Below are 60,948 nucleotides of genomic sequence, written 5' to 3'. Positions count from 1 at the left end.
TTACCTGCTGTTCACTAGGAAGAGAGCTATAGTTGCTTAGTTAGGTAATGCAAAGCAAAGTCATCAAGGCAGTACAAGTAATACCATATATGGATTACCCTGGGATGTTTATAAAGCAAATTATCACCCCAACAACTACTATATGAGACAGGTACATGACCAGTATTACTCATTGCTCAGAATTAACTTGATATATCCAAGTTGTACCCTCCTTTTATCACGTATTTCACAGACTCAAGTTTAAAAGAGGAAGGAAGGCTATAATATATATAGAACGTTTTCACTTTGTCGTTTTCGTTTATCTTGCTGCATAATTAAAATAACTCATGTGCATGCATACGTATGACTCTAAAAGAAAGTTGATCACAAAACTGATAAATATGTATTACAAGAGGTAAACAAAAGGCACTACACATGGAGTATCTATCATATTAAAGTGTTTCTACTGGACAAATAGTTCCATGTGCTCTAGTAGGACTCCTTCATCATCAGTATTCTGGTCCCTACAGATACGTACTTCAATATCACCACTCTTTGGCACAGGTAGCTGACGAAAGAAGTATGGCTGTCCAACTTGAGCACAACAGTTGTTATCCTCCGTACACTGTAGACCATCCCACAGCAAATCTTCTGTATAATACTTTCCTCTTGTGAACCTTCCAACATTGCCTGACTCACAGTAGTAATGATTCTGTACAAAACTGGGAGGCTGTGGACCTGGAGTGGCAGCACACGGACAATTATATCCTCCAATGGTGTAATTGTATCTGTAGTCTTCACTGAGCCCAACAGCATAGGTCCATAAGTGTTTACGTGGGGAACCAGTTGTAATAGATATACCATCAACATACGGCCCATTAATCGAGGCAGAATATTTCTCAGGTTGATATCCACTGGCAGTACCTAGGGCATACCCAGTTGGGTAGAAAGCATTCATACTAGCCTTCTGGTAAGCTCCCAACCTGCCACAGATTCTTCTATATTTAATGTGAGTAGGAAATGTCACAGAATAACAGCCTGCACCATGTCCTCCTGTACAATAACTGTTGTCAGTGTTCCATCCTTTTGGGCAGCTATCTCCTTTAGAAGTGTTTAGGCTCACAATTCTGGTCCATCCTCCTTTGTAGCCACCACATTCCAACTCCATGTCACAGTAAATCTGCCTATTTCCAGAGCAGTAACCTCCTGAATCCCTCTTGCCAAACTTTTTGTAGAGGACCAGACAATTGATCATAACATCTTCTACATGTTCATGAGGTGATTCTCCACTGTGCCCCATTACAACAGACACTAGCCAGAAGAAGATGATCCACTCTGTACCATTCATTGCTGTTGAGGCTGAACTGTGTGTGGAGTTAGCTGTGATGTAGGGCTATTTATATCATTTGAGGTTGTTTCCATTTTAGGTCTTGACAGGTTGAGAGGGTTTGTTAACACTTCAATGGTAGTAATATTTTTTTTGTCTTTGATGTCCCTACAATTTGTGTTCTTCTATGGTATCGAGTGGCTTTCTTAAGAGTTGTTGATGGTTTTGAAAATGACATTGGCTTGTGTTAAATACTTTTCATGTTGTAAGTAGGGTGGATACATGTACAAGTACACATAAGTGTTTGCTTGTCATGCTTAGCTGTTTTGCTTGTCAATTTTTGACTACTTTATTTGTCAGTATTTGATGTACATGTGACTGTAATGGTGTACTCTGTCTTGTATCATTCATAAAATATTGTAGTGAGTGTTTTTTGGAAAAATGGTAACGAAACAGTGTGTCAAAATATATTAGAACTGTAAACTTTTCTTTGTACTATAGTGTACAGTAAAACTTCACTTACCTGTAGTTGCTACCTATTTAATATGACCACCTTGTTATAGTGGCCATGTGAAGTAGAGCAGGTTCAAGGCAGTACCAGCATGCTTGGTATATTGCTGTACTTGGTACAGTTTTGAATTTTGTGGGAGTTTTAATTTTGTGGATCATATTAATGTGTATTTATTCATAACCATTATGTAGTCATTGGGATTACTTGTCTTTTGATCAGACACGTGTGTAGTGAGTGTCATTTTGTTGCAGGTTTGTGATAGCATTGTTAATATTGGACCAATAGCGGGTGTTACATTGGGAGAACCTGGATTTGTGTCGGTGAGTTGGCAGTATTGTCCTATGTCTTTATGACATACTGTACATATCTTTTCTATCATGTCTGTGTACTCATGACCTGCTGTGATGAAAACAGGAAGAGGTTTGTCACTATGGTTGTATGTGTTATGTGTGCCTGTGTGTATACACTGATTTACACATTTACCATACACATGTGTATACAGTTCAGGGATAGAGGAGAGTATGATTTACAACTGGTGGCCTGCTCTGGTCATGGTAAGAATGGAGCTATCACAGTGTTGCAGGTATGGGCAGTACCTCGTGTTTACCATTACCTCAGATTCTGGTCCCATCTTATAGAGAAGTGTACGTCCTCATATTGTAACCACCTTTGAGCTGCCTGGCTGTGCTGATATGTGGACTGTACTCACAGCTGAACAAGAGGTTTGTGTGATGTATGTGTGTATGTATGTATGTATGTACGTATGTATGTTTGTGTGTACGTAGTTGTGATATAGACTTGCACATGTACTGGATGTGTGTTTGTGTAGTTTTTATCTCTATACAAGTTCAGGTGTTTATAGCCTATAAACAATTTTGAACCTGGCTTCAGGAGTCTCTTCATTATTTCATAGTGTGCACTGGGTACAGGCAGTTGCTAATAAACCTTTATTTTGGGATCTTTAGCTATAGTAAGTGGAGCAGTACATTTAGGCTATTTAGAACTCTAGCGTAACACACAACTCCAGCATTTGATAGCTCAGTTTTGTGCACCTTGACCTTCTACCTTAAATTGAATCCATACATGTATTTAAGCTGGATAATGGATCATTTAACTACATTGTTATGTGCTCAGCTGACATAACTAGATCACAAGGGTTCTTAGAACCAAGAGTTCATAATATTTGCCCATATAAATATTATCAAGAGTAAATAATAGAGAATTATTTACTCTTGATATTATGAACTCTTGTTAGAACTAAACTGTCTATTGCTTGTGTGCATATATAAATGAATTAGTACATCTTTAGTGTTTATTAGTTATAGAGTAGACTGGCTTTGTACTAGTTTTAGTTCACCCATGAAGCATGTAGGTTTTAGCAAAATGAGATTAGCTTCAGCAGGTAAAACACATGTTCAGTGTTACTGCTATGAGAATACTGTGGTATCTACCTTTCCACTCTCTACTTAGCACAAGAAGCAAAATAGAAAAATGTTTTATTCCTTATAAGTTTGGCACCTGTAATGCAGATGCAACTGTTGCTAAGTAACAGTGTTGGGGGTAATGTGTTATTATTACTTTTATGGTAGTATAATGGAATACACTATACAAGCTGGAAATATAAGTCAAGTTACTTTACTTACAAATGTAATGTGTTACCTAAGTAATAAAGTTACTGTAACGAGTGTAATATGACATAATATTATTACTACAAGTAGTGAAGTTACTAATCTCGTTACTAATCCACTAAGTAACGTCTAGCCACAACAAAGTAACGATGACTACTGATTATTCACCAGCTTCTTACTTACAGAACCAAGATTTGCACATTGCCCAACAACGTAATCATGTCACGTGATAAGGTGGTAGTCTTACACATGACAGCTTAAAGCTATGGACACAAAGTAATATATTATGTAATATTATAATTATTTTATTTTTTGGGTAATATGTAACTGTAACTAGCGTAAGTCACCATTTATTCAATAATCGCTTATACTTCCTCACCACAACAACACACAGACTTCCGGTTTGAACTATTCAACAGAGCAGCCTTTGGTCTCTCTGGATACCAAGTTGCAAGTAAATCACACCAACACATTGCGAGTTATGCGCGAAACAGTAGAGCCTATCATTTACCACTCCTCAAACACCAGTACGTTTTACCGAACAGCCATACTTCACTCAATGACCAATTTTCGAACATTTCGCACATTCCAATGAATAACATACTAGGGAATTACCCTGTCACTTTGAGGTTTCTATGGGATATCCAACTACCTAATAACAATCTGTGACAAAAATTTTACAGAAACTGAATACGTCTTTCACGAGTTATTCAAGTTACACTGAAATCATAGTTGTTATAGGCGCTACTGTTTTGCTCATACCTTGAGGCCTGCCAGTTCGATGTACTTACAACTTGGTACTCAGGGAGAACAAAGGCTCCTCTATTGAATGGTCCAAACTGAAAGTACGTGCGTTGTTGTGGTGAGAAGTTATAGATGTTTGTTAAAATAATTGTAATTTTGCTCGCTTCGTGCCACTGCACATCCACTAGAACCTCTGGAGCCCTTTACCAATAGAAACCACTGAAGAAAACTGTTGTAAATGTTGTATTGGTGGTCCATACAGCTCTATAAGTCTTTAGTTAGCGTTTATTGGTTTTAGTATGTTGAGTAGCTCGCCTAGTGTGTTAATTTCGATAATACGTACCGTTCAATAATAGGCGACTTACGCTAAGTAGTTTAGTTGTGTGTATTATGTAACTGGTTACTTTTACTGCTAAGTAACAGTAACCTAGCAACTTAGTTTGTATGGCATGCCACATGGTAGTACCACTTCAAAGTGAACAGTTATATTGTAATTGTCAGTAGTTCCTTTCAATGTGGCTTCATGCAGACCAGTAATGTATGATATTAACCACAATGAAATAATGGATGGGGTTGAGATTATATACATAATTGACCGTTTGTGACAAAGATTTCATGGTGATATAAATATATCCTTTTTAAGATTATTTTCATTATGTTTCATAATTACCATGTGTATTTGTGGCCATGGTAACAGCCGTGGTCCAAACCAATCACCATAGAAATACATAACACCTGGCACAGTTATACAGAGTAGTGTCTAATGTTATCATACAAGCTAATCAGACAAATTGTGCAATTATGCTATTGGGTAATTTGGCTTGTTAGCACAGTCTGATTGCAACTGAGTGGTATTGTTCTTATCACCATACTAGCATGGAGTATGTGTTTCTGATCACTGATGCTACACAGATGTTATTCTTCATTTCTTACACAGTGACTGTATTTGACATTAGTGTGTGTTTTACTCAGTGGGTAAACATGCATACAGACGCAAGATTTTCCATTATAACCACAGCTGGTTTGCATGTCAGCTAGTGATGGATGAGGTAGAATGTTAGAATGTACCACTTTTGTACAGAGATATATTTTGCATTAGTATTTCACTAACACAAAAAATGTAGTATTTCAATGACCTAATCCATCTTTCAACTACGTAGATGGAATTTGTAAGTAAAAGGCTTTCCTGAAATGAGGTTCAAACCATAAGGAAGACCATGTGGGACTTTTACATCTGTGATACAAGGTTATATGTAGCAGAAAGGTGACATTAATATGTTTATACATTCGTAGTGGATAGTCACACACATACTGTATATATATATATGTTAGTTATTTAATACCAGTTTTGTGTTCTTCAGGATTCAATGGATTTAAACACTTTACAAGACATCAGTGCTCACGCCTTCTTGATTCTCAGCCACAAGGAATCAACCATGGTTAGTTAGTATGCTGTTCTACCTTATTCTTCCAAACAATCACTTGGATCCTGCTGTATAATATAAAACAAAAACAGCTTCCTAATGTATTGTACTCATGATCAAACGTCCTGCTGTGCATGTGTATGGCTAGCCATAATCCATTGTTTATATCAAATATGGCAGAATATGTGTAGTGTGGTTTGCTTACAGCAAACACCAGATTGCTCTATTAGGGTATAGGCATATGTACATTGGTGACAAGAAGTTTGTATGTATATGATGCTTAGAATTTTAGTTGATGTGTCACAATTACTTTCTGTCTTTTCTAATTCAATGCTGCCTCCCTTAAAGGACCCTCCATGTACTGGACACTATACATTTAACCTGAGGTCCCTCTACAGGGCTATAGCTTAGGGGGGTTTGTTGTATGAATCCTCTGGCTATGCCAATTTTAAAACAGCGTTTGGCAGGCTGGCAGTTGGGGGCATGTTCATTTGCAGGTGCTATAGGGCACTGAAAGCTACTCTCAGTTGGCTAACTTGGTCAAGTTTCATCCCTGTTCACCTTAAAAATCTGGATGGAGCACTTTAAATATTGTTAAACTCTTAAACTCTAATAGAACAGTCATGTATAGAACGATCAAGCATATTATGCTATATGGTCTCAGTTAACACCAATAAACACACACACACACACACACACACACACACACACACACACACACACACACACACACACACACACACACACACACACACACACACACACACACACACACTAGCTCATTGGGTCAATAGTGTGTACAGTAAGGAGAGATGAAATATTAATGTGTTGTTGGCATCTCTGTCCCACGCCCCTGCTGCTATGATTACCTACTGTGTCAGTAGAACCCTCCCCCCCCCTTGAGAAATTCTGGTTATATGGTCCTGCTGTATATCTAAGTTCACTTCTGATGTGTTCCTTATAGCAGTAAATTTCAGTTGGTCCATTCCACTGTATTTATCAAATTTGTACTATTGAGAATGTTATTATCATCACATACTGTGGTAGGTGCTGCAAACAGGCCAGGAGATTACTGAGTTAGACAGTTCTGGCTTCATCACATCATCACCAACTGTGTTTGCTGGGAATATTGGGGAAAAGAAATATATTTTACAGGTAATGCTATTTTTGTTGGTCAAGTTTTGCTTTGTTCCCATAAGTAGTAGGAGGACGTTTGATGGCAGCAAACACAACGAAACTTGTTTGGCAGTCATTTCTTTAACAAGACTGCATGCTTCATTATAGTGGCCATCTTTGCAGTAGGTCCCAAACTCAACCAAGATTTATTTCACGACTTCATTATCACGTCTTTGTTAAGGCTATTGTTAGTCCCGTGGGTAGTTTAGGTAGTGGTTGAGCTTTCATGATACGTTTAAAGGTATTTCTCAGAGATTTTCCTCTTTAGGTGTATCTGTATGTTGGCTCAACACTTTCAGTGCTCCACTAAATTTACCTGCCCTTTTACTTGGCCCTAATAATGTGCAGCAAAGAGATCTCAAACGTAGCTGAGCTGAGGTGTACACTGCACCACAATATTTATAACACATTTTTGGTGCCCTAATGTGCTTGCACTAGTGTAATACTGGATCTTATAGTATTATTCACTGTAGGTAACTTCTTCCACTGTCCAACTACTTCAGGGAGGTATGTATGTTTGTATAATGTATGTACATGTGTGTGTGTGCATGTGCGTATATGTGTGTGCACGTGCGTGTATGTGTATGTGCGTGCGTTTATCTTACTCATGTATATTGTTGTGTTAGTGGAAAAAGTCCATCAGATTACAGTGGACACCAGTCATGGTGCAGTGATAGCCTGTGATGTAGTTGGCCCATATGGAGTGCTGCTACTGCAAGAGGGGGTGGGGCTACTGAAGCTACACGAGGAACAGGGAGAGCAGCTGCTAGAAGCCGGCATGTCTCTGAGAGATGAACAGTCATTCATGGGAGATGACAACACAAAAGGATCCATCTTGACCCTAGAGTGGCCTACACTAGAGCAGGTACGTATGTACCACCATGCCAGACCTACCATCATGTACATTTCACAAATTTTAACACTGATTTTGACAGACATGTGATTTTGTTCAGATCACTTAAAACCCACCACACACAAAAATTCCCCTAACATAGCATAGATAGCTAGAACAAGCTGTCATCCAAAGCAGTTTTTAATGATGGAACTTTCTGCACCCATTGGAAAGTTTAAGTCCCTCATACTCTTATATTTGTTATTATGTAGTCTTGGTACTATACAGTGTACATTTTATAGTATTGTATGGTTGCTTAAAAGCTGCTGGACCCCTGAGAATTAAAACTTGTGCACTTGTATGCATAATTGAATTGAAAAGTGTTTTACCTCCTTCAAAGTAGCTCTTGCAGTTCTTGTAATTCTATAGAGGACACTGCACAATTTCTTCTCTGCTGTATGTATGTGTACTTGTAGGGCTCCAGGATCACTTGTGTTTCAGTGTACAAGGACACTAGCGGTATCTTCAGTTTGGATGTGGTGGATGCTGAGGTGTTCTATCCTCGAAGGAGAAAGAGCTCCGAAAGGACACCACAGATAGCAAGGACACCGTAAGTTTAGTATGTACTGCCACTTGGACTATTAAGTTATTTTAGTAGTTGAAATACAAGATTTGTCATTTCTATATCACTTTGTCTTAATGTAATCAAACGGTTTGGTAGTATTGTTTAAGTAGGGACCCCCCCAATAATGACGTGCTCCATCATAAATTCCACCTTTAAAAATCATCCTACAGACATCATTCACGATGAAAATTGCCTTTTCGGAATAATATTACTCCATCTTACATCAAATACTGCATTAAAAACAAGAAAACACTGATAGGCAGCCAGATATAAAGTTTTTTTAAATCGTTAAAACTCGGATTTAGATTAACTGCCAGCCTACCTGCCTGCCTGACCACAGTCGCAAGCCTAGAGGCCAAATGAAGCAGTCCATGGCCACCATTTTACACAACAATAACAAATTCACCAATGGGATGTGCCTTTTGAGGTTCCGATGAGTTTGTGCCCTCTGCCTTGTCTTTCCTTTTATCTTCAGTCAGGCTCATCCTCTTCTTGTCGTTGCAATGAAACTATATCAAGGCATTAATTTTCCCTATCAACACTTTCCTTGAGCAGCATATTTAGACACCACAAACCTATTTTAGAGTTTACGCTCACTAGATACCTGTAACTTCACGATAGGTTCAATGCCACGCCTATTAATTAGTAAATGCGATCTTGATTGATTAATAACAATCGAGCACCGAGACCAACATCTCTTAACAATCTATCACGATGACACACCCTGTTATTGTCTTAGCTGTATTCATAATGCTAGCACAACGAAAATATGAAATAGTGGCACATCTACTGGCTGACTCGAGGTAGTTTAATACAGCAGCCACCCTAATAGAACAGTCATACGTGCATAGCTGTATGCTATAACAAAAATGAACAAACTAGTATATTAAAAATTATAAATTTAAAATGAAGTAGGGATCCAAGTAATAAAAAGTAGTGAAACAAGAGATGAATGATGGAGCTCGGTGGGAAAATCCCTACATTGGCATTTTATAACAATCATTCATCTCTTGTTTCATTACTTTGTATTGCTTGGAATCCCTGCTGTACTTTATTTTTCAATTTAATAAACTAGTGTACTTATGAGTTGAAAGGGTTATATTTTTTAGTATTTGAGTGCTCTCTACTGACTATGTTTGAATAATCACAATTACTAACTGCTTGTATAGCTACACATGTGATACTATTTTGTACTGGACCACAAACTTTTTCAAGTAATGGTCCAAAACAGTCTTCATGGTGTCATTTCTTGATGACAATTGTATCACGTGAGCTGGATCATGTGATCTTAATGTGTGTCTTATACCTATTTTACTATGTCTGAGTACTGAAATCCTTAACAGGTATTTAGTATTTATTTCAGCCCTGGTAATACAGTAGTTGGTTTTTGTAAATGACATGACACCTATGGTTTATTCAAAGTGAATAAATGATGGAAACAAAACAATCCCTTCAACTAAATGACTCTATTAGCCATTAACTGTGGTGTATTTGAGTGCAGATCACAATCCCTCATGTGACAACAAGAACTGGTTCCAAGTTTTATATTGGCGGTACTCATCATTTTAGGGGGAACCCTACTGACAGTACTACTGTACTGTTGATATAAGGAATTTTAAGCTTGATTAGGAATCATGCTAAATTACATTGTAATAATGTACAATGACATGTTTTTAGCTAATAATAATACTGTACAGCGAATGAAATGTGTTATAATGCACAGCAGTTATATTGAGCAGTGATTCAGTGGTCACAAATGTTGACCATGCATCAGTTGTAAAGCTGAAGTGTTCTTTCCCCTTCAAATCCATTTGTCGCAACATTTTCAGTAAACTATTTTCTACTTGGCAGAGTTGATATACCTTGGCTACAACTCTTTAATCAGGCTAATAAATCCTTTTACTATATGGAATTGGATATGCCATCGTCTCTACAATGCACCTGTGGACTTGCTGAGCACGATCGTCATTGATGTCCAGCCTCAGACTACACTCGTATATCTCCCCATTCTGCTAAAGTGGGCTGGCAACAGGATGGATGTACTTGTGCTTCTCTTTCCTTAGTTTTCTCGATGCTTTGGCGTCCTTCACCTTCTCTAATTCTACATGTAATTCTTTATGCTTGGTCTTCAAATGAATAACCAAATTGGTGGCACCATACGTTTTTGCATCTATTCCATCTTGAAAAATCTGTATTTTGTACTTCACACACATTGTACATTGCAAAACTTTCATCCTCAGCAAGGGCAAAATATTTGAAGATTTCTTCTTTGGCACAGCATTCACCTCTTTATTTACTGCCATTATTCACTGACCACAGGACTTTGTCTTTTTTAATAATCGATTGTGGGATTTAGTTAATCAACCAACCATCTCCACTTCATAACCAATATAAATTGACCATTGCCGATTATTCAACTGACTATCAGTGCAACAGTATAGTACTACCATACATAGTATATATTAATGTTTGCTAAAAGGTCTACAAATTTATGCAATTGTTGATTACTGTATGTACAATTCTAGCTGGTCAATTGCTACACCTTTGTACTGCAATTCAAACACTGAGCACAGTCTAGCTTCTATATCAGTTGTAGTAGTCTCATTTAGCTCATGATAGAACCAGTATTATTGCAGCAGCAGCTAGTAATACAGCCAGATCTGTCCTACAGTGGGTCATTTAAATAATAAGTACTATGGTCTTGTGTATCAGCAGCTCCTGACTCACAGTAATAATTATTTCCAACAAAGGGGGAGGGGCTGGTCCTCTACCAACAGCACATGGATGATTTTTTAAAGGTTGTCATACCGTCCTGTACTCCAGCAACATAAGACCATATATAGTGATGTGGATTGCCATAAGTGATAGACAGGCAGTCAGTATAGTCAAAATTGTTGCTTGATCAGCGTGATGATATCCATAAAAGCCACGTGTTGATTGTTTGCTATTTCCTACACTCTATTGCTATAACTGCAAGAGTAGTTGCCATATAAGACCAGGAGCTTATGGCGGTGAAGGAGCATGAAACTGAGTTCCATGGCAATCCAAATTACGTCACTGTGTTTGTTTTACGTCACACGCAAATGGCGCTCCAGCCACACGAAGTAGAGACGAGCCTGAGTTCACCACCATCGAAGAAGAGAAACACCTTGAGTAAGACTCGGCCACCTTTACCATCACTGGTCACACGCAATTTCGTATACGGCTTCAAATAACGAAATTTTACTTTCCTTATATGGAAACTACTCTGCGATTGATTTGGATTGTGATGGCACTTGGCAGGCAGTGTAAGTTTAATACTCCTTCGGCGGCTCATAAGCTCCTGATAAGACTGACACTTTAATAGCTCATTGACTTTTCCCTGTAGACAATAAAGAAATTGTAAAAGAAATTTGAAAAAAAAATGCTGATAAAGTTGAAATTTCAAAGTTCAATTTGCTCAGTTGTCTCAACATCATGAAATGTTCAATGATGTTAAGGACACTCCTGTGACTTACTGTGGGAAGATTTTTACCACTTTATTGAATCAGCTGTTTATCGATCAATTGGTAACCCTACCAGGTTTAGCAGACAATCACTACTGATCATATATCAAGTAAAAAAGATAACTACATGTCCAGACTATAGCACAACTAATTTAGAGGTTTACACTAAATCACTTAGTCACCTACACATGTTCACTTGGTCATCTGCATGCCTTCAAGCATTTGCAATTTTGTAAATGATATACAGTTATAGCACAAAATAGACATTACCATACTTGGTGCATTCCATGTCTTACTCCAACATTGTGTACATCAGTTTATTGGTCATAGCTATAAGCGGAGCTGACTAGCTTCACCTTTTGCCTTTAGGAATTAGTTGCTGAGTAGTTATTCCTTGTTGTGTTTTTGGAATAAGCACTTGTTGTCATCTTTAGTGCTTATTGCTACGTAATACTGCATATGCTTATCTACACTGTGTTCTGCAAAACAATTTTAGGCAAATAGTAGACTAGCTCTACGAGCTTGTAGCTCTTTGTCTGCAGTGTTGCTCCAGTTACCCACCTGCCTAATAATAATTTTTGTGCGTGCCATAGGAACTTCAGTACGAGAAGTTAAGAAACTGTTCAACTGTTCTTCATTGTTCTCTTGCTGCATGCATGCCATAGCTATAAAGGTACTGTTAAACCTTGCAGTGTGGAATTTGTTTAGTCTAGATAAGTTGGATTGGATGACCAATAAAGAGCTAAGGAATTTTAGTGACCCCTCAGGGCCTTAGTAGCTCCCTCACTTGTCTTGGAATACTAGTTCCCTTAGCCTTGATGATTTATATTGCTGATAAGTCTTTCACTGTGTATTTCTTGTTGCTACTTATCTTCCATTATACATTGCTTTTCAACATGGTGACATAATAGATGTTTTGAAACACTTGTCATAGTCTCTCCTCTGTTTTGATTGTGTTCCTATTAATGAAGTATGTAATGGGTTTAAAGTTACTGTGGGGAAGTGTAGGATTAAAAATTCAGTGTAGTTGATACCTATAGTGTTACCAGTAGTATGATTGTGAATATTAGAAAGTTGATGGTACATTGTTAGATATTGTTAATGATACTGGAGATTGGTTGTTATCAACTGATGGTATAACTTTGTTTTTGTGTCCTACAAATGGATCATACTGTGAAGATGATGACTACAAACCAGATATTGTTTTATATGCTGTACAAAACCTCCATATATTGTATTAACTTTCTGTTTATTTTACTGTATACGTACTAAAATCTTTAACGAGAATCCAAGTATTGCAGTAGTTGTTTCAACCATGGTAGCGTTTGGTTTTGTTTTTGTAAATTACATAATGCCTATGATTTTAATTTGACCTAATCAAAGTAAAGAAATGATCAAAAGCAAAACAATTCCTCCAAGTGCAGAATTCTGGTAGCCACTTACCAGTGTTATGTATCTGAATACATGTGAAATGATCCACTACCTGTCTTGTGACAACCAAAATTAGTGATGTGTTGTAGGGGTGACAGTGATTTCTGTTAGAATGCATTTAAGGCTGTCAGTTTAACCATTGCTTAATCATCCAGATCACTGCTGCTGATCAACATCCTTTGTTTGACCACAATTCCTGAAAGTTATCGTTATAGTTTGATCAGTTATGTCCGTCAAGTTTGTTTAGTTTAAGTTACTTTAATTCTCAGTATTGCCATATTTACAGTGGTACCTAACTATTTGCTTTTGAGTGTAAATGTTGTGATGCAAATATAACTTAGCCTGTTGTGGCATTTATTTCTTTATTTTAATTCAGAATATGTACAATTATGTGGCTACATTAATGTTTCTAAGCATCTGACATCAGCAGCAGCAAACAACAACAGCAACAAAGTCTACAGATTTATTATAATTCAAGTTTTATGATTTGTTGATTACTGTATGTACAATTCTAGCTGGTCAATTGCTACACCTCTGTAGTACAATCTAAACACTGAGCACAGTCTAGCTTCTATATCAGTTGTAGTAGTCTCATTTAACTCATAGTAGAACCATGGTTGGGCCGTATTATTGCAACAGTTGCTGGTAATACAGCTGGATCCGTCCCACAGTGGGTCATTTAAATAATAAGTAAACTGCTTATGTGTATGAGCAGTTCCTGACTCACAGTAGTAGTTGTTTCCTACAAAGGGGGAGGGGCTGGTCCTCCACCAACAGCACATGGACAATTATGTAGTGTATCTGTAAGATTGTCATACCGTCCAGCAACATAAGACCATATATGGTGACGTGGATTTCCATAAGTGATAGACAGGCAGTCAGCGTAGTTGTCATCAATTGTTGTTTGATTATCGTGATGATATCCATAAAAGCCACGTACACCGCCCTTCTGATATCCTCTTGCTCTACCACACACTCTGTGGTAACTTGTACCATTTGTGGAGAAGTAGGTGGAGTCACAGGTAGGTTTCCTGTTGTCAGCTATAGTACAAACATCAACACCAGATTTGGTTCTTGTACCCCACCCAGTGGGGCATTCATCTCCAGCAGTGATGTTGAAGTTAACAATTTGTATCCATCCTCCTCCCACAACAGCGCCGCCAGCTAAACAGGATATTGCTGCCATATCACAGTATGTCCATTGGGTGTCATTAATACGATAGTATCCTGACTTGTCACCAGTTTCAGGATTGTTGTTGTAGATGTCTTCACAAGATGATCCAGTATAAGTCATTCCACAATACACTCTTATTAGACCATCAGTGATCCAGTAATATCCAGACCATTGATGACTCACTGTGTTTTTGTTGTAGATGTCCTCACAAGATTCTCCAGGGTAAAAGGGAGACTCAAACTGATGTTTTGTACACTGTTCAGTAGCCATCACCAGTTCCTTAAAGAGGATCCCTGCTGTAATGTATACAAGTAACCACATTGTCACTGACAACCAGCTGTACATAAATGATAAATGCTACAATACTTTCGTTGGCTATTACAAGCTATATATACGTATTTTAGCTACACTGTCTCATCACCTCATTGTTTAGCAATTGTCTCCTCTTTATGTGGCAATTCTCTGAATCTATCAGTTATTATAATAATTTAACTGTTGGGAAGCTGGAATGTTTGTCATCTTGTGGAATAACAAGCTTTCAAATCATATAGAACATATTACTAGAGATATGTCCACTTGTCATTGATGCTGCTAAAATGTGACATGTTCATATCCATGCTTAAAAATTCCTACTGTTTGACAATTACATATATATCTGCATATTGCAAGGGAGAGTATCTGTAATCACTGTAAAGAGTGTCAGACCACTAAAGCTTGCTCGTCAGAATGAAGTGATGTAGCCTGAAGTGCTATTAATTTAGCACCATGTATTGGAGGATAAACTTTGTTGTCCCATAAAGATAGGTTTGTTTGTGAATGTGCTATTAGGGATCATAAAGAACTAGGCTTTTCCAGCCAAACTAATCATCCTAAAACCTTCCCTTTCTTTAGGTGCAGCCAAGCCCAAAAATGCCTTCAGACCGTCCCCAAAGCCTTCCAAAACGTTTCTATAGAATTTTACAGTTATGACAATTTCTGTTTAACAGAATTTTATGCTGACCAACTGATTAACAGATGTCTCCAGCCGTTGGCAAGCATAACTTGACAATGGAAAAGGTTTGATTTCTTCGTTGTTTGATGTTGCATTGTCCCGAGATGTACCTTTTCATCAACCACAATACATACAATACACACGTCATGGACTTGTCTTTGTCCTCCTTTGTGTTCCAGTTGTTTTGCTGACAATGCAAGGTATATCAATTCATGGTAGTGTGATGTGGCTTCCCTGTGACTGTGTTGGCTATTATGCTTATCGCCTGTATTTCCGTAGGAACTGCATTGACACTTCTTGTACTGTTCTTTGTTTGTAACACTGTGTAACAGGTTAAGGATAACTGAAAACAGCATAATTATGGCCACCTCCCTTTCTGTTACATAATTGATGGTTGGGGTGCGTGTTCTGACACAAAATTGCTTTTATGGTATGCCTAGCACCATTCTTTCTTTTAATGTGGTGGTAGGTGCGTGTTCTATGGTACCTGCAGATATACTAGTGGGCATTTAATTCCTAATTCAGTCATGGTTATGGACTGAAGTTTACAGATTAAATGTTCACTAGTATATCTGCAGATATAGGCAACCTTCCATGTTTCACCACATTTTAGCTATTCCTTTGTTTCTCTACTTTTTTCTTTGACCTTTAATCAAACTTAGCATTTCCATTTTTTTCTTCTACTTTCTAGTAATGTAAGCAATCAATTATCAACTGACATCTAGTATCGGCCAACTCGACGTCTATTATTGTCACATAGAATCTGGATTCAAACACGGAATTTTGCTACACTAAGCTGCCTCGTACTGCCTTGTTTTGCTGTTCTAGCAGTTTAATTCAACTTCTATCATGTTGTACTGTTGGTGAATGACGACAGGTTTGTTTATGACTTATTTTGTATACGCTAGTCTGTTATTCTTGACATGAAAATGGTATTAGTAGCATACTGAATTTTATCCATCACTTGTTTCTGTTGTTGTAGTACACACTGAGCCTTACACACGGCAATCGACATAAGAAGAGACTGACTGCAGTAATTATAAAGGCTCTCTAGTGATTGACTCTGCCGGAATAATTACCCTTTCCAGTGGAATAATGTTTGTTTACACATATATTTGTCTGTTTTTTGAGGAAGTCACCACTGATAGGACTTGGAATTTGTGTCCTTTGTACTGTTGAAGGTAGTTTTAACCACAACGGATTTGTGGCTATAGAGAGACACCCGTTTCTGATCATTTATGTGGGCAAAGAAGATGGAAAGACCTTTGTATAGTTGGAAGTGATAAGCACGGAGATACATAAGAGGAAATAGCTCAGAAAGCTGGGTAAATCAAAGTAAAGTCTTATAAGACTATCTAAACAACAGGAGAGTTGATTACAAAAGCAAGGGAGTGTTTTTAAAATAAAATACACCCACTTTCAGGTACCATTGACTACAGTAGGCTTGATTTTTAGAGGTTGGAGGCTTGTCACATGCTGTCAAGTGTTGAAGATATGTTACACTGCTCAGGAGCTAGGTGTACATAGTGGATAAGAATCCCATACACAGTGGATAGAAGTTGTTCGTTGTTATTTAAGGACAAAGAGCTTGTACGTCGTTTATTACATTGCCATACAGCAGGAAGCAAAGTAGCTATGGCGGCACCAGGATTACTGTGCTGACATCCTTGATGAAATATTAGTGCTGTGTAATTTGTTTTAAAATCTGTTTTAAGCATTAAAATACTGAAGTGTTGTTTCTAAAATTAGAAATTGTTTGAAAATCGTGCATAAGACTTCCTTGAAATTTTGGTGGAATTACAATTAGTACTGGTATAACTATTTTGTACTATTGGCTAGATGTAGTTTTGAATTGTGTTGGAATGCCAAGTGAAATACCTCAAACCGGACGATAATTGATGTACGCAAGTTAACGATTGAACGATAAAAGACGTCGACGGTTGATAATTGATACCAAACACTACTGTCTTTGGCCGGATGCTACTGAAGAATGCCAGTGCCTGGAGAGCTGGTACATTGTGGACACATAGAGTATTAAATTTCCTATTGCTGCATGTAAAAGTTTATGCATACCTTGTTCTAAACGAGAATCCTGTAGGTTGGTGTACAACCTGGCTGATAATTGATTGGTTATGTTAGTGTTTTTTACCTGAAGTTAGAGATTCATATACAGCTAGAATAGTGAATTGGTTATGTCTACAACTGTGTATGATTATATGGTCATGCCAGATGCCACCTTACCTCTCACAGTCCGTCCTAATATGAATTTCTACACAGCAAACTTGTACTAATGCATCATTACAAAAGCATGTCCACAAGGGGTTGGTGAAGAAGTGTAAATCTTGATGTAAATATTGCAAAAGTTGTGAAAATTTCTGTTGTTCTATATATGCTAAGTGAATGAAAATTAGTGATGAGACCAGATCAGTTTTTAACAAGATTAGTAGTACAAGTCTTCACTATAGATCTCTGTAAATTGTAATTCTCATAAATTCTGTAATGATACTTGCTTATTATCAAACAGCACTGTTCCCCCCTAAAATGAAATACACTGCTAAAAATGCCACATCTAAAACCAGTATAGAAATATCATACACAATGAAAATCACCTTTACAGAATAGTCTTATTCCATTCAACAAATGCGGTGTTGAAAGCAAGAAAACACAACTATCTGGATATAGAATTTTTTTTACAAAAAAATTCATCTAAACCTGTAATTTGGTCTGCCTGCCTTGACCACAGTTGCTAGGCTAGAGGCCACACAAAGCAGCGTACGTCCACCATTTTTATACCATAACAACAAACTCACAGGTGGGATGTGCCTTTTGTATGTCTGCCTTCTTTGCTGTGCTATCCTTTTATCTTCAATGAAATGGTTCTCTTCTTCATGTCAAGAAACCATACTAAGGCATTAATTTTCTGTATCAACACTTTCATGAAGGAGCATATTTAGATGCCACACAGAACTGTTTGAGGCACTTAGTAGAATGTAGTATCGGGTAGCAGCTAACATGGCCTTATAAAGCAATTGTGCCACACACCCTTAAACCATCAGAACATGTCATGACAGCTCTAATAATCAGTGCTGAGGATCAATGATCTAGCTCCGTAGAAAATAAGGCATTGCACCATATCCCCCTTCCCCCAACCTGATCTGCTGCATAGCTGAGTAGCGAGATTGAGATACTCTAATACAGCAATTATTGCAACACGTATATTTTATAGCTACAGTGCACTCTAATATACTAGTGATTAAAAAATGAAGTAGGGTTCCAGTGATTAAAAGTAGCTAGTGACAAAGAGAATGGATGGTGGAATATCCCTACTTGACATTGTAATGATGTGGGAAAATCCCTACTTTGGCATTGAAAGCGTGGTGAAAGCATGCTAATTTAGGGATTTTCCCACATAGCTACTAGTGTTGCACTGATCATTGGATCAGTTATTTTCAAAAAACCCTATGTTTGCTGTATATCAATATCGGATTGGCAATATGAAGAAAAAAGTGGCAGATATATATGTATTTTATCATACAGTACAATAGTACTGTATAGTAGGGGTTGGTAAGAAATCATATGGTTTCGTGGATTTTTGCACCTTAAAAACGGACTTGCAATAAGTTTTACCTGAAAAAACCACCTGGAATGCATTAGTACTGTTATAATGATGCTATACCTTGGGTAAACGAAGCGAAAAGTCAAATGTTTCGATATACATTGAGTTTTAAACATTTTGAAATTCACCTACATTTAGTCTGCCAGCCTGCCTGCTGTAAGACCCGGTAGCGCTAGGTGTACGGCTCTAGAAATTTCAGACAGTCAAGGTAATGACGTCGAATTCATGAATCTGTTGTTCTGATTACATTCTGTCCACTGCACCATGCTTTCATCATTCATCTGCTTCTCTGTTCTTTTCGAAGGATAATTAAGAATCGAGGCGCTTAATGGTTGCGGCATGCGCCACAACCCAAAAACATGATTTTAATGAAGTGTGAATACGTGTACGTAAGATGAGGTGTAGTACCCAAGGAGTTATCTCTAGCATTTGTTAATGCTGGGTAGTCGTCTTTTTGTGAGGTAGCTAGCTTAATAATGTCTTTGAGGGGCGGATCTACTTCGGGATCCAGACTTTTAAAAGCGAGGGTTCCATTCTTATAATCGCGGATTCTCCAGCAATGTTTTACTGTAAAATCATCAACATTTAGGCCATTAGAAATGCAGCTGAAGCCTTAAACAGTTGCTGTAATAGCCTCTTTTTTTTTTTCTTTTTTAAGAAAAAGACAATAATTATTTTTAGAGGCGCTTATTGCATACGAAGGTAAAAGATAGCTGCTTCAAGTGATATTTATACTATGTGGAATACAGAAAGAGTATAATATAGTTAGCTAGCTAGCTAGACAAAAAAAAGTTAACAAACTAGCTATTTTAAAAATTAAAAATTTCAAAAAGAAGTAGGGGTTGGTGTAATATACTACAAAAAGTAAGGAAATGAGCTCAAAAATGTTACAGCTGAAATAAGAAATGATCCAGCAGTAAAAAGTAAGGAAACAAGATTAGACAACTAATTACTAAAATGAGACACACCTTAATCCCTATTTTGGCTAATTTGAAGGTCTCATTTCAAGATACTAGCCAAAAGTAGGCATTAAAGTGTGACCCATTTTAGCAAGTAGTCGTCTAATCTTGTTTCCTTACTTTTTACTGCTGGGTCATTTCTCATTTCAGCTGTAACATTTTTGAGCTTGTTTCCTTACTTTTTGTTGAAGCGAGCCTGAGCAAACCCCACACTAGTGAGTCTACATAGGGTGGTCACATGCACTAAAAATTATGAGAAAAAATGAATCATTTCCATAAATGGTTGGTACGGCTGTTATTGTCACGAAACACAGTACAATGACACAAATTGCTTACTTCGTATGATATTACATTCCCTCCATAACCTGTGGAGTGATCTTCGATCTTATGCCAATAACCACCGTATTTTGCATACTGTTGTTCCAGGTACAGAGAATAACGGAGTAAATTTACTAGTGCTCCATATTTGGTTGGTACGGTGATTAAAGTCACGGAGAATACCGAATTGAGTTTACTAATACTCTATATTTGGTTGGTACGTCTTTTCGACGTTCTATATTTGGTTGGTACGGCTTAAAACGACTGGTATGGCTTAAAACGATTGGTACGTCATGACGTCGTTTAAAATTTTTCGCACGAGTGGAATACCAACACAAAGACAGTTTACTACTCTCGCGTGGCCAGATCGCTTTGTTTTTTCTCTTTGTCAGTGGGTAGGGAGAAAAAGGGTCTGGAACAGTTCGAATCCAGGATCTATGAATCCCACAATCCTCTTGACACGTCACAAGTATACGAAGAAGATGAAGAAGAGAAAAGCAGGACAGAGGAAACAATTCATATTTCAGGTACAAGAAACTATAAGCGCCTGCTCCAAAAACAGAACGTGCGCAGGTGCTTATAATTTTTAAATGATAAAGCACACAACAATAACACAACATATCGGTATATATAGCTCTTCATTTCAATGCACTAAGCATGACCATGTCATCTTTTTTGCTGCCATCTTTACAACTAGCTATCTTTTATTTATTTATTTATTTTTTATTAAAGCTTTACTGCACAGGTGCTGAAGGTCTGTAGGACACCTGGTCCTACAGCCTGCTCAAAGACATCAGTTATATAAGGTGTGTTTGAAAAGTTGCAGGAAGGAGAAAAAATCCATGACTGGACCTAGGTGGCCTCGAACCTGCAGCCATCTGATTTACGCTCGAACACTTACAGGCGTCTACCAGGCGGTCAGGATGTTTTCTTCTTGTTATTTTCATGTAATTATATCCATAGGAATTCTAGAGAGTGACTCATTATCTCTAAGTACCCCAAGTAGAACCAAATAGATGCTAGTTAATTTATTAAAGCTATACAGCACAAGTGCTGAAGGTCTGTAGGACACCTGGTCCTACTATCCTCTTCTTCCCTTCTGACTCCACAAACCTTCTCATCATAAAAACTTTCTTGCTGGTTTATTATTGTCCTCATTGATACTCCATGTCCATCTAAAGAGTTGTCAGTTCCCATGTAACTGATACTCTACCCACAGACTTTTTCTTCGTATCCATCTTTGATCAAATCAACTGTGATAAAAAATGTCAACATAAGCATAAGGTGTTCTGAAAGTGTTTTATAATGTACAACTAGCTAGCTGTAAGTAATTTAACAGGCCATTAAAATTAAAAGCACTTAAGCCCCTTGTACTAAGTTAAACACTGATTTGGCCATCGCCTGTCAACCCTCAGTTTATTTGACAGGCATTCATGTTTACTCTTGATTTATCATCAGGCTCGCCCCTCATGCTTTCAGCATCTGTCTAGTAGTATGCATGTATATAGAGGGCTTGCACGCGAAAAGTATTGTGGCGTGAATTATAAAAATGCTTAACAACCGTTGCTAGTCTGACATTTGTGAGGTTTACTTTTCAACGGCACGCAATGGGACGAATGCACTTATTTCGTCACCACGCTTTACCAAATAAGATAATCTCTGTCAAAAGCTAGGATAAGGTTAGGAATAAACATTAAATACTAGCACTAAGTTGGACAAGCGTAATATCAAATTTTTGTCGATTAGTCGTGAACCCTAACACTTTGTACAATTTTGATGACGACTATCCTAGTTTATACAAGTAACTAACCTAGTGAACGTGTTCCATTCTATACTGAACCATTGAGACTGGCTGTAGCTTTCACTCGCGTACCTCACAAATGTCTGACAAGCAACGGTTGTTAAACATTTTACGAAAATACATTATAACGCATCACGCATGCAATCCCTCTATTATATCAACCCCTACTTCTTTTTGAAATTTTTAATTTTTTAAATAGCTAGTTTAGAAATACATGCTGATGTGCATCGAAAAGTGTTTATAAATGCATTGAGCAGCAATATAATGTCTACATGTACTGCCAGCTATATTTGTTTCACTACTGGCACTATAAACAAGCTAAATTGGTCCTCTTTACTCAAATTTCTAGTAAGATTTGCATGAAGATAAGCATGCAATACTATATTGGATTGGCTATATTTATCGGATTGAAAACGTTATGTAATATCGGTTATTGGAATATCGGCAAAATCTCATATCAGTACAACACTAATTACTACCATGCCAAGTAGGGATATTCCCTCATAGCTACCATCATCACTTATACTTTTTATCGCTGGAACCCTATTTCGTTTTAATAATTTTTGTTGCACTAGTAAAAAGTACACAAACTATATGTAAAAGCTTTAAATATGGGGAAAGATGAGTAAAAAAAGCCTCCTGTGAGTATCTTTCTGTACCATCAAGCAATGTGAGTTACCTGTGTTTGTTTACGTTGTGATAAAATATAACTTTATCTTTGCCATTTGAATAGCCTTGTGGGTAGGCATACAGTATAGACCTTGATGAGTTTGCCATGGTGAATACAATGAGACAAGTCCCAACCCCATGGACTGTTAGATTTGTGGCTTATGGTTGATTAAATAAGTGCCTGTGGTTAATTTTCAGTATGGTTGCTGTGTGCATTGATTGTTTGCTGTTTCCTACACTCTATCACTATTGTTCCAAGAGTATTCAACAGATAAGACTGGCACTTTAACAGCCCATTGGCTTTTCTCTGTAGACAACAAAGAAGTTGACATAAAAGAAATCTAATCCAAAACAGTCAAAGCTGTAAATGTGACCTAATTTTAGAAAACCGTTGATATACGCACATTTATCAAAATTTGTTTTATTGGTTCTTTGTTGTCTACAGGGACAGAGGAATGGACTGGCTAAGTTTCAGCTTCATGAGTTAAGCAGTGTGGGAAATACAGCAGTAGACAGCTAAACGAGCGACTAAATCAAAATGTACAGAAGACATCGAGAAAATAATCTACAGGTGCTTACATAAACCATCATAACTTACTGATACTACAGCGTATAGAGTTGAATCTTTGCTCATTGTATTCGCCATGAATTTGTGAATCTAGTTTTTGCCAAAGGTATTCTTCTGTGATTTGGAAGGAAGGCAAATTCATTGAAAAATCGTCATAAATTCTTTTGTCACTGCAACGTAAACAAACGTCTGAAAATCAGAAACCTACCTGTGTATGAAGATGAAACAAGAACTTCTGAATAGGGGAACACGATGATTCCCAGGATTATCCAAGGATTATCCAAGGATTTCCCAGGGTTATTACAAGTTTTAGCAATTTTAAGTATTCCAATGAAAATAAGGACTAATTTTAACACAAAAATGGTTGTAAAGGTCACCAAATGTCAAATCTGAGATGGCTAAAATTTAGTGTAGCCCGTAATGTAATATTGTACCAAGTTTCATTAGGAAACTTAGGTATTACTTTCTGCCCTAAAGAGATTCCTATTCACACTTAGAGTAATACTTCCTGCACTAGTGAGATTACAGAAAACTTAGGGTGTTACTTCCTACCCTAATGAGATTTTTGATGTAACTGTATATCTCATCTGTCCTAATTAAAAGGAATTAATAGCCATAAGTGTATGTTTGTTGAAAGTATACAACAGCGGTGGTGTTAGCATCATTGTACATTTCTAAGCAACAGTGATGGTGTTGGTGGCAATGGCAGCAGCATAAGTATTATTTATTAACAGATTATTTGATGTACAATTTCTACCAGTCAATGATTACTGAATGTACAATTCTAGCTGGTCAATTGCTACACCTCTGATGTACAGTCGAAACACTGAGCACAGTCTAGCTTCTATATCACTTGTAGTAATCTTGTTTAGTTTGTAATAGAACCATGGCTGGGTCATATTACTGCAGCAGTTGCTGGTAGTGCAGCCGGATCCGTCCCAAAGTGGGTCATTTAAATAATAAGTAAACTGGTCATGTGTATCAGCAGCTCCTGACTCACAGTAATAGTTGTTTCCTACAAAGGGGGGAGGGGCTGGTCCTCCACCAACAGCACATGGACAATTTCCTTGTGTGTGCGTAAGATTGTCATACCGTCCAGCAACATAAGACCATATATGGTGACGTGGCATACCATAAGTGATAGACAGGCAGTCAGCATAATTGTCATCAATTGTTGTTTGATTTGCGTATTGATATCCAAAAAAGCCGCGTACGTTGCCCTTCTGGTATCCTCTTGCTCTACCACACACTCTGTGGTAACTTGTACCATTTGTAGAGAAGTAGGTAGAGTCACAAGTAGTATTCCCGCCTTCAGTCTTAGTACAAACATCAACACCAGATATAGTTCTTGTGCGCCATCCAGTAGGACATTCATCTCCAGCAGTGATATTGAGGTTAACAATTTTTATCCATCCTCCTACACCAGTGTTGCCAGCCAAACAGGATATTGCTGCCATATCACAGTATGTCCATTGGGTATCATTAATACGATAGTATCCTGACTTGTCACCAGTTTCAGGATTGTTGTTGTAGATGTCTTCACAAGATGATCCAGTATAAGTCATTCCACAATACACTTTTACGAGACCATCAGTGATCCAGTAATATCCAGGCCATTGATGACTCTCTGGGTTTTTGTTGTAGATGTCCTCACAAGATTTTCCAGGGTAAAAGGGAAAATTAAACTGATGTTCTGTACACTGTTCAGTAGCCATCACTAATTCATTAAAGAGGATCCCTGTTGTAATATATACAAGTAACAACATCGTCACTGACAACCAGCTGTACAAATAGCAACGATAAGCACTAAAAATACTTTTGTAGGTTGTTACTTGTTTTATATTGCACCTATTTAGGCTCATTACCTCATTGTTTGGTGATGTCATCTCATTGCATGGCTTCTCTGAATCTATTGTAAGAAACTGGAGAGTTATCATCTTGTGGAATAACAAGCTTTCAAGCCGTATGGTACATATTACTAATGATGTGTCCACCTGTCATTGATGTAGTCCAGTTACCATAGAGTCTGGTTGTTAATCACAATAATATATATTAAGCGCATATTACCTATGGAGCACATACCTGTTTCTTGTACTTAATCATGGTTGATAAGCGGATGTGGATGAACTCAAAGCTCCAACAAGAGACAGAGCTATGCAAGAGAAGAAATGCTAGAGGTTTGTTAATAGTGTACAGCACAAAATTTCATGAAGTACAAAGCCAAAATACATGTTTGTATACTTACCAAGTGAAATGGTCTTCTGTAGTATGCTCCACATGAAGGATTCAGTGCACAAAAACTGGACTCAAAATGTTTTTACATGTAATGACTGTAATTCACACCACTCCAAGGGAGTGAATTCACGGCAAGGTTTGTTTATTAGGCGCATGCGCTTAACAACTATATGTTAATCATAATATTTTTTTCGTGGCCTAACAACCAGACTCTACGGTATTCTTATCTACTAGGTGCACCTGCGCATAATGCGCTTGATACTAAGACCATAGTGTGAATACACTTACAATAGAACATAGTTTAGATAATAAGACATTCAATGTAGTTATCATGTAGTGTACGTATAATGCACGGTAATTGTATGTTATTGCATTGGGAATTATTCCCATCACAGTGTGCCTGGAAAATTATATTGTATAGGTAAACAGTGTGTGTGTGCCTGTGATAATATTATACACACATTAATAAGTCGTAATTCATAATCAAAATTTCATGCATACATAATATAGCAAATGTGTCATAATAATCAAGTCAATATCTGAGGATATACGTACTACATTGGATGTAAATGCGCCACCACAATGTCTGCCGTGTGATGCTGACTTCACAATCTGTACACTAACATCAGCAAACCGACATGCTCTTGAAAATGCAACATATAATTGCCCATGGAAAAAACATGGCCGCTCCATATAAATACTAACTTTATTGAATGTTTGTCCTTTTTGATTGTCATTGAATATGCAAGGCGCAACGGGAATTGGCATCAGGAAAGCACAAATAGTCACCAGAGCAGGAAAATAGTAACTTCGAACCTTCTGTTATACATGCATGGAGTGGTTGTGATACGACATCAGCAACCTATGGTCATGATAAAACTTTACTGTTAAAGATTGTTAAGGAGTCAGAAGAAATACAACAGATATAACTCAAAATGAGTGATGTCACTCAAAATGAGTGATGTTAATGCAACAGTGCCTCAGATAGGCAAAGGAAGTATTAGATTATTTGTAATCACATATGGTGGCAAGGAGAAAGATTTTGTGAATAAACTGCATTTTTTTTGCAATTAATGAAGATGATAACCATTAAAACATTGCTAGACCTTCAGAAGCTTCCACCCACAGAATGAGCAGTGTACCATCACAGCTTGCAAGTTCACTTATCAGTTACATGTAATGGTGGATGAAGCTATCGATAGATGTTTTGGATCCTAGATGGTGGGGTTGGAAGTTTAATTGTTCAATCTTTATACCAATAGCGACAGATTTGGAAGCAGCACCAGAGAACCTGCTTAAATTTGTGAGATGCAAATGTAAGCTGTCATCAAGAACCCCATGTGGAACTAACTTGTGCTCATGGACTAAAGTGTGTAGGAGCATCTGGAAACTGCTGTGGAGAAGGCTGCAGTAATGTAGTGATGAAGTAATACCGGAGACAGGAACAGATGAACATGTTAGCACTGATCCATATAGTAGTATCTCACTTGTATACCACCTTAAAAAATGGCACCGTTCCCTTACTCATGAATGATTTGTATATATGTGATGATAATCAATTTGATCATAAAGTGCTGTAAAACTAACTAATGCCAGCTAAAATGACAGTATTAAGTATTAATGTGCATCCTAAACTGTGTGGGTATATATACATCTGATGAACACGTATATATTGAAACAATATTTTTCTAACAAGCATAAAAAATTTCCCAAAGGAGATTTTAGAGGATTTCGGATATGTTGTTCTATAAAAAATTCTAATGGTACCAAGTGTGTCTTGGTACCATTTTTTCCATGGCAAACGTTTCAACAACCACACTAAATTTGGCGTTGGTAAATCAGCATGTGAAGCAAGCTAGTGGATACAAATTTGGCAGTCCACACAGCCAATATTGAACAATTCATTGGTGAATAAAGTTTCCTTTGATTCCCAAATTCACCAGACACACGTGCATATTTTATATATATCATCACAACTACAATCAATGAAACCTGACGTAGTATACAGATCAATATAACCACTCTTAAGGAACAGCCATGAAATGTAACATGTTGTAGATGGTTTTATTGAATTCCCTCTTAGAATTGATTTCATATAGGCAGAGAAAAATCACTAGTTTGGGAGGATAATGAAGTTGACACAACATCGTAATAACAATCGCATTTATCACAGCCTGTGTGATCAGTGCCGGGAGGTCAGCAACAAGCTTAAAATCTTGTAGGTCGATTCTTGAAATCTAGAATCTTTCATTCCAGATTTGGGTGCTAATTATGTACTTGGTCGATCAATGCAGACACATATTGACCAATTCATTACCAGAGAATTATGCCATGAAATACCTATGACTTTGCCATGAAAAGTTAAAACTCCCCCATGGAATGTAACATGAAAGTCAGTTCATTGTACACATTGGTTCATAGGCCATGAAATGCTTATGCACATCAGAATTTTATGACATTTTCATGGCACTGTAGAGATTTCATGGGAGCAGTATTCATGGGGAAAACCATAGGAATTTTCATATAAGTATATGTTCATCTGATAGTGAAATTACTCAATAACTCCCTTGCAAGAGGACAGGCACACTATCATGGTTTACTGTACGTATGTACATATTGATATCACATACCAGCAGCACAATTCATTCTTGGACCTTTCACGTAAGCCCGGATTACATTGTTCTACCGTCACAGTTCAGCTGCAGCTCACCGGATATCTCACCTATTCAAATCCATTGTATGTATTTGTAAATCCATTGGCGATGGCAAAATAGGTCTGTGGTCAAAACTCGTTTACAATAATCTTTTATGAGGGCAGTTTCCTTCTTGTAGGTAACGAATAACAGCACCGGAAATGGTATAAAACCATTCTGTCGTCTCAACCATATCTATGACAATAGATACGCGTGCAACTCATGTGTTAAAGAGAAAGAGTACATGAATTAGGCGCATAGCTATGTAAAGATACAATAGCTAGCTATAGTAGGGACCACAAAGGAGTAGGCGTGGTCCACGAAATAACGTCACCCAAAAACCAGTTTCAAATTTCCCTGACGACGATGAGACAGTATTGGTTAGGTAAAACTAAGCCCAAACAAGCTTTCAGATCGACCCAAAACGTTTTCAACAAGTTGCTTTGGAATTTTTAAAATAATTTATTTAACAGAATTTTTTACTGACTGACTGACTAATGCCTTCAGACAAGCGTAACTCAATAACGGCTACGGCTACGGGCTTAATTTTTTTCACTGTTTGATGTCACTACGGCCCGAGAGGTGCCTTTTGGCATACTGCAGTACGTACAATGCACTCTTCATGGATGTACCAGTATCCTCTTTTGTGTCCCATTCATCTTTACTGACAGTGAAAAGTGTTTATTTGGCGATAGAACGTGATGGCTTCCCTTCGTAATGAAAATCGTCCGTATTTTTCATGGTGGCTGTTTTGATTGCAGTGGTGCTTTAACAGTTCTCAATTCATATTGTTGTGTAATGGGTTGAACATAGCTGACAACGAAGTATAATGGATACTTCACTTTTGAGGCAATAATTGATATGGCTGAGGGGCGCGGCGCCATTTCAGATGCACTATGTGTGGGTTCACCAGTCATAATAATAATATTTATAACAAAAAAAAAGTTTACAAATGAGTACACAGAAAAATTTGGAATTTTCAACTAGAGTAGGGACCATAGCACATCGATAAAAAGTACTGAAACAAGCTGGAGTAGTGCACGATATTAAATCACAGTAAAACCATAAGAAGTATTATATCCCTATTGTGCATTTCCGTTATGGTATCTTGAGCACAGTAGGGATATAACACTTCTTATTGTTTTACTGTGATTTAATATCGTGCACTACTCCAGCTTGTTTCAGTACTTTTTATTGATGTGCTATGGTCCCTACTCTAGTTGAAAATTCTGTGTACTTGTATTTATATGACTGACACACACAGAAGAGATACGTGTAACTACGAACAGGTTTAAATTTTGTATCTTGCTGGTAGCTACAAACGCATGTGCAATATTGATTATATACATATATATATGTAATACGTAACTGTGTACAATTGTATTGTAATTACGAAAATGAGCAACGTATATGCACGTAAACTTATTACACTTTCACATAAAACCAAAGAAACAGCAGTACATTTACAGCTACTAAAATGGTGCTTTTTTGACGTGTACTGTATCTAGTATTTCTTTACTAAAGTACTGTGATTACATTTCTATGGTATCAGATGGTTTCTATGGTAATACTCTTGGAGCAATGCCTACCAAAGCCATACTGTGTGTCTTAACAAAATAGTAAATGATACTTAAAGCATTGCCTCTCAGTATACTTCAGTCAAGTGTGTGAGTGGGTGAAATTTGCAGTATTTTGTGTATGCAAAACATCTGTAACTTTATGATGAAACATGCTATTGACTTGAAACAAAAAATTAAGCTGTTGCTTAACTTGAGACCACTTATTTTATACAAGTGTTTAGCAATTTTAAGTGAATAAAGACCAAAAGGAGTAATTTTCAGCACAAAAATGGTTATAATGGTTGCCAAACATCCAATCTGAGATGGCCCTATAACCTAAATTTAAAGTAGCCCATAATGTAATATTGTACCAAGTTTCATGCTTTTGTCATTAAAGGCAGAACTTACTGTTTTTAGGGTATTACATTCTGCCTTAAAGAGATTCCTATTTACACAGGAAACTTAGTGTTACTTCCTGCCCTAATAAGATTTTTGATGTAACTATATCACATCTGACCTATTCAAAATGAATCACTAGTCAAAACTGAAACAGTATTGTATGTTTGTTGAAAGTATGCAAGTACATTTCTAAGCAACAGTGTTAGTAGCAGCAGCAAGTTGACAGATGGTTTGTTCTACCAGTTGTGATTACTGAATGTACAATTCTAGTTGGTCAATCACTACACCTCTGTTGTTCAGTCGAAACCCTGAGCACAGTATAGCTTCTATATCACTTGTAGGAGTCTCATTTAGCTCATGGTAGAACCATGGTTGAGTTGTATTATTGCAACAGTTGCTAGTAATGCAGCCAGATCCGTCCCACAGTGGGTCATTTAAATAATAAGTAAGCTGGTCTCGTGTGTCAGTAGCTCCTGACTCACAGTAATAGTTGTTTCCTACAAAGGGAGGAGGGGCTGGTCCTCCATCAACAGCACATGGACAATTTCTTTGTGTATCTGTAAGATTGTCATGCAATCCAGCAACATAAGACCATATATGGCGACGTGGCATTCCATAAATGATAGACAGACTGTCTGCATAGTTGTCATCAATTGTTGTTTGACCAGCATGATGATATCCATAAAAGCCACGTGGAATTCCCTTCTGGTATCCTCTTGCTCTACCACACACTCTGTGGTAACTGGTACCATTTGTGAAGAAGTAGGTGGAGTCACAGTAGTATCCATGTCATCAACTAGACTATAGTATGTTCACGTTGAGCTGAATCCTCAAAAACATTTAATAACTCATGGATGCAATTACTCACGATCTTGAAATTTGGCTCATTTGTAGTACTGCTTGACCCGCTAAAAATATTTCAAAATCTTTTTGTTCAAATGTTTGACATAATATTTACAGCCAATCAAAATTTTCACAATGCATTTTCTATGGGGAAGCCATACAAATACAGTGTCCATTACAGGCCTTTCCTGAACTTGTAATGGAGCCAAATCATACATGTCTGTTGTTGACACCTTTGCTGTTACCGATAATCATCTGGTTGGCTGAAATGTTTACTCTGTTGAGAAAAAACCCACATTTAATTTTTAGCTGTTTTTCAGGATTCAGCTCAACGTGAACATACTATACAAACATCAACACCAGATATAGTTATTGTACCCCACCCAGTGGGGCATTTATCTCCAGCAGCGATGTTGAGGGTAACAATTTGTATCCATCCTCCTAGACCAGCGTCACCAGCCAAACAGGATATTGTTGCCATATCACAGTATGTCCACTGATTGTCATTAATACAATAGTATCCTGACTTGTCACCAGTTTCAAGATTGTTGTTGTAGACGTCTTCACAAGATGATCCAGTATAAGTCATTCCACAATACACTCTTATTAGACCATCAGTGATCCAGTAATATTCAGGCCATTGATGACTCACCGGGTTTTTGTTGTAGATGTCCTCACAAGATTCTCCAGGGTAAAAGGAAGACTCAAACTGATGCTTTGTGCACTGTTCAGTAGCCATCACCAGTTCCTTAAAGAGGATCCCTGTTGTAATGTATACAAGTAACCACATTGTCACTGACAACCAGCTGTACAGATAACAATGATAAATGCTAAAATAATTTTTTTGGCTGTTACAAGCTTTATATATATTTTAGCTACATTGGCACATCACCTCATTGTTTGGTGATTATCACCTCTTTATGTGGCTTTTGTCTGAATCAGGAGTTCATCGAGTCCGTAGGACGAGGGAGTATGTAACTCTGCATACTCACAACGTAAACAGCAAAATTCAAACATGGCGGACATTTCTTAACATAGTATATTCCTTCTACAGTAAAAGTTGTATCATAGGGTAAAGAATTACGTAATAATCATGCCACAAATATGCAGCGCCTGGATTAATTCGTGAAAGAAAGAGATGGCAAGGGAGGAAACGTCGAGGAAAGGGCTTAACTAACGGAGTGAAATAGTGACAAGATGTTTTGGAGACTGCTAGGAAACATTCTTGCTTATCGCGTAATGTAAGTGGGCCGGCTATCAGTCCACGGCAGCAGCACAGAATATCTGCAGTAAATACTGAAGAAATCGAGTTTCATCGCTCACTGCTGGAACCAGAAGACTACAGTATTGTGCCAGTAGTAATGGGTTTAGCGAGCATGCGCGGTATGTTTTTATCCTTATACGGTTACTGTTTAAATTACTATTAATAAATTGCGACGCCATGTTTGTATTTCGCCGTTTACGGAGTTACATGCTCCCTCGTCCTACGGACTCAATGAGCTCCTGTCAGAATCTATCGATTATTGTTATGCATCAAATAGTTACAATTCTAACAAAGTGATGGAAAAGGTATAAGAAACAAAGAAAAAAAGATTGACACAACCGAGGTTCGAACCCGGACGTCCAGGTTTGTGGTACCCACGCCCTACCACTGCGGTGCTTGTATTAGAAACAAAGAAAAAAAGATTGACACAACCGAGGTTCGAGCCCGGACATCCAGGTTTGTGGTACCCACACCCTACCACTGCTTGCCGGCTACTACTATTGTTTTTGTACTATTTAAATGTTACAAATATAAAGTACTATATAGTCTAACCCTAACCTATTGGCTAAAGACCATGCCCTAATCCTAATAATGCGTCTTCCTAATCCTAAGAGCACTGTTCCTAGTCTTAGAAGTGCTGTTCCTAATCCTAGGAGTGCTTTTCCTAATCCTAGAATGCTGTTCCTAACCTAAAAGCACTGTTCCTAATCCTAGAAGTGCTGTTCCTAGTTCTAGGAGCACTTTTCCTAATCCTAGGAGCGCTGTTCCTAATCCTAAGGGTGCTGTTCTTAATCCTAGGGGCGTTGTTCCCAATCCTACAACCGTGTTTCTTAACTATAGGGTCGAATTCCTAATGTTTATACAACAAATAACTGGCTAAATAAATATTTGCACCTTAACTGGTGACCAGCTAAATATTCACTTTGTTTTGAATGTGGACAACACCCATCAAAAAGTTACCACTCTGCACGGAGTTACCACTCTGCAAGTAAGCTTATCTATCTAGACCTTTAATGAACTCCGTAATTATTTCATAAATGATTCAATAGCACTGATTAAAACATTGAACTCACGTAACTGAAGCTCTCCGTGATATCTCTAGGATTTGTCCGTTCATCGTAACCGAACATAACCAGAATGTACTAGCTACTGATCCTTAATTGAAAATTTCAGGTATGTATATATAATATATATCCAGTGGCTGCTATTTGGCTTAGGTGATTGATCATCCTTTACAGGCTATCAGCCTGATACGGATGGGAAGTGTTACCTATTAGTTGTAACACAGGGCATTTGAGCTTTGCTTAAATGCATTCCCTCCGCCCTCGGGCCTGCGGTCCCCGAGCAGTTGGGCATACATTTCTCATGTCAGTGTTACAACTATTACATATATCTGTGTATTGCAAGGGAAACTTACATTAAGTTCTGTAAAGAGCAACTAAAGCTTTCCTGGCTGCATTGTATTGTCATGCTCTACACACTATAGCACAACACTATTTGAGGCACTTAAATGGAATGTAGTGGTAGCAGCTAACCTGGGCTTGTAGAGCAATTGTGACATTCCCCCTAAAACAATCAGAACATGTCATAACACTTCTAACAATCAGTGCTGAGGCATGCCCCTCAACAATCTAGCTCCATAGAAAATAAGGCATTGCACCATGGCCCCAACTTAATCTACCGCATAGCTGAATAGCGAGATTGAGATTCTCTAATACAGCAGTCACCGCAACACATGTGTTTTGTAGCTACGCTCTAGCCAAAAAGTTAACAATGTAGTAAAAATTTAAAACATAAAGTAGGATTCCAACAATAAAAAGTAGTGATACAAGAGATGATGGTAACTATAAGGGAATATCCCTACTTGCCATTGTAGCATTGTGGGAAAATCCCCCTACTTTGGCAATGAAAAAGTGGCGAATTAGGGATTTTCCACATTTTTACATTGCCAAGTAGGGATATTCCCTCATAGCTACCATGATCTCTTATACTTTTTTTTTGTTGCTGAAACCCCACTTCATTTTTCAATTAATATTTTTTTTTATTTTAGTAGTAAAAAGTACACAAACTAGCAGAATATAAATATGGGAAAGAGATGAGTAAGAAAGCCTATCTTTATTTCATTACTGTGCCATCAAGCAATGTGAGTTATTTGTTTTTACGCTCTAATAAAATGTAACTTTATCTTTGCCATTGCTAAGCTTGAATAGCTTTGCTTGTAAGCATGTGGTAGACATGGACTACAATGACTTTGCCATGGACTGTTAGGCTTGTGACTTATGATTGATTAAATAAGTGCCTGTGGTTTATGGTTGCTGTATGCATCAATTGTTTAGCTGTTTCCTACACTATAACTGCAAGAGTATTTACCTTATAAGACTGACACTTTAATAGCCCATTGACTTTTCCAAAGAAGTCAAAAATCAAATTTGAGTAAAATGCTAACTAGTTGGATTTATGCTAAATTTCAAAATATACTGGAACTACGGATTAACGATGTTCTTCAATAATTTGTTGTCAAAGTTTCACAGTTGAGTTAGCTCAAATATCTCAACATCATGAGATGTTTGATGACATTAAGTACACTCCTATGAGTTACTGTGGGAAGATTTGTACCACAGATGTTTATCCTTCAGATTAATTGGTAACCCTACCTGGTTTAGTAGACAGTCACTGCTAATCATATATTGGAAGAAAAGATACTCACATCTTATTGGCTGAGTGCTTCTGCATATCTGGTGTTAATCCAGTTATAGTTATTGAGTTATAACTTCTTAGGGAGTACTGCTAAACGACAAGTGTTTCACTATGTAACTCTGGTTGCTGTTTATCTTCTACAGTACATTGCTTTTCAACATGGTGGCTCTCCAAGACATCACTGTTGTTTTGTTTCAAAACACTTATACAAATCACTCCCCTGTACTGTACTGTTTAATAGAGGATGCAATGGGTTTAAATTTACTGTGGGGAAGTGTAGGATTAAAGAGTAGTGTAGTCATGTTTGTTTTAGCAGTAGATACCTATAGTGTTACCAGTAGTATGATTGTGAATATGTTTAGAGCATGTGACTCATAAAGTAAGCAGTTATAAAAGCTACCACACCTGAAGTATATTTAGTAGTCAGTGAAATATAGCAGAAGAGATTAAAAATGAATCCATTTCTTCTGTCAGTAGTCATAGTTCTGCTATTATTTGATAGTTCTTGTGCAATGCAAAGTATTGAAGTGATGAATGAAGAACAGATAGAGACATTGAATCAGTCAGAGTATTGTATTTTCAATGATTCTTCCATTATAAAGAAAGTTGATGGTACATTGTTAGATATTGTTAATGATACTGGAGATTGGTTGTTATCAACTGATGGTACAACTTTGTTTTTGTGTCCTACAAATGGATCATACTGTGAAGATGATGACTACAAACCAGACATTGTTTTATATGCTGTACAAACCTCCATCTATTGTATTAACTTTCTGTTTGCCAGTTGTACTATTGCTTTACACCTGTACTTCAAAGACCTGCGGACTGTGTTTGGTGTATTAATCACCATGTTCTGCTTCTTCCTGGATGTGTTGTATGTGATAACGTTTGTTCACAACAGATATCAGTTTACTCACACAGTGGATGAGGGTACAGTTTGTGCCGTGTTTATTTATGCTAGAAGCACTATGGTATTTCTACGTCATTCCACTAAATTTATCATCTTGTTCCACTTCATGTGCCTGATGTATAATAGTTATAGGGCAAGGTCAGGTGGTCCTAAGTTTGACAAAGTTTTGATGTTAAAGTATTGTATATTCATCTGTTCACTAACTACCATCTATAGCCTTGTGATTGTGCCATATGATATGGCAGTCCCTAGAGATGGCTTCAAAACTATGGGAAGATATTGTGCTATCAGTTTTGTTGATGGTTCTGGTGTGTTTATCTTTATTGCACAACTTGCTCTCCTAACTGTGGTGGAGTTTGTAACTTATGGTATCGGAATGGCATTTTATTTTATGGTCAATAAACGTTGTTGTGAATTCAAGTCAAGTGATATTCGAGTATCCTTTATATTAGTCTCCACTGCTGGAATAAACAGGCTGTCATTTTTGGTGTGTTTTGCGTTGAGTGGTTCTGCTGAGTATGCCTTTGTGGCTAGCTCTGTGGGAACAACTTTGGAGCAGTCAATTTTGTTTCTACTCTTTGTAACTTCGAAGAAAGTTCAGCATTCTTTTACAAAGCAAGTCAGACGTGTCATTACCAATGTTACTCCAATCAGTTCATCTTCTCAGTAACTGCATCACTTTCTTTTTAATCTTTATCATTGTCGTGTGTTTTGTACCTTATTAAATTTAATTTACTTGCTTGTGTAAACCGTGTGTAACATATAAATCAAGATCACCATTAACTATCTTATAAATATGCATTGTCAGAATTTTCTGTAAAAGATTTGTGCTAACAACGAAATGAATCCACCTCTTTTAGAGATCTATTGTTGATGGTTGCATGAATTTGCTTTAGAAATCAAGAATCAAGTTGTCCCATGATGTAGGCATTCCAGAACCAAATTACACATGTAATTGATACATTTTGTTCCCTGTACTGTTACTGTGGATATTGAACACAAAGGAGAAACATTAATAGACCACATGGCATTACTCAGCATGATATCATTTTTCATTAAGAGTCGTCATGTCTGCCAATCTTCTCATATAACATGTGATATTTCATCCCACACTCTGTGAGGTAGTATGCTAATTCTAAGAGGTGTCAGAAACACATAGTTTTGTACCAAAGAAGATCATTTAGCATGTGATTATATGTAGTACCTGTGTACCTTGTATACAAGGCCACATCAAGATCAGTTGTTGTGTAGAGCAATCGTTGTTTGGCTAGTAGTAATTATGTGGGTATACCCATCAACCTGTGATCCTTGTATATCAAGTTACATGTACAAGTGTGTAAACACCAGTGGTTTTTCGTTGAAGGTTTTTATTTGAATTATGTGTGTAATTTCTTTAGTCAGCAGCATAGTTGAATTTTCATTAATGAATTACCGCATAAAATTTAAAAAAATCTACAGGGTAATTTCACGTAATATTTCCTTGATAAAATCCAGTGACTACTACATCATTTCAAGGATACTTTGTTCAAGGGCAGTGTGTCAATATCAATATTTGGCATCTACGTACATGTATACTGCTAGCTCATATTATGAAAATTTTATGGCTTGAAGGTTGCAATTAATTTAGTAGCCATGCCTACCATTCAAGAGTGGAGATAATCACACTAACGGCACATGCAGTAGCTATTTGAAAGCACAATATGGTAAAAATGTAAAATGAAATGGCCACTGGGATTGCTATAAGAAATTTCCATGGTAATCAGATCTGTGTATTGGTCACGTGTCTGTACAATAAGGACATATGGTCAGACAGATTACTCTATCTTATTTTAATTTCACTGGTCAACAATACCTACATGAAATCAAGTTTAAATTATATTCATAAGGTATTGTTTTTGTGTACTTAAGGATTTATGTACCGACACCCAAATTGTTTAGATCATTGGTTGTTCATTCTTTTACAGGAGCAAGTCACTTATTGATGAAGAAGATGAGTTATTGTATGGTGATGCTAGTGGGATACAGGTTAAAAAAGAAGAGACAAGACCGTGAGTTGGATATTCACACCTTTTACATGTGTCATATCAGTGTACAGTGCAACAAAACCCTTTGCCTACATGTGTATGAAGAGTGTACATTTTCAAGCTGCTCTGAGAGACTTTTTTTTTGTTAGATGCTTGTATATGTAGACAACATTTTAATAATAGAAATATGTACATTCTTTATACTAACACTAGTCTGTTATGTGCTATTTTGTTAGTATTGTGTTCTATTACACAGGTCAGTTTTCTCTCATATTCCATCTACTCCAGTCAAACACTCGGGCAGGTCTACTGCAACTTACTGGTGTGCATTAGCTAGAGAAGATGGTTCTATGGAGGTTAGTAACATAGTCATTATATGCGGTAAAGAAACAAAAATTTCCTATGGTTGAATGTGATGTTTATTTGTATAGATTTACAGCCTTCCTGAGTTTAACTTGGTATACTCTGTGAGGAATTTCTCTGCTGCTCCACGTGTGTTGGTAGACAGTGGACCCATCTATACTCATAGGTGTGTGTGTGTGCGTGCGTGCGTGCGTGCGTACGTGCGTGCGTGCGTGTGTGGTGTGTAGTGTGTTTGTGTATATATATGTGCTGTCGCATATGTTTATGTACATAGTGTATGTAGTGGTAGAGTACTCTTATATATGTCTACATGTATGTGTAGTTATTGTACACCTATATAGTTCACTATTTAAATCTTAATATGTTTGCCTTTCCACAGTTCTTCCCATCAAGTAACAAGCAGTGAACATCGAGTGAAGGAGTTACTATTGACTGGGATGGGCCCTCAGTATTCCTACCCTCACCTGTTAGCCTTCATCGATAATGACCTGGTGATCTACAAGGCCTACCAGTATCCGTTGTCTTCTGTACAAGGGCACTTACAACTGAGATTTAGTAAAGTTAGTTGAAATCAAATACAGCAATGTTTACCAATCAAATGCACACACATGTAATTAATACTGCTATCGCGTAGTTTAGATTTTGTCAGCATTTATGAGATGATTATCTTTCAAATTTCTTTTTTTGTGTGTATTTCTCTATAGCACAATCACAGGATATTACTGAGAGACAAGAAGGACTCCAAGATAGCCAAATCATCTGGTGTGTAAATGCTCTATGTGTATGTATTAAGTTACTAATCGTTCTATTGTGTAGAACTGATGGATGATGCTGAAGGTGGCAAGCCATCACCTCATGTGCCACAACTGAGAGTGTTCAGAGATGTGGCCGGTTACTGTGGGGTAAGTGTGATGTATGTGATTTAACCAACTTTGTATAACTATACATGGTTCATTGGTCCTTTATGTATGGATGAATGTGTGTTTTTGTATGCATTATTATACATATACACATAATTGTGTGTTTGTGTAACTATAATACTCTTCAGGTATTTGTATGTGGTCCCTATCCTCACTGGTTGTTCATGACTGAGAGAGGAGCACTGAGGTGTCATCCGATGTCTGTTGATGGACCAGTAGTCACCTTCTCTTCATTCCATAATGTCAATTGCAAAAAGGGATTCCTGTACTTCAACAATGAAGTATGCTTTGTTATACAAGTCTTTGTTGACGTACTAACATAATTCTACATTTAGGGAGAATTGCGTATTGCAGTATTACCAACATACTTGTCATATGATTCTCACTGGCCAGTCAGGAAAGTACCTACCAAGTCTACTGCTCACTTTGTTTCCTATCACCCTGATGCCAAGGTGAGTGGTGGTATTGACAAGATCTGCAATGACAAAATCTGTCATCAAAACTGGAAAACTGACCATCTTAGTGTGGGTAAATAAGAGACTTTGTGATGATAGTAGTATAGTGATAGGGATGAAGAAATAGTAGCTGGTTTCATACAGAAATTGAAATGAATATTTGTAGCTTTTTTTATATAGGACATGATAAAGGTAAGAGGTGGTAAATGTATTTTAAATATGCAAAACGGACACATCAGGTAAAAACAGATTTTTTTTCATTTGTATTACACTATGTGCCTCACCTTCAACCTTGTTTGATTTTATAAGCATTGTCATAGCAAACACTACCTCACCAATACCTCCCATACAAAGTTTCCATACTGGGGCAGTAATTTTGTGAAATGTAATTGTAATGTCAAGAAACATCATTGCAGATATTGTCAATTGTATTATCCGTTTACTGTGGTTTACAATTATTCATTCTTTTCAAGATCCATGCTGTTATCACCAGTGAAGACCAAATATGTCAGGTAATCCCTAAAATGAATGGGGATGAGACCATTTCACTTGACTCAGTTGAGAAAGGTCAGGATTTTAAAGTGTTTTGTACTTGTAAAATGTAACCATCACTGTCATGTCTTGTAACCATCACTGTCATGTCTTGCAGATGACAGATTTGTTCATCCTACTTGTGAGAAATACTCTCTTCAGCTCTACTCTCCGACTGTATGGGAGCCAGTCCCAAATGCAAGGTAGGAATAGTTTACACAGATTCTAGACTGTATGCTCATTAGACACTAGCCCAGATTGAAGGGGTCAGTGTGGTTTGGGTTTTTCTACATTTAACCCTTAAAGGTGCATTAGCCAATATATAGGCAAATACAAATGGCAGTGCTTTTGAAGTGTACTTCCTATGTGTTATGCTATTTACTTCATTCTACTGATGATGTAATGAGAATTAACATGATACCTGGGGATTTATCCTCGAGCTAAAGCATAAGGTCGAATCTAGCTGTGTAAACAAGTTTTCAGTAAAGAAACACACAAACCCTTACATACCATTATAAAATTGTATAACTCGATGGCAGCTGTTCCTATCCAATAAGTCCTGTTTGATTCTCCATTTATTTTCAAACCATGTTAGATTCACATAAGCAAACCCACAATCAAAGTTTCAACCCGTCATGAGGAGTTTGATGTTCTTTTGGAGTTCCCTATGTAGCCCAGTGAATAAACTTTTGATCAATGCATAGTTTTAAGCTAAAGGAGTTAAGCTATCTCACCTAATGTCACCATGTATGCCTGCATTGTGTAAACACACATTCCCTAAAAATTTATGGGTTAACAGTGAGACTGTCAGTGTCAAAATAGAGGCTTTCAGAGGTCAGGATAAGAATTGTCACATAAATATGGTTGCTTATATACTCTACATTTGGCAGGCACGAGTTTGATGATTTTGAACATGTGGTTACAATGAAAGTGATGAATTTACGTAGTCAAGAAACCATTGCAGGAAGGAAGCCATTTATTGTTATTGGTACTTTGACAGTACATGGGGAGGAAGTGTCCAGTAGAGGAAAAGTATTAAATTTGTCAGAAATTTGTGCAATTTATGTACTCTCTCTTATACCAGATTGTCATTTATGATGTGATAGAAGTAGTACCTGAGCCAGGCAAACCATTGACAAAACATAAAATGAAGGTACAACATTATAATTATGCTGTAGTATTCGTACTAGTAATAGCATGGGTAGCAGTGAAATTTGGGATTAATACCACAAGTGTTGCATTCAAAATTTCCATTTTCAATGCAACAAGAGTGGTATTTATCCCAAACTTCACTGCTATACCCATGCTATTCCCAGTTAATACCAGTTAGCCTTTTGTGTACTAAACACGCGTCAACACTAATTGGCGCTACATTGTTAACAAATTCTAGCCAATGAAATTGCAATTACAACTTTTTCACTGCTACCAGTGAAATACAGGATAAATTTTACTGCTACTATTGAGACTTTTGTATGGGTAGTGAAACAGGTATGGTATTGTGATATTCTTAATATCATGTGAATCACAGGATAGTTATACAGCAAATATACAACACAACACAACACTACTAACTACGTGTTACATGAAAGTCTGTATGCACAGTCACGTGTGCGCATGGGTGTTAGTGTTACATCACTACAGTCCTCCCCCTTAAGTGAAATGATGAGGGGGGCATCGGATACGATGTGATCGACGCAAGGGTACAGTGGGCTGAGCCTCCACAGGATCATTCACATATGGCAAAATTGGAAGAAAGAAAGTCATCAATGTCATCAGAAGATTGATTGTCCATGATAACAGTATTGTCTGTACTGGCTCTATAGCGGATATGGTCTTGATGCCTACGAACTTGACGTTTGTCTTCCAGTTCTACTAGAAAAGTAACTGATCCTATCTGCTTAATGACAACAGCCGGAAGCCAATGTGGAGTACCATGAAAATTATACACAAAAACTGAGGAACCTTCATCAAAGCTACGGTGTTAGGCATGTTGATCATGTGCCGCTTTTTGCTGGGTCTGCTTCTGATGGACTTTCGCTGCAACATTTAGTTTCGGTAAGTCCAGTGTTGTACGTAGTTTCCTACCAAAAATCAACTCTGCAGGGGAAGTGCCAGTAGTTGACTGTGGAGTCACACGGTAGCGGGACAAATATCTTGCCACTCTAGATTCAATGGAACTTCCTGTGATCTTTTTGAGACCATCTTTGAATGTCTGTACGTATCGCTCCGCCAACCCGTTTGAAGCAGAGTGGTAGGGAGGAGTGAGGACATGTTTAATGCCATTGGCCTTCAAAAACACTTGGAATTCATCACTACAGAAAGCTGATCCATTATCTGAGACAAGGACTTCTGGTAGTCCTAATGTTGCAAAGGTTGTTTGTAATTTATCAATAGTAACAGCAGCGGTTGAGGATGACGTGACATGAACTTCTAGCCACTTGGAATGACTGTCAACAATGAGTAAAAACATTCGGCCAAGGAAAGGACCGGCGTAATCAATGTGAACCCTTGACCATGGCCTGTGTGGCCATTCCCATGGATGTAAGGGGGCTGTGGCTGGCATCTTTCTGTTACTCTGACAAGCTACACATGACTTCACTTTGGATTCAATCTCTGTGTCCAGGCCGGGCCACCACAGGTAACTTCTTGCTAGTCGCTTCATTCGCTCAATGCCCGGCAGAGTCCACAGTTGCCTTGGTGTACGCAGTGTAAATACTCTTAATAAAAGAAAGGTGCTACAACTTATTAATATAACTGCTTTCCGTCTAGATTTCAAGCGTTTCAATCTATTTCTTCTTAGTCTTGTCTCCCTTTGGGTTTTAAAGTTGGCCACAGTTTGAATTGGTGTAAAATTGTGTGAATCCAAGTCGCTAAAGAGTAGTAGTGATAACAGTTGCGTTTGGTCAGCCATTTAACAACCAGTAAATTACTAAAAACGGATATAACACATGAAGGGTTTCTGTGGTCAGCACTGTTTGCGCTTCATAGTGTAAACAAGGGCCAGCTTGGTTTTGGGCATGGTTTACTTTTAATCACATTAGAACCAAGCTGAACCAGGCTAAGTGTAAATGCAGTATAATCTCAACTGTGTAAGCCAGTCCCTGCCCAACAATGTAGGACCATCCCCTTTTACTATCAACAAAATTGTCTAGCTTGCTGATTATGTTGTACAGACACATACATCATGCCCAAAACAGGAATTGTGTCACCTGTGTACATATGTAAGTGTACCTGGGAGGTTTGCAGAGGTGGTAGATTCTCAACATTCCAAACTGCTTTGTAGGTTGCCTCACTCAACACTGACACTGCAGCACTGGTATCCAACTCCATTTGAAGCTCATGACCATCAACTGCTAAAGTTACATAGAATGGTGCATGTCCTGGTCCATGAATACTAAACATTGTATAAACATCTTCTTCTGGTGTGGCAGTGAGAGTAAGACCTGCCTTAGGTTCAGACTGTGTGGATGACTTAGAAGATTGACTGGCTGAGGTTGAAGTGTTACTTTTTGTACCTCCTGTCTTAGTTGTGTTGCCTCCAGCTGCTGTGATTTTCCATTTACTTCGGCACACCTTAGAGATATGGCCTGTCTTCTTGCAAGCATGACAGATAGCATCCACAAAACGACAAGATGATGGGTTCGCCACAACGGTAACAAGGCTTAGTTGTTGTTGATTTGTCTGTCAACAAGTGCACTGAAGTGTTGGACTGTAACTTGCGTGTGTCCCGGTCTGCAGACTCCATGGTTTGAGCGAGTTCAAAAGCCCTGGCAAACTTCAGTTTCAGCTCTGCTAGCATGGCACGCTGCATTCGGCTATCGGCTATACCACAGACGAGACGATCTCTAAGCATGTCCTCTAATGTGTCGCCAAATTCACAATGTTCTGAAAGAGCGCGCAAGTGTGCCACAAACGTCGATACAGACTCACCAGCTTGCCTCACGCAGGTATTGAACTTGAACCTCTGAACAATGACGGAGGGCTTGGGACCAAAGTGTTCGTTGATCCGCTTGACTAGAGCAGCGTATTCCACTTCATTTGGCTTCTGTGGCGCCACGAGACTTCGAACCAGTTTGTAGGTGGCAGAGCCACATTGACTAAGGAGCATTGCCCTCTGCTTGGCGGCATCAGTGATTTCGTGTGCTACGAAATAATTCTCAAGTCTCTCTATGTAGCTCTCCCAGTCTGCCGCTTCTCCTGAGAATTCACCAATTCCTCCACGTGTTGCCATTTTTACCTCGTCGCCAATGTGATATTCTTAATATCATGTGAATCACAGGATAGTTATACAGCAAATATACAACTCAACACAACACAACACTACTAACTACGTGTTACATGAAAGTCTGTATGCACAGTCACGTGTGCGCATGGGTGTTAGTGTTACATCACTACAGGTATTATTGACAAAAATACTACTGTAATAAAGTTGTTGATGATCAATCTAGTCGCTTGTAGTGTGGTATTTTCTTGTAAAATATTTTGTCAACTTAATTCATTTGGTGCAGAAGTATTTTATTATAATAATTGTACTCCCAATAGTTACTGTGTTCAAAAGACCAGAAGGGACCGGTTACTGCTCTGGATAACATTGATGGTTTGTTGTTGACTTGTATAGGACAAAAGGTGCGCGTGTGTGTGTAGAGTGTGTGGAGTGTGTATAGACTCGCATGTATGTGAGTATGTATAATTATGTTTGTGTACTATTCCCACACAGATCTTCTTGTGGACCTTTAGAGACAACAAGGACATAGTTGGAGTAGCATTCATTGATACAAAGCTCTACATTCACTCGGTGGCTTGTATCAGGAACTTCATATTAGTAGCTGACCTTCACCAAGGTGCTATGTTGATGCAGTACAGGGTCAGCCTCAACACATAACAGTATGTATAACTTCATGTTGTTGATATTTAGGAGGACTTGAAGACTCTTTCTGTGATCAGCAAGGTACAACTTGTCACTGTTTGCTAGCTGACGTTACACATTCATACGTGTATTTGTTTAGGACCCATTTGTTAGAAATGTGTACAGTACAGAATATGTGGTGGATGGACAACAGCTGGGCTTTATAAGTTGGTAGAAATTTATTGTAATATTATTTGGTTTATATTTCGATATCTAGTCACAGATGATGAAGGAAATATTGTAATTTACCAGTATCAGCCAGAAGGTAGACAACTGCGTGATTTCAGAATTCTATTACTATGCATGCATGTAATATGTAAGACTAAGACCATATGATCACATTAGTTTTCTTCATGTGTGGTTTAGTACCTGAGAGTCAAGGAGGAAAACATCTGGTACAACGATGTGACATTAACACTGGTGCACGGGTCAACTGCTTGTTCCGTATCAAGTGTAAACCATCCATATCTCCGATGCTGTCAAGAGAAATTCAAGTAGCTGTCACAGAACGAAGACACGCAACTTACTTTGGTACCAACAATGTGTGCTACTATAGTTAGAAAACACATGATATTTTATAGCCACATTGGATGGAGGGTTGGGTTATGTAATACCTTTACCTGAGAAGACCTACAGAAGGTTTAGCATGCTTCAAGCTAAGTTGGTCACTGGTCTACCTCATGCTGCTGGACTGAACCCCAAAGGATTCAGGTACTATGATGGGGAACTATTTGTTTGTAGCAAAGTTTGAACTTTGCTCTTATTTTCTAGAATGTTTCATGCTCCTCGTCAAACAATTGCCTATCCACAGCGTAACTTATTGGATGGTGAGTTGTTGTGGAGATACCCGTTGTTAAGTAACAAGGAGAGATTTGACTTTGCCAAGCAGATTGGAACAGCACAAAACCAAGTGAGTTTCTAGTGGAGAAATGTAGTAATTTGTTGATCTTTTGTATTTAGATTTTAGATGATTTGATGGACATTGAAAGAAATACTGCTCACTTATAAATATATTTACCCACTATGAATGCAATACTATTGTTGCTATATGTATGTTTATAGTTTACTATGTTTATAGTTTACTATGTTTATAGTTTACTATGTTTATAGTTTACTACCTTTAATGTAGCCTACTGAATCCATGATAATGTCAAAAGAAATTAAATGTTTTTCACTGAGGATTTTTAGCTTTCTGTATGTAATTAGCTACATGTGGGTACTTTTGAAAATCCCACTTTGTGTCATGATACACTGTCATCTTGAAAAAGACTGAGGAGCAGTCGGTGTCTTCATACTGGTTGATAGTACAGCCCATGGCCAAAATTTTAATAAAATTAATATTGTAATAGAACAGTCACCAATTTTAATCCAGAGCACTTCATTGATGCTAGTTGTAACAAAAGTCGTTATCCCAGTCTTGTTATGTATTGTCAGTAGGGGTTTACACTACCTACTAAGTAACCATTATTGTTACAGTAGTTTATCTTTCCCGGATGCTTTATTAGAGTATATCAATCCTTTTCACCAAAAAAATTATTGTTAAGAACAATGCAATGCTACATTGTGTGAGAATACATTATTTAGCTAAGATAAAGGTTCAAAATGTATCCTGTTTCATGACAGATTCTAGATTCTGGAAACCTGAAATTCAGTGTTTTCCTGAAACCCCTTGGGTATGTCCCTGGGATTGGTCAGAATTCAGTAATATACTTACCCTAGTAAATTAAAGCTGGCAGATGGTATTATAACATAACTACATATGAAATGAAAATGGAACACTGTAAATTAATGAACAAATATAACTATGCAATACACTAACAAACATTAAGTGACAACAATGATAAAGCATGCTCCTGCTGTACTGTTGTGTGTATAACTCCTAGCCTTGTCGTGATAATATAGTGATTCACAATGAATCAACTAATTAATGCAGTTGTCCTGTTAGAACTGACATGTCCTTTGGACTCTATCCAACATTTGGAATCTGCAAGAGATCAAAAGCAGTCCAAGGAAGATTTACTTACAGGTTTTATCAGAACTGGATAGATTAGGAACTCTTTGTACATCAAAATCAGTAGTGTTCTTGGCCATTATCACTGTCCTCATTGTGTAATGCTCTAGACTATATTCAACAAACTATGGTAATCTTGCAGTCTCAATGCAGAAAGTTACTTGATGAAGCTGCTGGATTATCTATTACTGTATCTAGAAGAATATTTTTTAGCAAGGAACTGTGTTGAGTGGTCAGTAGAAACATAGGACTTTGTTTATTCGCTGTGATTTATTTATTTTTGTGTGTGTGTTTTGTTGTAATTTCACTTATTGCCATGCTCACTTTATGGTCTTCCATGTTGTGGTCGCGTGTGCCCGAGGACACACCACACTTTCAGTTACTGTACATGACATATACATTATTTTCATCGTCATTGATAATTAGTCCATGTGGGCAGGTGAAAATTGCAGCATTCTTGTGCATACAAAACAGCTGTTACATTAAAGCATGCTATTGCAAAAGCTAAACTGTTTCTTAGCATGAGACCACTCTTATTTTTAACAATTTTAAGTATTCCAATGAATAATAATTTTCAGCACAAAAATGGTTGTAAAGGTCAAAATAATCTGAGATGGCCCTATAACCTAAAATTAAAGTATCCCAAAATGTAATATTGTATCAAGTTACTTCCTGCCATAGGCGGCGGAAAGGGGGGGGGCTGAAGTCCCCCCTCAGAATGATATCACGCTGAAATTATCCTTCTTGGAGTGGGACTGAAAACCGTGATAAAGATTGAGGTACTCTAATAGAGCAGTCACTCTAATAAAGCAGTCACTCTAATAAAGCAGTCACACTGTTAGAGCAGTGTTTAGCGAGCTATGTAAGGATTTTATGTAGTTTATGACCTATAAATGCGTAGTTGGTGAGGTGAGCAGCATTGTCAGCTGGCTGCGACTTTTTTTTTGTCTTATCTTACCAAACCAGAGACAATGTAATGCCTCAGTGCCATAAGTCTGGGTCAGTCCAGCCCCCCCTCATATCATCTACTTCCTCCGCCCCTGCTTCCTGCTCTAATGAGATTGCTGTTCACACAGAAAACTTAAGCCAGTATTACTTCTTGTCCTAATTAGATGTTTATATATCACTTCTTCCGTAATCAAAATGAATCAATAGTCAAAACTGAAACAGTATTGTATGTTATTGAAAGTATGCAAGTACATTTCTAAGCAACAGTGGTAGTGTTAGTGGCAATGGCAGCAGCAAAAAGTTAATAGTTTATTTGATGTATATGTTCTACCAGTCAATGATTACTATATGTACAATTCTAGCTGGTCAATTGCTACACTTCTGTAGAACAATCGAAATACTGAGCACAGTCTAGCTTCTATATCACTTGTAGCTCATTTAGCTCATTATAGAACCATGGTTGAGTTGTATTATTGCAGCAGCTGCTAGTAATGCAACTAGATCCATCGCAGATCCATCCCATAGTGGGTCATCTAAGTAATAGACAGTACAATCTTGTTTGTCAGCAGCTCCTGATCTGACTCACAGTAACAATTATTTCCTACAAAGGGGGAGGGGTTAATCCTCCACCAACAGCTCACATTGACAATTTGAAACTGTATTTGTAAGATTGTCATACTGTCCAGCAACATAAGACCATATGTGGCGACGTAGATTGCCATAAGTGATATACAAGCAGTTGGCATAGCTGTCATCAATATTGATGTTTGATTAAGGCGATGATATCCATTAAAGCCATGTGTATTGCCCTTCTGGTACCCTCTTGCTCTACCACACACTCTGTGGTAACTTGTACCATTTGCGGAGAAGTAAGTGGAGTCACAGATAACATTCCTGTCATCAACTAACATCAACACCAGATATAGTTCTTGTACCCCATCCATTAGGGCATTCATCTCCAGTAGTGATAGATGTTGAGGTTAACAATTCTTGTCCATCCTCCTCCTACACCAGCACACAAGAGGATACGGTATCTCCACGCATCATTAACACAATAGTATCCTGACTTGTCACCAGTTTCAGGATTGTTCTTGTAGAGATCTTCACAAGATGATCCAGTATAAGTCATTCTACAATACACTTTTATTAGACCATCAGTGATCCAGTAATATCCAGGCCATTGATGACTATCTGGGTTTATGTTGTAGATGTCTTCACAAGATTTTCCAGGGTAAAAGGGAGAATCAAACTGATGCTTTGTACACTGTTCAGTAGCGATCACCAGTTCCTTAAAGAGGATCCCTGTTGTAATGTATAAAAGTAACAACATCGTCACTGACAACCAGCTGTACATATAACAATGATAAATGCTAAAAATATTTTTGTTGGCTGTTACTTGGTTTATATTGCAGCTACACTGGCTCATTATTTGGTGATGTCATCTCTTTACATGGCTTTTCTAAATCTACGTATTATAAGAAACTAGAAAGTTGTCATCTTGTGGAATAATAAGCTTTCAAGTTGTATGGAATATGTTGCTAGTGATGTGTCCACTTGTCATTGATGCAGCCAAAATGTGACATATTCATAAAAGTTCCAACTGGTTAATAGTTATACTGGTTAACAGTTATATATGGTAACTTTTATCTCTATGCATTGCAGGGATGTATATCACTGCAAAAGATGTCAGGTAACTAAAACCTTTTTCTGTCATGCTGTGTAATAAACATCAAAAGGATGTAGCCTAAGGGATTGTGGTAAGTGCCATTAATTTTGCGTGAAGCTATGGGGGGTGAGGTTGCTGTCCTAAAAAGTTTGTGAATGTGTTACTATAGTAGTGTTCTTCACCTGAAGTTAGATTTGAACACAGATAGAATAGTGAATTGGTTATGCTGCCACCTTATCTCTCACATTCAAGCCTAATACAAATTTCTACAAAGCAAACTTGCATCATTTAAAAAGCACATCCATAAGGGATCAGCAATCTTGTACTTCAAATATTTTAATTGTAAGTGTTGCATAAATTTGTACTGATCTACCTACATACAGTACATGCTTAGTGATTGAAAATTGGTAATGAGACCACAAGATTTGAGTGTAAATCAATAGATCTTTGTAAATTTATAGTTCTCATAAATTTTGTAGGTGATCCTTGCTCATTATCAAAAGTACACAAACTAGTAGAATTTTTTAATATTTAAACATGGGGAAAAGATGAGTAAAAAAAGCCACCTGTGAATTTCACTTCTGTACCATCAAACACTACATGTGAGTTACCTGTGTTTGTTTACATTGTGATAAAATCTTTGCCATTGCTAAACTTGAATAGCCTTGCTTCTAAGCATGGTAGTAGAGCGGCATAGCACCAAAAAAAAGGGCATTTCATGCACTTTGTGATACAATTATGAAACCTTCCACACAAATTGTGCTCCTCGTCACATATGATTTTTGATATAGAGCCATCATGGATTTGACCTTTGGTGACCTTTAGAGCCATTTTTCATTGAAAATTAATCATTTTTGTCTTTATCTCCCTGAGGCATTATTTTACACTGTTAAAATATGGTATCAAATTAAAGGTGTTGATCTAAGTGACTTTTGATTGAAGTTTGTATCTCATTCCACTACAAAGTTATGATCATTTTTGTAAGTCATGAAATTCTTTGCCCTTGGGGTATAAATTACTAATGGGCAAGTAGTTCATAGAATTTCATGGCTATTATAAATGATCATAACTTTGGAATGCAATCACCTACTGAATTCAACTAAAAGCCGAGTAGTTCGTTTTAGCAGTACCTTTAATTTGAAACTGTGCAAAATGATGCCTCAGGCAGAAAAAGACAAAAACGATGAATTTTCAATACAAAAATGGCTGTAAAGGTCAAATATGTGATGGTTCTATATCCATAAAATTATGTCACAAGGAGTACAACTTATATGAAAAGTTTCATAATCTGATTGTATCAAAAATTGCACAACTATCGCACTATGCTGCTCTACTATGGCTAAACATTGATCAAAACTATACCTTGATGAAGTTATCAGTCCAAAGTGAGAACACAACTCCCAACCCCATAGACTGTTAGGCTCGTGATTAAATAAGTGCCTGTAGTTTGTTTTCAATATGGTTGCTGTATGGATTGTTTTGCTATTTCCTACACTCTATCACTATTGCTACAAGAGTATAATATTCAACAGATAATAATGGCCTATTGGCTTTCCTTGTGCAAGTGAGTTATAATAAAATCATGAGTGCCCACGACATTAGTTGTACTGTACTGTACATGTAACTAGTGTAGGATCAAGATACTCTAATACTGCAATCACTCTATTAGAACATTCAGCTACATTTAAAGTCATCCTGTAATGAGTTCAGCTACAAATAAGTCACCCTATAGAGAGTGATTTGCTTATCATCATTATTAACTCTTGCAATTGCTGTAGTGGATTTACAGTAGGAGCCATTAAAAAGTTTACACTCTGGTTTTAAAATTAGTTAGACCATTAAAATCGTTATGAAAGTACAATTAGTTCTCCTTTTAACAAAGCCAAGATATGCAGTAAGTAGCACATCATGAATGGGTTTTTACAATTTATTGTTTTAACAATACAAATCATTAAAACTATTGCTTTAACTAATTGTTTTAACAATCAACTTGTCAGAATTATTGTTTTAACAATACAAAGTGTTAAAACTGTTGTTTTAATAATTGTGAGCGTTAAAAATAGTTCACATCATTATTAACATGGTTATAACAATACAAAATGTTAGGACAAATTATGCAAGTGTTTTGTTAAAATGATGATGTTTCACTATCATTTTAACTATTGCTAAAACCAAACAGAGTGTAAACTGTTTAATGGCCCCCTACTGTACTATTGCCAAATTTTACTTTTGATGACAAATAAAAGCATAAAAATTGGCACAGTATATTAGAACAGGTCCTAATTTTGACTATAAAGACATCTCATATTTGACCTTTGTGGCCATGTTTATGCTCTTAATACTGAAAGGTCTCATGCTAAGAAATGGTTTGGTTTTGGTTTTAAGCCAATAGCATGCTTCATTAAAGTTATGGCTGTTTTTATATCCACAATATACAGTGAATTTAACTTCCCACACATTAATTAAAATATTATGAGTCTTAATTATTTCAATACTTTACCATGCTATGTGTAAAACGGTAAAATCACAGTTAGCAAAAGTTCTGACAAGCAGTGTGCAAGCGTCAGGATGGAGCATATAACCATTTGATGTGTTTGGTGGTGGGGCTCTTATTCGCAGGATCAATTGACTAAAGAAGGCAACCAATGGTGATATTGCTGGAATATATGTTCACTAAGCACAAGAACATTATGGACATAGTTGCATAATTTTTGATGGATAGTCTATCCATTAAAAATCACAAGCATCATCCAGAGAAGACATGTGCTGATATTTGAGTAGGTGGACTTATGGAGGCACACACCAACCAGCAGATATTCTAAACAACAAATGTCAGTTTAAATATTTCATTGCTAAACTAATACTTGGAGGCTGCTGGACAAATTGCTCATACCAGTACAAGAGATGCCGATATAATAATAGTCACACATGCTTTAAGATATGCACCTCAAGAGAAGGTGATAAATGTTGTAGCTAATGACACTGTCACACAGATGTTCTGGTCCTCTTGATGTACCACTGGAAAGAGCCAATGGCTGATGTATATTTTTATCTGAGGTGAAGAAGAAAATTATGGAGAATACGTGATTTAGTCACCAGAGCAGGAAAATAGCAACTTCAAACCCTCTGTTATACATGTGTGGAGTGGTTGTGATACGACATCAGCAACCTATGGTCATGATAAAACTTTGCTGTTGAAGAAAGTTAAGGAATCAGAAGAAATACAACGGATATAACTCAAAATGAGTAATGTTAATGCAACTGTGCCGCAGATAGACAAAAGAAGTATTAGATTATTCGTAATCACATGAGGAAGATTCTTTGAATGAACAGCATATTTTGCTATTCATGGAAATGATAACCAGTAAAACATTGCTAGACCCTCAGAAGCTTTCACCCACAGAACAAGCGGCGTATTATCACAGCTTGCAGGTTCACTTACAAGTTACATATAATGTAGGTGACACTATTGATAGATGTTTTGGACCCTAGGCAGTGGGGTTGGAAGTTTAATGGTTTAACCTTTATACCAGTAGCAACAGATATGGATGCACCTGCTTAAATTTATGAGATGCAAATGCATGCTGTCATCAAAAAGCCTTAGGAACTCAATTGTCTTAATGCTGTAAAAATGGACTAAAGTGTGTAACAGCATGTGGAGACTGCCATGGAACATATGGACATGTTAGCACTGATCCATACAGTATCTCATTGTAATTATGTATACCAGCTAAAAAATGGCACCACTCCTAACTCATAAACGATTAGTGATGATAAACAATTTGATCATAAAGTACTGTAAAACTAACAAATGCCAACTAAATGGGAGTATTAAGCATAATAAGTATCGATGCGCACTGTAAATTTTGGGTATTGAATTAGTAATGTAATGAACACCTGTACCAAATGTGTCTTGGTGCCATTTTTTTCTATAGCAATAACTTTAACAACTGCACTAAATTTGGTGTTGGTGAATCAGCATGTGAAGCAAGCTAGTGGATCAGTCCACACAGCCAATATTGAACACCTAATTGGTGTATAAAGTTTCCTTTGATTCCCAAATTCACCAGACACACACACACATTTTTCACACACATATCATCATAACCGTACTATGCAACTACAATCAGTCAATACCAATGAAACCTGACTAATACAGATCAATATATCCACTCATAAGGAACAGCCATGAAATGATGACATGTACATGTCATAGATGGTTTTGATGAGTTCCTCTTGCAGGGGACACACACAGAGACAGGCACACTATCATGGTTTACTGATATCACATACCAGGAGCGCAGTTCATTCTTGCGGGACTTTTCAGATAAGATTCCAGCTCAGATTACAGTCAATATTATATGACTAACGCACACAGAAGAGACACACATAGCTGTGAACAGGTTTAAATTTTGTATCTTGCTGCTACAAATGCGTGCATAATATCTTTTGTACAATTGTATATACATAAGAGTGTACAACTTTGTGATTGTATTGTAATTACAAAAAATGAGCTACACGATGCTTTCACATAAACCAAGCAAAATACAGTACATTTACAACTAATAAAAATTGTTGCTTGTTTGACACATATTGTATACAGTATCTCTATTTCACTACTAAAGACGTTTCTGTAGCATCAGATGTTTATACAGTAATACTCTTAGAGCAATGCCATACCATAGCCATACTATGTGTGTGTCTTACTAACAAAATAATAGCATTGCCTTTCATTATACTTTAATCAAGTGTGCAAGCAGGTGAAATTTGCAGTATTTTGTGCACACAAAACAGCTGTAATTTTACATTGAATTATGCTATTGGCTTGAAACAAAAACTAAGCTGTTTCTTAGCATGAGACCACTCATATTTTAAACTATTTTTTAAGCATTCCAATGAGAATAAGGAATAATTTTCAACACAAAAATGGTTGTAAAGGTCACCAAATGTCAAATCTGAGATGGCCCTATAACTGTAACATAAGCTTCATTAGAAAGGTTAGAGTATTATAATTACCTAATAAGATTTTTGATATAACTGCATATCACATCTGAAAAGGAATTAATAGTCAGTATTGTATGTTTGTTCAAAGTATGCAAGTACAGTTCTAAGCAACAGTGGTAGTGTTAGTGGCAATGGCAATGGCAGCAGCTAAATGTTAACAGGTTATTTAATATGCAATATCTACCAGTCAATGATTAGCTACTGTATGTACAATTCTAGCTGGCTAATTACTACACCTCTGTAGTAAAATTGAAGTACTGAGCACAGTCTAGCTTCTATATCACTTGCAGCTCATTTAGCTCATAGCAGAACAATCATGGTTGAGTTGTATTATTGCAGCAGTTGCTAGTAATGCAGCCAAATCCATCCCACAGTGGGTCATTTAAATAATAAGTATTATGGTCTTGTGTATCAGCAGCTCCTGTCTCACAATAATAGTTGTTTCCTGCAAATGAGGGAGGGAATGGTCCTCCATCAACAGCACATGGACAATTTCTTAGTGTCTCTGATCTGTACGGTTGTCATACCGTCCAGCAACATAAGACAAGTATAGTGACATGAATTGCCATAAGTGATAGACAAGCAGCCAGCATAGTTGTCATCAATAATTATTGTTGTTTGATCACGGTTTTTATACCCATTTAAGCCATATGTGAGTCCCTTCTGATATCCTCTTGCTCTACCACACAGTCTGTGGTAACTTGCACCATTTGTGGAGAAGTAGGTAGAGTTACAGGTAGGATCCATGTTACCAACTATAGAACAAACATTGATGGTTCTTGTACGCATCCAGTGGGGCATTCATCTCTAGCAGTGATGTTGAAGTTAACAATTTGTATACATCCTCCTCCTACACCAGCTAAACAGGATGTTGCTGCCATATCACAGTATGTCCATTGAGTGTCATTAATAGGGATAGTATCCTGACTTGTCACCAGTTTCAGGATTGTTCTTGTAGATGTCTTCACAAGATGATCCAGTATAAGTCATTCTACAATACACTTTTATTAGACCATCAGTGATCCAGTAATATCCAGGCCATTGATGACTGTCTGTGTTTTTGTTGTAGATGTCCTCACAAGATTTTCCAGGGTAAAAGGGAGACTCAAACTGATGTTTTGTACACTGTTCAGTAGCCATCACCAATTCCTTAAAGAGGATCCCTGCTGTAATGTATACAAGTAACAGCATCATCACTGACAACCAGCACTACATATAACAATGATTAATGCTAAATACTTTCATTGACCATTACAAGCTTTATATATTTAGCTACACTGGCTCATCACCTCATTGTTTGGGGATTGTCACCTCTTTATGTTGCTTTTGTCTGAATTTATCAGTAATTGTTATGCATCAAATAGTTGAAATTGTCTGGAAACTGGAAGGTTGCCATCTTGTGGTGATGTAGCCAAATATAATTTGTTCATATCCATGCTTACAACAATTATGTTTATATCCGTGTATTGCAAAGGAGACTACATGCTGTAAAAAGTGTTAGGAAACTAAAACTTTTCCTGGCTACATTGTTATGCTCTATGACCAATTTCAGAATGCAATGGTATAACCTAAAGTGCTGTTAGTTTTTTAGCACAATGCTATGAAGGGTGAGGTTGAATGTCCTATTATAGTAGTAATGTTCTCTGAAGTTAGATTTGTTACAGCTAGAACAGTGAATTGGCTATGTCTACAGCTATGTGTGGTTATATGGTCATCTCTCACAGTCAACTTAATATGAATTTCTACACAGCAAACTTGTAGTAATACATCATTACAAAAGTATGTCCACGAGGGGTCAGCGATGAAGTGTAAATCTTGTAGGTGATTGATGTAAATATTGCAGAAGTTACATAAATATATGCTGATCTATATAACTCTTTACTGTAAATCTCTGTAAATTGTACTTCTCACAAATTCTGTAGTGATACTTGCTTATTATCAAACAGAACTGTCCCCCCTAATATGAAGTGCACCACTATAATGCTGCATTGATAACTATCATAGAAATATTATATTATGCCATGAAATCACCTTTATAATAGTTTATTCCATTCAAAATCAAATACAGTGTTGGGAACAAGAAAACACTTATAGACATCTGGATATAGAATTTTAAATATCATCTAATCTGTTATTTGGTCTGCCTGCCTAACTACTTGTTTGACCACAGTCCCAAGGCCAGAAGCCAAACAAAGCAGTGTACAACCTTCATTATATGCCACAACAACAAACTCTTTGGTGGGATGTGCCTTTTCTATGTCTGCCTCCTGCACTTTGCTATCCTTTTATCGTCAATTCAATGGTTGTCTTCTTCATTCCAAAGGTGTTAATTTTCCGTATTGACACTTTCCTTGAGGGAGCATATATAGACATTATGGAGCTATTTGATTCACTTAATGGAATGTAGTATCCGGTATATAGCAGATATAACCTGGGCTTATAACTCAGTTATGTCACGCTCCCTTAAACAATCAGAACATGTCATAACACCTCTAATAGTCAGTATTGAGACACACCCCTCAATGATCTAGCCTGGTAGAAATAAGGAATTGCACCATGCCTCCCAACTTAATCTACTGCATAGCTGAATGGTGAGATTGAGATACTCTAATACAGCAGTCACTACAACTAGTGTATTTTATAGCGACTCTCTTAAAAAACAGTTAACAAGCTAGTGCAATAAAAATTTAAACATGGAGTAGGATTCCAGTAATGAAAAGTAGTGATACATAAGATGATGGTTGCTAAGAAGGAGTATCTCTACTTTGGCATTGAAACATGGGGAAAGCATGTTACTTCCCACATTGCTACAATGCCAAGTAGGGATATTCCCTCATCTACCATCATCTCTTATACTTTATTTGCTAGAACCCTACTTCATTTTTAAATTAATTAATAATATTTTCATTGCACTAGTAAAATGTACAGAAGCTATCAGAAAATAATTTAAAAAAAATTAATTATGGATAAAGAGATGAGTAAATAAAAGTATCTTTATTTCATTTCTGTACCATCAAGCAACGTGGGTTATGTTTTACATTGTGATAAAATGTAACTTCATCATCTTTGCCATTGCTAAACTTGAATAGCCTTGCTTGTAAGCATGTGGTTGACATAGACCAAACTATACCTTGATGGATTTACCATGGTAAATATAATGAGACAAGTCCCAACCCCATGGACTGTTAGGCTTGTAATTATATCTAATCCAAAACAGCCAAGCTGTAAAAAAAGTGTGCGGCCCTCAGAAAGGCTATGGTGAAAAAAGATGTGAAATCCAAGGTGGCGGCCAAGAAATGGCTGTGATGGTAGGTTAATGGTAAAAATTTTAATAAAGACAATTCAGGTGAATTTTTGTGCCGCTTCACAAAATTTACCTAAATTGTCATTATTAAAATTTTTACCATTAACCTACCATCACAGCCATTTCTTGGCCGCCACCTTGGATTTCACATCTTTTTTCACCATAGCCTTTCTGAGGGCCGCACACTTTTTTTACAGCTTGGCTGTTTTGGATTAGATTTCATTTCTTTTTGTATTTGTATACCAGCTTTGGGACTTTTTTAACCTACGTTTTTTTCTTTACTACAGGAAGAAGAAAAGATGAAGTAGATGTACTTTAAATGTTTTATCAGTAAATGTACAAAGTATATATACTGTATAATACATATTTGACCGCATTTGCGAAAAGGGGTCTTCCACACACATCCAATTTGCCAACTTTGACAATTGATAACTTCAGATTGGAAAGAGCTATTGCCTTGATAATTGGGCAGTGGTGAGCACCACTATAGCTGAATACATGGTGAAATTTTCAGGTTAATATGTTACTTGAACACTGAGTTATGGTCTCCAACGTTTACGGAATTGGATGTGTGTGGAAGACCCCTTTTCGCAAATCCGGTCACATATATTGATTACAGAAATCTCCATGGTGGTTTCTTTGTAACTGAACACTCTACAAGGTGACTTCTTCTAATTGCTCTCTCTACAGGGTGAATTGCAATTGTTTGTAGCTGAACGATCTACAAGGTAACTTCTTCTAGCTGATCTCTCTACAGGGTGATGTGTTTGTAGCTGAATTTTGTATAGGTGATTTGTTTGCAGCTGAGCTCTTTACAGAATGGTTTCTTTGTAGCTGAACTCTCTAAAAGGTAACTTCTTCTAACTGATCTTTCTACAGGGCAATTTGTTTCTGGCAGAATTTTCTACAGGGTGATTTCTTTGCAGCTGAACTCTCTACATGGTGGTTTCTTTGTAGCTGAACTCTCTACAAGGTAATTTCTTCTAGCTGATCTCTCTACAGGGAGATTTGTTCGTAGTTGAATTCTGTACAGGTGAGGTTTCTTTGTAGCTGAACTTTCTCCAAGGTAACTTCTTCTAACTGATCTTTCTACAGGGTGATTTGTTTGTAACTGAACTATCTACAAGGTAATTTCTTCTTGCTGATCTCTCTACAGGGTGATTTGTTTGTAGCTGAATTCTGTACAAGTGATTTGTTTGCAGCTGAGCTCTTTACAGAATGGTTTCTTTGTAGCTGAACTCTCTACAGGGTGATTTGTTTGTAGCTGAAATCCCTACAAGGTAACTTCTTCTAGCTGATCTCTCTACAGGGTGATTTGTTTGTAGCTGAACTCTCTACAGGTGATTTGTTTGTAGCTGAACTCTCTACAAGGCGATACTTCTAGGTGATCTCTCTACAGGATTCCTTGTTTCTAACTGAACTCTCAACAGGGTGATCTGTTCATAGCTGAACTTTCTACTGGGTGATTTGTTTGCAGTTGAACTCTCTAAATGGTGGTTTCTTTGTAGCTGAACTCTCTACAATGTGACTTCTTCTAGCTGAACTCTCTACAAGGTGACTTGTTTCTAGCTGATCTCTCTACAGGGTGACTTGTTTCTAGCTGAACTCTCTACAGGTGATTTGTTTGTAGCTGAACTCTCTACATGGTGGTTTCGTTGTAGCTGAACTCTCTACAAGGTAACTTCTTCTAGCTGATCTTTTTACACTGCATATATGTTTGTAGCTGAGTTCTCTACAGGGTGATTTGTTTGCAGCTGACTCTCTACATGGGAGTTTCATTGTAGCTGAACTCTCTACAATGTGACTTCTTCTAGCTGAACTCTCTACAGGGTGACTTATTTCTAGCTGAACTCTCTACAGGTGATTTGTTTGCAGCTGAACTCTCTACATGGTGGTTTCTTTGTAGCTGAACTCTCTACAAAGTAACTTCTTCTAGCCGATCTTTCTACAAGGTGATTGAGTTTTTTGCAGCTGAACTCTTTACATGGTGGTTGCTTTGTAGCTGAACTCTCTAAAAGGTGACTTCTTCTAGCTGAACTCTCTACAGGATGATTTGTTTGCAGCTGAACTCTCTACGTGGTAGTTTCTTTGTAGCTGAACTCTCTACAATGTGACTTCTTCTAGCTGAACTCTCTACAGGGTGACTTGTTTTTAGCTGATCTCTCTACAGGGTGACTTGTTTCTAGCTGAACTCTCTACAGGTGATTTGTTTGCAGCTGAATTCTCTACATGCATTCTTTGTAGCTGAACTCTCTACAAGGTAACTTCTTCTAGCTGATCTTTCTACAGGGTGATTTGTTTGTAGCTGAATTCTCTACAGGGTGATTTATTTGCAGCTTAACTCTCTACAAGGTGACTTCTTCTAGCTGAACTCTCTACAGAGTGATTGATTTTTTTTGCAGCTGAACTCTCTACATGGTGGTTTCTTTGTAACTTAACTCTCTACAGGGTGATTTGTTTGTAGCTGAACTCTCTACAGGGTGATCTGTTCATAGCTGAACTCCCTATAAGGTAACTTCTTCTAGCTAATCTTTCTACAGGGCGATTTGTTTGTAGCTGAGTTCTCTACAGGGTGATTTGTTTGCAGCTGAACTCTACAAGGTAGTTTCTTTGTAGCTCTACAATGTGACTTCTTCTAGTTGAACTCTCTACAAGGTGACTTGTTTCTAGCTGATCTCTCTACAGGGTGACTTGTTTCTAGCTGAACTCTCTACAGGTGATTTGTTTGCAGCTGAACTCTCTACATGGTTTATTTCTTTGTAACTGAACTCCCTGCAAGGTGACTTCTTCTAGCTGATCTCTCTACAGGGAGATTTGTTTGTAGCTTAACTCTCTACAGGTGATTTGTTTGCAGCTGAACTCTCTACATGATGGTTTCTTTGTAGCTGAACTCTCTACAAGGTAATTTCTTCTAGCTGATCGCTCTACAGGCCGATTTGTTTGTAACTGAACTCT

General features: G+C 37.4%; 1 protein-coding gene across 2 annotated transcripts; it reads left to right on the top strand.

The window, feature by feature from the left end:
* Window positions 1-2,216: 2,216 nt before the first annotated feature.
* LOC136263139 (cleavage and polyadenylation specificity factor subunit 1-like) lies at window positions 2,217-46,225 on the top strand. Of its 2 annotated transcripts, XR_010704466.1 has the most exons (30): window positions 2,217-2,237; window positions 2,320-2,400; window positions 2,456-2,539; window positions 5,551-5,628; window positions 6,661-6,768; window positions 7,263-7,296; window positions 7,416-7,654; window positions 8,098-8,231; window positions 37,826-37,909; window positions 38,142-38,241; window positions 38,317-38,414; window positions 38,628-38,808; window positions 38,953-39,010; window positions 39,065-39,150; window positions 39,297-39,449; window positions 39,504-39,620; window positions 40,097-40,190; window positions 40,273-40,357; window positions 41,045-41,186; window positions 41,239-41,307; window positions 44,697-44,780; window positions 44,872-45,018; window positions 45,070-45,102; window positions 45,161-45,227; window positions 45,278-45,325; window positions 45,427-45,591; window positions 45,642-45,771; window positions 45,832-45,970; window positions 46,021-46,129; window positions 46,178-46,225. XR_010704466.1 is itself a non-coding variant. In XM_066057635.1 (29 exons), exons 3-29 carry the CDS (start codon window positions 2,510-2,512, stop codon window positions 46,066-46,068), a joined length of 2,751 nt encoding a protein of 916 aa, XP_065913707.1. In that variant the 5' UTR covers window positions 2,217-2,237; window positions 2,320-2,400; window positions 2,456-2,509; the 3' UTR covers window positions 46,069-46,225. The 2 variants fall into 2 exon arrangements, 1 of the variants encoding a protein (XP_065913707.1); XM_066057635.1 differs by having other exon boundaries at window positions 46,021-46,225.
* Window positions 46,226-60,948: the final 14,723 nt, after the last annotated feature.

The sequence above is a fragment of the Dysidea avara genome, chromosome 8, assembly GCF_963678975.1.
Source record: "Dysidea avara chromosome 8, odDysAvar1.4, whole genome shotgun sequence".
Lineage (NCBI taxonomy): Eukaryota > Metazoa > Porifera > Demospongiae > Dictyoceratida > Dysideidae > Dysidea > Dysidea avara.
This window is presented reverse-complemented; position numbering and strand designations above follow the sequence as displayed.

Bases quoted from the DNA above. Each gene is read 5' to 3' on its own strand.
- LOC136263139 (XM_066057635.1), top strand. From the start codon at position 2,510: ATGTGGACTGTACTCACAGCTGAACAAGAG. The intron at 37,910-38,141 runs GTGAGTTGGATA...TCTATTACACAG, and splicing joins AAAAAAGAAGAGACAAGACC to GTCAGTTTTCTCTCATATTC. The intron at 45,019-45,069 runs GTCAGCCTCAAC...GTTGATATTTAG, and splicing joins CTATGTTGATGCAGTACAGG to GAGGACTTGAAGACTCTTTC.